The sequence below is a fragment of the Protomyctophum bolini genome (genome assembly GCF_963924005.1).
Source record: "Protomyctophum bolini genome assembly, chromosome: 4".
Taxonomy (NCBI): domain Eukaryota; kingdom Metazoa; phylum Chordata; class Actinopteri; order Myctophiformes; family Myctophidae; genus Protomyctophum; species Protomyctophum bolini.
Window position 1 is genome coordinate 43,683,043 of NC_137865.1, and position 70,708 is coordinate 43,753,750.

Below are 70,708 nucleotides of genomic sequence, written 5' to 3' on the forward strand. Positions count from 1 at the left end.
CGTGGCCGAGACAGACGTTTGGCCTTTCGACCTTCACCTTTTCTTTTCTCTCTTTTTTTTTTTTGCTCCGGGGCTTCCCGGGCCTGGTTGAGCCCGGTGGGATCTATGGGAGCCCAGAGCCGGCATGGACTCCACAGCCCAGGGGACGGAACCACAGACGACCCGACAAGGCAGGGACCGGGAACATCTGCCCCGCCGCTCCGCTCTCCCACATAACCGCCGGCCCGCTACAGCATCAGTAGCTGGCTGAGGACGACAGGTTGAAGTGGTGTGGAGGGGAGGGGAGGGGAAGGGGAGGGGGTACATGCCCTCGGACAGCCCCGGGAGATAGAGGGACTAGACGGAGGGAGGGAGAGAGAGAGGGAGGAGAGAAGTGGGGGCAGGCCGGTGGAATCTGAGGAGTGGAGGAGTATAGGGGGGGACGAGGAGGAGGAGGAGGAGGAGGAGGGCGGGTAAGTTGGTTCAGCCGCCGTCGCTGAATCTTGCAGACCGAGAGGGATCTCCTGAATTAAGCAAGCAAGCCGGGAATAAAGATGTAGTGTGAGAGGGGAGGGAGGGGGATGGCAGAACAAGGACGCCGCTGTGCTGTGGAGTGGACTGGAGTGGGTCGGACGCCAGGTTGACGGACGGACACACAGCTGGACGGAGAGGGACGGACGTACGGACGGACCCACCCACGGACCCACGGACGCAGATCTGGGGGACTCCTGAGGGGGAGACGGAGGGCTCCACAGGATCAGGATGGTAAGGAGACAGTGCTTCTTAAACAAAGGTGTGTGTGTGTGTGTGTGTGTGTGTGTGTGTGTGTGTGTGTGTGTGTGTGTGTGTGTGTGTGTGTGACTGTGTGTGTGTGTGTGTGTGTGTGTGACTGTGTGTGTGTGTGTGTGTGTGTGTGTGTGTGTCAGAGAGAGAGAGAGAGAGAAGATGGAAAGTTTTAAAAATCAATGACTGAAAAAGCAAGGCTAAGAAAAATTTGTAAATTGTGGGACAGAGAGCCAGTGTGCCCGTCGGTGTACATGTGGCAAATGTGAATAGGATGTGAGGTGGAATGATTCTCATTTTTGTCCCTGCCTGAACCTGTGTGTGTGTGTGAGTGAGAATTATTAATGACTTTAAAGCAGAGCGCTAAGGATGTCTGCAACAGCCTTTCTGTTTTACCTTATGATAGCTAAGATGAAAGCGTGGGATTTGGGTGTAAATGTAAACTATGTATTAGTAATGATTGAAAGGAAATAAAGGCATTCATTTGTGCATACAGTACACGTATATCTATGTCAGTGTATCCATTCTCGTCACTGTGTGTGTGTGTGTGTGTGTGTGTGTGTGTGTGTGTGTGTGTGTGTGTGTGTGTGTGTGTGTGTGTGTGTGTGTGTGTGTGTGTGTGTGTGTGTGTGTGTGTGTGTGTGTGCGTGTGTGCGCGCGAAATGCATGCTTGTGTGAGTGCATGGTTGCGCATGTGCATGCCTTCTGGCATATGCTCCACGTGGTCGCTTTTTTTCCCTCCTCAAGGCAGGCAGACACTGACCGTTAGCAGACAGACTGCGACACACACCTCCAAGTTCCTTTTGATGATGTCTTGAGGCTTCGGCCAAAGAAAACGTCAGCCTGTTTGACTTTCCACGGCATGTCCGCCATCGTCTCCAGGGCTGCATGCCTCTGGGCTGGGCTGGCCTAGTCTGGTGGCCTTTTGTACAGGGATTTATTGTGATCTGACAGACTGTGGAAGGCAGAGCGTCTTCATTCATATACCTTGATCTGATCAGGAGGCAGTGAGGCCTGGGTGTGAATACTGTAGATGGATTATATACTGTATATAATATTATTATATACACATGGCTTGGTTTGTTTTTATATGATTTATTAAATACTGCTGTTGTAACAGTATAGGCTGGTGCTCAGCAATGTCTGATTTCAGTCCCAGGAGCTGCTAAATGTTAACATTTTCTGCTAAATCAGAAAATGTGTAATATACAGTATATTTACTGTATATAATTTTCGTAAAGGATCCTTCCTTGCACCCCCTGTGCTGTCGCTCCCTCCACTTATACTGTAAGACGTGTTTAAATTAGAATTTTCCCAGCTGCATCACTTCCTACATAATGAGGTCTGCAATATTGTTGTAACATTCAGTATAATATCCATGAATTGAGGCAATAAGGGAGCCCTCTTGTGGCAAACTGTCGGATCTGTTTCACGCCACATCTCTTTATACTGACCTTATTTCAGTCAGACGTTGCTCCCTGTCATCATATACAAAAACAGTACAGTGTAGTACAAGACTTTCTGAGGATATTATCTTCGGAAATTAACATGAACCCGGACACAGCGTGATTTTGGTGTCCCAGCTGTTCAGTGCCATGGAGTCTGTGGAGCTTGAACAGTACTAACAAGAGCAGCTCGTTTTAAAGTGTCATTTTTTTAAACTGCTCTCTCTCTCTGTTAAACAGAGAGCAGTTCTGCTCCATTGACTTTGACTGAGAAAGCTGCCATCTCTGCAGCTCTCCTGGGCTTTGACTCTGAGTCATCTCATTGAACATGTCATGACTCACATTAGCGCAGCCGGAGAGAGGCTGTTGGGCGGTGAATGATTACTCGATGGTCGTGGTTTGGAGTTGAAGTGGAGGGCTATTAGCCTACTATGGTCATAAAGAACTCTTTTACCTGATGTTACCCCGATTCTCTTCACTTCACCAAATCAATCACTTGGTCTGCCATTTCTTGCATGTACTGTACACTTCTGCTCCTCGGTCTTTACCTCTGTGGTTTTCAACCTTTTTTTAATATCAAGGCCCATTATTTATTGGGCATTTGAGCCATGGACCACCATTTGGTGAGATTTAGCCTCTCAGACCCAAAACAAAAAAAATATTGTGTTATTGTTGTGTGAGATTTTGTGCAACTTCATACTGTATTGATGTGGTACCATAACAGGCAAACGTTGATCAACATAACTATGTTTTCTGCATTCTCTAATCTTTTGAATTAAGTAATGCAGTGGTTTAACAATAATCAATCTCTTAAGTTTGATTATTTGATTATCAAACTCTGTAAGGGTCCATTTGGTTTCATTTTCCCCATCTCCCCATCACTCCACTTCTCTTACTTATCATACACGTTGTCGTATACTCCCTCCCTCCCTTTTCAAACCTCTAATTAGTCTAATATGTCTCTACTCTACCTGTATTCCTCCTGCCCTCTCATTCTCCTTGGACCTTTCTCCCCTTTAACATCACTGTCTTCTCTTCGCATCTTCCCTTCCACCCCTTTCTTGCTTTCATCTGAATCGTCTCTCTCTCTAGTCTTTTCTCTCTCGCAGCTTCCACCGTCCCTCATCTGTCTCCCATCCCTCCCACCCAGTTCCCTCTCCCCTTTCTCCTGGCTGGCTGGCCTTGTCCCACGGCCAAGTTGTTCATTCAGCCTGCCGTACCGGACGGTGCAGCGACCCACCTCCCTGCAGCCTCACCTGAGCTCAGAGTCCTGCAGTCAGCTGATCTGGAGGATTTAAGCCACCCCACCTAGGGGACAGAACAGCTGATCTACAGCCCATATACGCCCATGGGAACTCCGTCCTTTTGGGATGCAATAATCTGTGTCCCTGAATGCTTCACCGTCCTGCACTGGAGCCCCGTGGTGGGAGAGTCTGCCTTTCCTCTCTGCTTGGATTATAAACTGAAATGTTTAACTGAAACATGGCTGGCTTGGGAGTGATTGGTCATGGTCTTGTCTTGCATGACGGCTGTTTGTGAAATGCTGACTTGGTTCTCCCGGACCGATATCCTAAACATCCTAAACATCAGGATAACGTGTGGATGGACTACACATGATGCCGACATTGTGGACTGATTGTGCGCCAGAAGTGTACCTCCCAGCCCTGGCAGAGTAGTTCTGGAGTAGTTCCAACGGATTGTGTGCCCCTGGTTTTGCCCTAGTGGGTCTGATCGAGGGTAGCTACTGGGACGTAAGTCGGGACTTGATCACTCCCGGCTGGGTCGCCTGAGTGAGGGGTATGATGTTGAGAGACCCGAAACCCCGTTGACCTCAGGATACTTCACTGAGGATACGTCCCAGGTGCATCCATGCGATGTTTTTTAGTTATTGAGCTGCCACACAGCACTACCAGATTATGGTATGTTGGTACTGGTAGTTTATTCTAATGCACAAGAGGAGATCTTGGTGATGCTATGCTGTATGTGTATATAGCCAACTATAAGTTCTGTTGATAACCACTTCGTGCTTCTGCCGAAACAAGATGTGACATTTAGACCATGTGTCTCACCACCAAAGTGACTTCAGACAGTTGACATTCTTCGACATTCTTGTGATAGCCAAGGTGATGACATAATTTTGAAGATGAAATGTGGTATTTCATTTTGTTTTCAAAGGGAAGCTTTGGCGGTGGCTTGCCAGAATATTCTGGCAACTGGCACTACATTTTATACTCTGTTTTTCTGTTTTCCAGTACAATTTCTATTTTTTATACAGTATAATATGCAGGCTGTAAAACACAGTGCATGACTTGGTTTAGCCATGCTTTGTGGCTAATTGCTGTAGTGCAGAGCGACAAAATGCCCACTCAGCAAGATATTGGCTATTGGCTTGTAAGGCCACCCACTCTTATTTCACTCTTACTCTTACCAATCAATAACTTTCATGAACATGAGAGAAGACTTTCCCTCAAGGGGAAGTCAATTCAAAATATTGAACTCTTTCTCAGGCCCCTTTTAACACCCGTTAACTTGACCAACAGCAAAGCCTAGTTTACACTTTGATGCTCAACCTAGCCTAGACGTACGGTAGCTAGCCTGGACGGACTAGAGTACGGAGTACCTTGTGGATAATTATTGCTGCCGTCTTTCTTCCCACATTCCCCCAAGCCATCCCCATAGCCCGTTGGCCCGCCAACAACCCCCGCTGGCTACTGTGACCCTCTAATCACACCACAGTGCACGCCGCTGTGTGCTCGTTATCTCCCAGGTGCCCCCGGGGTGTCCCGGCCACGCTCTCTGAACCTGCTGTTAGAACCCCCCCAACCCCCCAGATCACAGAGCAAGAACCCCCCCCCACACACACACACACACACACACACACACACACACCCACCCCACAGATCATAGAGCAGGCTGCTTGCCGCGCGGCCCTCGCCTCTACGGCCCTCAGAAGGGAAAGGGCGTTTATTCTGTTGTCGGTCACTAATTGAAATGATGCACATGCAGCATAATAATAATGTTCACGGTGGAATATGCAATGTGGTGGAATATAAATCTGGATTGATTTGCACGGTTCCGTTTATGCAGAACGTTTGATAGGAGCTTTGCTTGGCCTCTAAGCTTCGTTTTTTTTTATAGACTCCAAATGATCGTGTTGCTTGAATGGAAAAATACAATAACAAAATTGTAGAGATCACACTTTTTTCCAAGTCTACGATTGAGAAAAATTCCCCTTTTTCTGTCGACGCTTTCGAAATGCTAGACAATTACCCTGGGTCTCGTTTGTCTCTGAGACTGCATGCGTGGCTCCAGTAGCCTAGTGTGTGTGACACCGTGCCAAGATGTAAACCTGTACATCCATTCTATTCTATCTGTGCCAGAGACGAGAGTGCCATAGAGCCCAATGTTATGATGATATGAGCAGCAGCGCTGAATGAGGTCTGTCTCTCACGCTGGCGGGGAGGGCTAGGCGGGGGGGTGCACCGGCGGGTAATTTCATGAATGAAAGGACATGATTGTTCACCCCCTGCCCCCCATTCCTAACTGGTCTCAAGTGCTGGCCAAGCCAGGCCCGCCCTTTAATTAGAGCTATTAACCTGGAGCGAGCGAGAGAAGATGGGAGCGAGATGGAGATATAAGGCAGACGGGTGCGAGAATAAGGAGAGGGAATGGGTGAGGTCAGGACAGAGTAGTAACGATGAAAAGCTGCTGATGCCGGTTTTTTAGCCTGTAGTAGAAGGAAGTCCAATAGAATAGAAATAAATCTGGGTCAAATCGGAGCACCTGCCTACGTATATCCTATGGTGGTGAATTGTGTATTGGTTCCAATACAGTATTATTCTGCATAGTGCTCACGTCCACTTTTCTCGATGCAGCTTTCCGTCTGTCTACAACCAGGTACCATGATGTCACCCAACCAACCGTTTAATGGTTATGTTTTCACTCAGCCGAGTGCTTGTTCATGAATGGGTTTACAGAAAAGCCAGGAAATGACACTTTCCTTAAGAGAAAGCCCTCTATGGGCGGGCATTTGGGAAATTCCACAAGCTTCTGAGGTCATGCATGTGTTCTCACCTGCCATGTGTAGCCTGTTTGTGTTGGTGGCTCAAGAATGTCACTCATGTTATGATGTTAGTTGCTGTACAGAGTACTCACCTGCCCCAAGTACCAATTACAGGAGAGCTGTGTCGACCACTAGGGGTGTGTGTGTGTGTGTGTGTGTGTGTGTGTCCGTCACTGGTATTCAAATGCATTTTGTGCAAAACATCAACTGGTCACATTTATTGTGAATGTCTTCTCTCTCTTCAACACACACACTCTCTCTCTCTCTCTCTCTCTCTCTCTCATTATCATGCATTCTCTATACTTTCTACCATCTTATTTAACGTTTCATCTTCTCACATTCTGCACCCATCAACACCCCCCCCCCCCCCCCCCCAGATGCCCTCTCGCTGCAAGAATGCTCTGAACATCGTGATCACCACCACCTTCGCGGCGGTGGTTCTCTTTACCATCCTGCTGGCCTACGTGACAGGTGAATAGAACCGTGTCTTAGTTAGAGTGACAGGTGAATAGAATCATGTTCTCCTTACCATCCTGCTGGCCTACGTTACAGGTGAATAGAATCATGTCTTAGTTAGTGGTCCTCTTAGTTAGTGGTCCTCTTAGTTAGTGGTTCTCCTTACCATCCTGCTGGCCTACGTGACAGGTGAATAGAACCGTGTCTTAGTTAGAGTGACAGGTGAATAGAATCATGTTCTCCTTACCATCCTGCTGGCCTACGTTACAGGTGAATAGAATCATGTCTTAGTTAGTGGTCCTCTTAGTTAGTGGTCCTCTTAGTTAGTGGTTCTCCTTACCATCCTGCTGGCCTACGTGACAGGTGAATAGAACCGTGTCTTAGTTAGAGTGACAGGTGAATAGAATCATGTTCTCCTTACCATCCTGCTGGCCTACGTTACAGGTGAATAGAATCATGTCTTAGTTAGTGGTCCTCTTAGTTAGTGGTCCTCTTAGTTAGTGGTTCTCCTTACCATCCTGCTGGCCTACGTGACAGGTGAATAGAATCATGTCTTAGTTAGTGGTCCTCTTAGTTAGTGGTCCTCTTAGTTAGTGGTTCTCCTTACCATCCTGCTGGCCTACGTGACAGGTGAATAGAACCGTGTCTTAGTTAGAGTGACAGGTGAATAGAATCATGTTCTCCTTACCATCCTGCTGGCCTACGTTACAGGTGAATAGAATCATGTCTTAGTTAGTGGTCCTCTTAGTTAGTGGTCCTCTTAGTTAGTGGTTCTCCTTACCATCCTGCTGGCCTACGTGACAGGTGAATAGAACCGTGTCTTAGTTAGAGTGACAGGTGAATAGAACCTTTACCTCTTTACCATCCTGCTGGCCTACGTGACAGGTGAATAGAACCGTGTCTTAGTTAGAATAACATGTCATGCGTGCAGACAAACATGGTACTCAATTCAATTCAATCTCTGTTAGTGGACTTGGGTCCATAGAACAACATACATGTAAGGGCTCAAAATAAAAGCAACACGACACGACAGGCAGTAAAATCAATGTGATCCTGGACTCTACACACCCTCCGCCAACCTTGTCCCCATATATGGGGGGCATGGGGAGAGCAACCGACTTGAACTCATGCTTCCTTCATGCCTGAGTGTCCAAGTTGCTCCTTTACACCTGACAGGGGAGAGTTTCCCTGGTTGGACGTAGTGCGTGGAAGGAACACGTTATTCCAACCAGTTATTTTCCCCTCCATCAGGCGCCCCAACTGTGCCACCGTGCACTAGTTACTAGTTACGTTGTAGCTTATCATTATTATTACAAAACATACATTACCCACTTCAGCCCTTATATATTTCGTCCATTTGAAAATAGCAGATCTACAAGCTCATCGCATTTCAAGGATATTTGTATTTCTTTTTTTTTTACATTTGAAAACGTGTGAAATGTGTCATTCTGCATAATGAATACTTTTGACGTTTGGAAATTTAAGTACATTTTTATACCAATACTTTTTAGCTTTTACTCAAGTAAATGTTAAATTCCAGAATACTTTTACTAAAGTAAAACAGTAGTTTTTCCACCACTGCTCACTGCTGGCCGTCATGGTCATTGTTTCCTGCAGGCTACCAGTTCATCCACACGGAGCAGCACCACCTGTCCTTCGGCCTGTACGGAGCCTTCCTCTCCCTCCACCTCTTCCTCCAGAGCCTGTTTGCCTTCCTGGAGCACCGGCGCATGAGGAGCCCGTGCCGGCCGCAGCACCTGCGCCGCTCTGTGGCGCTCTGCATCGCCGCCTTCCAGGTACTGTATAGGTAACCTCGCCTCACCAGGCTTTCCACCATCTCCAAGGAAAGCCTGGTCTCCGTTTCAAAAGTCTGTATGATCCTGTCGGGAGCGGATGATATCGTTACGTCATGTTGTAGTATTGTTTTGTAGTCGACAGGCAGGAACAACAGGCGGCGGCAACTTCCTTTTCCCTCTCAATAAAAGCTCTCGTAGCCTGTAGCTTTTATTGAGAGAAATCGGTTTGAGGGAAAAGGAAGTTGCCGCCTGTTGTTCCTGCCTGTCGACTACAAAACAATACTACAACATGACGTAAAAACGATATCATCCGCTCCGGGTAGGATCATATACCCTAAATGAAATGGTGCCCAGGCTACTGTTGATTTCATCGACTGAGATGAAATGTGCAGATTCACATCCGGGCGCACCCGGGACCATAGTGTGAATCTGCCCTTAGTGTCCCATTGGCCGTAAAGGAAAATCATGAAAATCATTGATCAGCTCTGCAAGCTGATAAAAATGTGGACAATTTGCAGGGCTTAAGGGACGGACTAGTGGAGAAGAGATCCAGTAGAACTAAAATAGGCCTACATAGTCATTTTAGAAGGTTTGGTTACGCTCTGAAAATAGTAGATCTATTATTACTACTACTAAATCGGCTACTATCAGCATGCAAGTAAATGTAAAATCATCCATTACGACGCCATCGAGGCCCGCCAAAAGTTTTTGTTTGTCGACTCAATCAACTGTAGATTTAGTCGACTAGATCGTATAATAGATCGACTAAAACTAGACTAAAACTGTATTCAAAAGACTATGGACTAAGACTAAATCATACATTTTTCTGTCCAAATCATCCCTGCTTCCACAGGAGGACCCGGACTACCTGAGGAAGTGCTTGCGCAGCGTGCGGCGCATTTCCTTCCCTGGCCTGAAGGTGGTGCTGGTGGTGGACGGGAACCGGCCTGAGGACCGCTACATGATGGACATATTCCAGGAGGTGATGATGAGGCTGGTGTTGATGTCGTCGACTGAAACTAGGACGAATTTCGGCTATCATTTATTCACAGACGGAAACTATGTGAAAACTAAATAATATAAACTACGCTACGATGACTAGAACTGAGATTATGTTGACGATTTTGTCGACAAAACAAAAACTAGACAAAAATGTAATAGGGAGAGGGACTAGTGGAGAAGAGATCCAGCAGAACTAAAAAGACAAGTAATTGTATGCCTGGTTGCATGCTGAAAATAGCAGCTGCTATTTTCAACATGCAACCAAGTGCCAAAATATATATTAGCAGACTAAATCAACACCACATGTTGACTAAAACCTCATGACATTAGTCGACATTTGAGATGACTACAATGTGACTAGATGAAAATGTATAGGGTAAACTTGGTGGGCAGATAGTGTCTCCCCCCTAGATGAAAATGTATAGGGTAAATAAGGTGGGCATAATAAGCTTCTGCTTCAGCCCAAACCTTTTCAGTCAACTGTAACTTTGTAACCCTCTGTATGTTCAACTGCATTGTTTAAACATGACTGAGATAAATAAACTAACTACCGGTAAACTAACTAACTAACTAACTAACATATGCATAAAGTGAGTGGCAAATCATGTGTCAAAGTGAGTTTAACATTGTTTAATGCAATCAGACTTTTCTGTTTGAAAGTAGTTGTTTTTTTTGCCACTCAGTAGGCGTTCCCGCATAACTTCCGGGTATGATGATAATGTCACATGCTCTATTCAAAAGACTACGACTAAAACGAAATCTAAATTCTTGCTCTGTCCAAATGGCCGGCGTGCAGGTGATGGGCGGGGCGGAGCAGGCGGGCAGCGTGGTGTGGAAGGGGAACTTCCACAACGACGGCAGCGGCGGCGCCTGTCTCCTGGGAGGACGGGCCACGGTGCACATGGAGGAGGCGTCCCGCGTGGCCCGTCTGGTCAGGACGTGTCGCTACTCCTGCGTCATGCAGGAGTGGGGCGGCAAGAGGGAGGTGATGTACACCGCCTTCAAGGCCCTGGGAGACACCGTGGACTATATTCAGGTGAGAGCACACAGAATGACAACAATACAAAAGAAAACACAAAATATAAATTAAAATACTTCTAAGTAATCTAAGTAAGACATGAATGATTAGAGAAGAGAAGATATAATTTAACAAAACAAAAATGTATTAAATTAAATTAAGTGTTCTGCTCAATCAGAACACTTTAATTAAGTGTTCTGGTGTTCCAGTGACATCATTGTTAGGCAGATTATTTTTTAAACGATATTTTTTTACAAAAAGGTTTAGATTTGTATTACCGTGAGAACGATGGCTTCCATTTTCGCATTGCAACTTTTCTATTAGCTTGGATTCCCCATCGATGATGTCACTGGTGGACGGGTTTCTGAACTGCCCACAGCCCTCCTATGAGACACAGACTGAGTAGAAACAAATAGTGCCATTTTATCATGATTATTAGTGAGGACCTAGTATATGAAGACAGGTTGAAAAGTGGTGAAGTGGCCCTTTAAGTATGATAAAGCATGCCGCATCATCAACACCCATACCACCCTAGGTGGGGTTGGCAAAAGGGCATTTCTGTGTGGAGTTTGCATGTTCTCCCCATGTCCCCTACAATACAGTATTCATCTGGTCTCTATACTGCCTCCCCCTGCCCAGCCGGGGACGCCTGATGGAGGGGAAAGTAACTGGTTGGAAATAACATGTTCGTTCCACACACTACAACCTACTGTGGGAACTCCCCCCCCCCTGTCAGGTGATAAGAATCGGCCTGCTCACTCCTCATGCATTGAAGGAAGCATGAGCTCAGTTTGGGGCTCTCCCCAGGTTGGCAGAGGGAGAGTAGCGCCCAGGCTTAAAGCTTAGGCAATTGGCACCAGGTGAAAAAATTAGTTACGAAATTGTGGGATAACAATTTTTACAATTTTTCTCCGATAACACTATCATAAATTATTGTTTTATCCTCTGGGTAGCCTTAATTGCTCCTATAAAGGTTTTGGCACATGGCCAGATGGCCTGCATTTACTCGGCACTGCAATGCTGATTTTTTTTATCTTCACTACTCGTGTACTGATGACTCATAAACATATGCCCTGCGTAGGAAGCTAGTTTAGATGCATAAATTATGTTAAAATGTATTTGGACAAAGACAATTTCGGATCAACATTATTTTATATTCCATTCTGTAGCCCATTACCCACAGAATCCCTACTCTCAGGAGAAAATTTGTACGTTGGATAGCCTTAGCAGGTCACATACTGTACATTGGTCGGACGTACTAACAGTCCAACATGCAACAGTCCGACTTGCATAGCCAGTTAAGACTGTGTGGCCGGTTAAGACTCACCTGTGGCTCCCGACATGGGTGGCCAGTTAAGACACATGCATGGCCGGTTAAGACTCACCCGTGTGGCCGTGGCTCTATACATGCGTGGCCGGTTAAGACTCACCCGTGGGGCCGTGGCTCTATACATGCGTGGCCGGTTAAGACTCACCTGTGGCTCCCGACATGCGTGGCCGGTTAAGACAGTGTTGAATTCAGTGTTTAAATTCAGTTGTGCACTGTGTCCCTTTTTGCACACCTTGCTGGCATTTACTGTACTGGGAAATCACAGTGCACATCTCCATGGCAACCACATCACCTACTGTATAGTCCTATACCAACCCACTGGTGCATCCTCCTGTGTCCTTGGTGTGTGCAGGTCAAAGGTCACAAGAGTTGCTGACCCTGTGGTGTGTCATTTCAATAAACTATAACCAGCTGGGTGCAGCTGTCAACAGCCTCTCATTTATTTTCTGCACTTGAGTAATAACGTAACGAAAACACACTGAAACACCTGCAGCCTCATGCAGCCCCATGCAGGTCAGATGCATCCCCTCACTCACTGCGTGCCATGGTTCTCTTCCAGGTGTGTGACTCAGACACGGTTCTGGACCCAGCATGTACCATAGAGATGCTGAAGATCTTAGAGGAAGATACCATGGTTGGAGGGGTTGGTGGAGATGTTCAGGTACTGTGTTTATATCGCATTGATTGTGTATTTGTGTCACACTATACTGTATATGCCTTGTGCGCCTCATGATTATAGAGATGGCTAAAAATGATTATTTCTCTTCTCTTCTTCCTTCTGGTCTCTTCCATGTTGTTCTACTTCTTCTCCTCTCCTCTCCCCTCCTCCAGATCCTCAACAAGTACGACTCGTGGATCTCGTTCCTGAGCAGCGTTCGCTACTGGATGGCCTTCAACATCGAGCGGGCGTGTCAGTCGTACTTCGGCTGCGTCCAGTGCATCAGCGGCCCGCTGGGGATGTACCGCAACACCCTGCTGCAGCGCTTCCTGGAGCCGTGGTACCACCAGACCTTCCTGGGCTCCAAGTGCAGCTTCGGCGACGACCGCCACCTCACCAACCGCGTGCTGAGCTACGGCTTCAAGACCAAGTTCACGGCGCGCGCGCAGTGCCAGACAGAGACGCCCACGCGCTACCTGCGCTGGCTCAACCAGCAGACGCGCTGGAGCAAGTCGTACTTCCGCGAGTGGCTCTACAACGCTCTGTGGTTCCACAAGCACAGCCTCTGGATGACCTACGAGTCCGTGGTCACGGGCTTCTTCCCGTTCTTCCTGGTGGCCACCGTGATCCACCTGTTCTACCGCGGCCGGCTGTGGAACATCCTGCTGTTCCTGCTGACGGTGCAGCTGGTGGGCATGGTGAAGGCCACGTACGCCTGCTTCCTCCGCGGCAGCCTGGTGATGATCTTCATGTCGCTCTACTCCCTCCTCTACATGTCCAGCCTCCTGCCCGCCAAGATCTTCGCCCTGCTCACCATCAACAAGGCCGGCTGGGGCACGTCGGGCCGGAGGAAGATCGTGGTGAACTTCATCGGCGCCGTGCCCGTCACCGTGTGGGTGATCGTGCTGCTCGGGGGCGTGGCCTACACCATCTACTGCGAGACGCAGGAGCCCTTCAACGAGACGGAGAAGGCGCTGCTGATAGCGGGGACGATACTCTACGCTTGCTACTGGGTCATCCTGCTGGTGCTCTACCTGGCCATCGTAGCCAAGCGCTGCAACAAGAGAGAGGAGCAGTATCACCTTCCGTACGCAGAGGCGTAGGTAGCAGCAAGACGGTGTCATTCTAATAGGGGTTCTGCTGGCCCTGTGAACTGATAGCTACAGCCACTGGTCCCATTATCCAGCAACACTCCACATGCCTTTATCATGTCTTTATCAATGGTGCTAAAAGAAAAAAAGTACGGCTATCTGATCCTACAGTATATGAGAAGCAATATTTTGTCCGACTTAACTCTGAGACGATCGGAAGAAGTACATGGTCTCCTTTCTTACGTCACACGGGTGCTTCACAAGGGAAAAACCAAAGTGAACTGCGTCGGGCAACACAGTACTGGCCTGTTCGTGCACCTGTGCTACTGGAACTAGTACTCTCAGAAGGACAGTGCAGTACAGTATGGGTACAGGTTAGCTGTGCAAACTGTGACAAAATAGACTACAGCAGAGCAGTGTTGGTATTGGGCTTCTCGTAAAAATATAAAGCACACATCACACCAAAGTGAGCTAACGGACACGCCGGCCTCAATTGGACCTGCAGTAGTACTACAGTGTCTCCGTAGGTTACCTGTGCTGATACGAGTGCTTTACTGTCATTATTCCTCTCTGAATTACGAAGATAAGGAGATACAACTGGCTTGTGAGAGAGCGTACTATAACTGACAAACAACGTCACTAAATGGAATGGATCCAGCCTAAGGAAAGGGACTCTAGGGAAGTTTCCAATAAACCAGCTTTGAAAAGAATGTGAAACTGTTACGCCGTCAAACTTAGAGAGCAGTTGAATGTAAAAAGGCAGACTGACTTTGTCACGACGAGACTGCGATAGCTTGAACGGTTATGAGCCTAATATATACTGTACTGTGTCATGCGACCCTGTTAATAACTTATTTTTAACTTAGAAAACACGACGTGTATCATACAAAAATATCTTTTGAAAATCTGTCATTCTCAGCGAGCCACGGCGATAAATTATGCTCCAGGCTCCAGATGAGACTCGATCATGTTCCGAGACATTTACCCACGTATTTGTCATTGGCCACAAAATGGCACAATCACCTCCAACAGTTGTATTTTTGTAACGCAGTTATCATTTATCAATATAGACAATCTAACATTTCTACACACAACGGTATAACATACAGTTATATTTTTGGTGCTGGGACAACAAAAAAAAGAGGAACTAATGAGGTCACAGTCTCATTATCAATTCAACATACAGCACAGGAACCTGTCTGTGACAAATCACGCTTTGTATTTTTCTACAGGCACTTTTATATAGATTGTGAAGGTGCCAAATCATGTTTCTACAACGCCTGAAATGTCCATTGCTGGACACGGTTGTATAACTTAGGATATTTGTGTCCTTTTACATTGTTCATTCACTCCTTAATTTACACTGGTAAGACTGATGACCAAAGAGAAACCTTCTGAAGTGAGAGCGAGAACATTTTTTAGAAACCCTGCCTTTACATTTTCTAGTAATGTGGCCTCTTTCACAGCAATGGCTTTAGCAATGTATTGTAACTTTTTAATTAAAGTTTTGCATAATTTAAAAAACATATGTGATTCTATTCACATTTCAGCCGGCGGTTCCGGTCTTAAATGGCCTGTTGTACGGATGTGTAACACTTTTCCATTTGACTCCCATTTTGTTTTATCAAGCTTGAGCATATCGTAGTATAAGTGTCTACATTGAAACTTATTTTTGTCTGTGGATGTTTCCACCGTTGTGCTAGAATATATATGTAATACATTTTATTTCAAGCAGGGCCCTCTGAGTTGATACTTGAACATGCAAACAAAGACACAAAAGAGAAATGTTTGTTTACCGAGTTAGTTAGTTAGTCTTTCTGATAGTCGACCAAACAGTGGACGTTGTGTTACAAATGTGATGGAAGATTTCCATCTCTAGACACAGAGATGGGGCTTTTCATTATTCATTATGAATTCTTTCTTTTTTTTTGGGGACACAATTGTCCCATTCATACCAAATAGAGAACTATCCATTACCAAGTGACTTCCCTGTTTCTTCCCACACATGTCCTTTTCCCAAGTTAATAATAACTTGTTTATATTTGTAATTTATTCCGCCGTTCTTCATTGTGAAAGAAATACGTTTTCAAGAAACTGTTGGAGCAAGTGTGGAAAAAATGCCTGTGTCAAAAATCTACAATATACTGTAATAGACACGATGTCTTGTGCTGCAGATGTTGAGGCTGATGGAGGCGTCTGTTCTTCAATATCGGTCCTTTTCCCTGGTGTCAGTGAGTTCACCGGAGGTATATGATAATGTGTTGGCCTCTGGCAGCAACTGTTCTGCTTTGCAGCATTTGGTTTGGCAGTGAATCAGATTCTGCTACACGAGCAGCTAAAAAAAACTGCATCCTCAAACTTAACTAGCCACGGGCATTAAAGCCCCAACATGCTGTTTTCAAAGCATTAGGAAGAACCCAGGAGATTATACAGAAACACTGTAAACACAGTACCTGTCCTGTTCATTCCACACATTGAGACAACTGGACATTGTAGTCTCATTTGTGAACAACTGACTGTAGATCCTCGGACAACACTCAAACTGCCAATTTAACTCTTAAAACCGTCAGATATGCAGTCGGAGGCAACCCTACATAAAGGTTTATCCACTTTTCTAAGCTGACGTGAATCTTTATGAAACGGTACAATATATACATTTTGCTAAGAACATACACTTTGTAGTGCTGAAATGGAAAGCGTTTTTCTTTTCTATATTCGTGATTGCCTTATGCGGTGATCACTGACTGGATGTTAGTTATCCCAGTTTTTAATTTTGTAGGCTACAAACAACCGCAAATCTGGCCTTTGTAGATCTGCATAAGGGATTATTTTCCGCTCATTATCCCTGAATAAAGACCACATGATTTTTCTGTATCTTCCTTCAAACCAGCATGAAGTCATGTGAAGGAGAAAAATCACACCCGTGTGAACTGAGTGGTGCAACTCCCCTCTCCCCCTGCCTCTCTCTCTCCCTCTCTGTAATTAGCAGGCAACAGTGCAACACCATCTCTCTCTGTTTCTGGCACAACAGTGCCACTTTTGCCCCTACTGGTACTCATAGTCACATGGGTTAGGACGGACATTGCTGTTCCTTGGAGTGGTTGCACTCAAAAATACCGTACCCTTGAATTTTCCAAAAATGGTTTAAGGCATGAATTTAAAAGAAAAACTAAAAAACATGTTGACTGTGTGCTGGTACACATGTGTGAGGTGTTTGTGAATGTATATTGAGGAGGTAAACCTGAGCAGTGAGCACTGTGGAAAGGGAGATTTCACAGCAATTGAATGAATAACTCCCTTCAGTCAGCACAGTGCAGCAGTGGGGGTGGGGGTTTCTATGGTCATAATGGGTGCAGGGTTTAAAGAGGGGAAACACCCTTAATCAAACACTCGCATAACTACTGTAAATATACGCTGCAGAAAACGCTAAAGAATTCTCGAGAACTGAGCTAAACGTTAATATTTATAATCATACAGCTGCCTGTTCTAGTCTGGCCTTATCCAATTCCATTGTATGCTATGCTCGTGATGAAATGAATGTGTGCAAGCAATGCTTCTGTTAGCAAGCGTAATGTTCACTGGTATAAGTGAAGTGCAACATATCAATACTCAATAGAAAGAAGGGAGAACTATTTTCCTGACGCGCTCACAGTTCCAAGTGGAGTTTTCCCAAGCTGCTTGCTTGATTCCTATCCATGTCCATCTATTATAGCCATGTTAAAACGAGCACCTTATAACACCAAATCTGATGCGAGACTGCATGGGGCAGACCTGCATTTCACAGAGTATTTTCAGGGTCAGGGTCTGTGATTGCCTCTGACTTAAATGGAAATGCTCTCGCGATACCGGTTTGGATATTTAAGTTTTATTTAATTTCAGATATTGTTTGTCACAGAATTGTTGAGCCAAGCTTTGGTAGCTTACCTATGAGGTTTACATTTCAGAAATATTCTAAAAGTAATATATTTTGTGTACTGTAGATATGAAACATATTCTGGGGTTGGGGGTTACCTATAATTGTAGCACAAACTTGGAGGATCTGTACACAAATAATGGTAGTAGTTTAACGTTATATTATGCTCAGTGTTCATTACAAGAGTGTTTGGATGCCAATTCTCAAACCATTCTAGTTCAGTGGTTTTCAACCAGTGGTCTGGGGACCACCAGTGGTCCTTGAGGGGGTTCCAGGTGGTCCCCAGCTAAATGGAGTTGGTAACAAAATGGACCCTTATTAGATCTGTATCTCTTGAGGGGACAATTTGGTTTAATTTTATGCTCTCAAGAGTAAGAATATTGTTAAATACCTGCATTAGGCTACATAGTTTTCAAGAAGTCTACACAGCATGTAAAATAATTGTCATTCTGATCAGCATTTGCCTGTTATCTCTCCTATCGTTCCACATCAATACAGCATGGAATTGTGGGCAAAATCGTATCCGACAACAAAATATATTCGTAAGTTTTGGGCCTGCGAGGCTAAATCTGATCAATCAAATCTCATCTGTGGCTTAAATGCCCGAAAAAATAATGGGTCTTGATATGAAAAAGGTTGAAAACCACTGTTCTAGTTTAAACAGACGAGAGTATGTAAATACTTACATCTTAGAAAATGACTGTTCAAATGTCATGAGGTGCAGCTCTACAATATTCCCAAAATAGGTACATTCCTTTCACACAGCAGACTGCACAGATAAAACAAGCAACAGGATACGGCAAAACAAATTAATGTATCACATTAGAAAGAAATTAAAGAAATGTGGTTTTGTACCTAAAGCATCATTATTTTCAACATTTACAGTAATTGGAAGCCTGTATGTTGTTTTCTTTCTGAATAAAGACAATGTCCTTCTTATTCCTACTTTGTATTCAATTATCCTATATATGCAGAGCTCTGTTCCAAAAAGGGGATAGCCATGTTGAACAGTATTACTTTATAAATAATCTTAATACCTCTGCTGACAAATTAGCAATATTTTGGGCAGGGATGTAATTGTGCTTTGGGGACTATTAAATGGCTAAAATAGTAAATCTTAAGACACTATTAGTATGGGAACAGAGTAACCAGATTATTTTAGAGAGAGAACGCTTCATAATATCCATGCTCTTGATATCCTATCCCCTCCTCGGCATGTAGGAAGGTAATCTGCTGCCACCTAGTGACAATGTCCTGCACTCGCCACCATGGAATCTCCACATCACTGTGCATTTCCAGCTTGGACAGGGCAGCCCATTGCGTCACATACTGAAGATGCTATTTGTTGCAGCACACCACAACAAGATCAGACAGGGCTATGCCAGCAATACAAACCTTAATACCAACCTATCGACACTCTTAAATGCACACAGTCCGTTGAATTGTTTCTGCCTCCACACTGTGGCGCGCTACACCTTCTTGGGTACGTTAGTAATGATAGGTTTGGGTCGCGTCTTAAATATGAGCTTCCTCTTGACGAGGGCAGTGACGGAGTAAGAAGTGGAGGCAGAGTCTTGCTGCTGTTCCGTGGCCATGGGTTCGTTGTTGTCGTCATTGCTGCTCCGGGCGTTGTGCGTCGTCATGTGGCCGGGATGTTTACTGAGGACGGCGTAGGGTTTCTCCAGTTTCACTATCTTCCCGTACAGAATGTGATGCCCCACGATCAGTACTGGCACCCCCTAGTGGAGGGAGAAGAGCAGAGTGAAGAACATATTAGCATACACTGTCATGTAGCACTACTACGTCCAATTCATTTCAGTTATGTTTTCTGCTACTTTAAGAGAGGTTTAAAGGAGAAAGCCACACCAAAACACATGTACCCTGTCCTGAATCAGCCTATAATCCTGTCCCAACATACATGTTTTGTTGGCCTTGAATTGTTTCATAGATACCCCCTGTTCTCCATTTTCCTTACCCCTCCCAGTGTCTCCCACAGTAAAATGCAGCTAGAATTCTAATGTGGGTATTTTAGTAGTTCCAAACCTTTTTCCCCTACGATACGTCTATTAACACAATCAGCCCCGGGATTCCTTCAAAATAGGAGCTCTGGGGTGCCGGGAAAACATGGCCGCTTTTACTCTGAATAAGGAAGGCGGTGTGTTTATTACCTCCTTGGTATAGAGCATGTCTCCCATGACGTTTCTAGCTAGTCCAGAGTCCTCTCTGGCCACCACCTCTCCCTGGAGTTCCACCAGGAGCCACTCCGGCAGGCTCTTACCGTCCACACTCCCCCTAAAAGGAAGGAAGGACGGACATTCATTGATTGATGAATTTATTTACAGATTGGAGAATTACAGTACATTTCAGGCACAACTCAATACAAAACTGTTAACTGTGGACGACGCCATAAAGTCACCATCACACTTGTTTACAGTACAATAGGGCCCACCAAGTTCAATTCATCATAAATGATGACACAACACTCACTCACTCAGTCGTCATGGATTCAATGGGATCAACCTAGATCAGTGGTTTTCAACCTTTTTCATATCAAGGCCCATTATTTATTCAGCATTTAAGCCACAGACCACCGTTTGATGAGATCCAAAACTAAAGAATATTCTGTTGTCATTGGATAATATTCTGCCCACAATTCCAAGCTGTATTGATGTGGTACGATAGCAGAGATAACAGGCTGTATTGGTGTGGTACGATAGGAGAGATAACAGGCAAACGTTGATCAAAATGACAATTGTTTTACATGCTCTAATTGTGTAGACTTCTTGTAAATGAAGTAGCCTAATGCAGGTATTTAAAGGACCACTTCACCACTTTTCAATTTATCTTCATATAATTGGTCTCCCTCCTCACACATTTTCATGATAAAATACCACATTTTTTTCTACTCAGTCTGTGTCTCATAGGACAGCAGTGGCTGTGGGTTAAGCAGATTTTTTTAAACACGATTTAAAATAAATAAATAATTTTGATTTATTTAGAGCTTGGATGATGTCACTGGTGGATTTCTGAACTGCCCACAGCCCTCCCATGAGACAGAATGGTGGCATTTTATATTCATTTATATATGTATTATTATTATTATTGAGGACCAAATACCAATTATATGAAGGTATGTTGAAAAGTGGTGAAGTAGTCCTTTAACAATAATTTAACTCTTGAGAGTCCATTTGGTTTCATGTTATGCTCTCAAGAGTTAAAGATCTAATAAGGGTCCATTTTGTTACCACCTCTCTGTCATTTAGCTGGGGACCACCTGGGCATTTTATACTGAGTAGTAGCCTACCAAGTCCAACTATATTTAGATCAAGACTAAAAAGACATTATTTAATATAGAAGTGAACATGATTGCAAACTTTTTAGACTAGACATTAGACTAGACATATGATACTAGTAGATATTAGTAGATGATGTAATTCTGATGGTGAATTTGGGGGCTTTATACCAACTCCAGGATAAATGCCAATACAGGAGTCCTGCTGCAGGATGTGTCAAGTGATTTTTTAGAATACAGATGACAACAAAAGCGACATTTCTTGACACACTTAAGTTACTTACCGTATAACAATTTGAACCATAGTCCTCCTCCTGACATATGACGATGGAAGCGGAAACCCTTGAAGCTGGACTCGTTACTAACGTAGCCTACTGCTAACTAAAGTACAGTAGAAAAAAGCCAAACAGCAGCATTCATTCATGTATCAGACGTACCGTCCCTCTACTGTCTATGTGACACTTTCCCGCCAGCTAGGCGGAGTTTGTAAGTGGTTTGTAAGTGGTCACTCACGTTCGTGACGTATTTCCGAGTTTGTGCCGGGGGAGAGATTGATTCACGTCCGGTTCAAAGTGCTCCAACGTGGTGGTTGTTCTACTTGTTTTCAACGTGCAGTGGAAGTTTGCAACAAGTAAAAGACATTTCATATCGAAGGGGCTTCATTACGTGAGTATAGAATATATGCTTATGAAATAAACACCGCTAGTTATAGCCTCATATATGTAGTCGTGCTGTGCTGCTAAGTGTGCTTGGCTTTAAAGAGTAATTTGCTAGCGATAGCAGCAGCAGTAATGTAACCTGGACCACTGCTTAGTAACAGCAGGAACAAACCACATGTGATGTGAATACTTTATTAACAGTTTGTAGAAAAAAGCACAGGAAAGTCCACGTTCAGTACAAGGTCTGCTAGTGCTAAGAAGATTTATAACCCAAGAAAGCACTATGTAACCCCGAGTGTTGAAGTAAGGCTGCAATGGAATGCAAGTCCTACCCAGGAACTCGTGTGTGAGACCAAACTTCAGGAGAAAGTCTCGTATTTGGCCAGGCGAGAGTGCTTATGTCACTGTTTCTCAAACTCTTCTCTGACAGTATCCAAATGGATCCGGTTGGTTCATTTATATACTGTGAGTTACAGACTTGTATGGGCCATGAGTCTCAGGACCCCCCCTAGAAGGTAGCCCCCATAGAGTCCCTGGAATTGACTTTGAGAACCACAGGCTTATGTTATGGGCTTGAGGTTGTACTATTTCAACCAGTACCTGACATGACCAGGGTCTAAATCATAGGTCCAAATTGATCAATTGGAAGATTAGGGAGCCCACCCCTAACCACCATTAACTACAGATGTACAGATGGTACAAAAATAGTGCTATAATCATTGAAATAAGTTCCAGATTGCAGCTTACATTTAATTCTCAGTCAGTGGGTCCATTTAATTACCTCATTACATGTGTGTACACTCTCTGAGTTACACCAAGGATTTGACTGTACATTATACTTGTATACTTGTATATTTTTGAGTGGTACAACAATGTGTGTGGGTGGCTGGGTGGGTCTGAGCACGAAAACAGCATGGTTGTTTTTCACCATCTGTGCGCAACCTAACACACACACACACGAACATAACTGATGATTTTGGGTGTGACAGTAGAGGCCGGGTACAGTAGAGGGACCCCCACACGCTAACTCTGTCATTTCTCTACCGTTCCGGACGCGGGTTGGCACCCCCACACAGAGTTACACCATTCACTTCACACGGGTGTGATTTGTTTTCCAGATAGGTGACAAGGATGGGTGAATTCAAAGTGCACCGGGTGAGGTTCTTTGACTACATGCCCAGTGCCATCAGAGCCATGGCGTTCAACGCTCACACACACAGGCTGGCGCTGGCTCGGGCTGACGGCTCGGTGGAGATCTTCAACTTCAAAGACAGCTACTTTCAAGAGAAGGTGGGAGCGACCAGATTGAGAAAAACAACAAATAATTGCGATTACCTCTAATTATTCCGATTAGATGATGATGATGCAACAATTGTGACAACCCTACAAGTGTGTTTATTGTGGTTGTTGTGCTCTGTGTGGTTCAGGTGATCCCAGGGAGTGACGGCAGGACTGTTGAAGCTCTGTGCTACGTGGGAGAGCGTCTGTTCGGCGCCGGGCTGAACGGACAGATCACAGAGTACGACCTGGAGAACCTGAAGCCGAGGTACTCGCTGGAGGCTTACGGAGGACCCATCTGGACCATCAGCAGCAACGGCCAGGGGACACACTTGGCGGTAAGTCAGTCAGTCAGTCAGTCGTCACATGTACAGTCCACTGCACTCGTGACTCAACATAGACCATCATTTAACCACATTGTGTAATAATTGTAATGCTAATGTGCTGTGTACATCTTGAAGACTTCAGTATATGACATCATTGCCGTGATACTATAATGAATAAATATATATATTTTTAAATTGTTTTGTCAGATTGGATGTGAGGATGGGACGGTGAAGTTATATCAAATTACGGAAGATGGCGTTCAGTTTGAAAAAAACTTGGACAGACAGAAGAGTAAGTATATAAAAGTACATTCATAGCCAGGCATGGCGTTTGAGCAGTATTGTATTGTATGGTTTTACAGTCATTCATGTTGCATGCATGATGCTCGATATTATCAATATATGTGTACAACATGATCGTACACACACACATTAAATGAAAAGTAAAACGGAAATTGTTTCTAAAAGAGCACACGTTGCACTTGGTTCTGGCACAATATCTGAGCTGTGTTCTGTTGTGACTTTGTGAAATGTCTTTAATTGAATTAGTTCTGATGTTTTCCTACGTCATATCATCTTTAATCTTTTGATTGGTTTTGATTGATGTTGTCATATCATCTTTAATTGAGTTAGTTTTGATCGATGTTGTCCTATAGGTCGTATCATCTCTCTGTCTTGGCATCCTTCTGGAACACTGCTGGCTGCTGGCATGATGGACATGATCAGAGTCTTTGATGTTCAGTCAGGTGAGCCAACAACAAACGCACCGCAGTGGAATAGGATAAGGTCTTAGCAGGGCAGGGCACTACTTCCACTTTGGCACTTTCAGTAACCATTCTTTAATGTTGTCCTAGACCTAGATGGATCTTATAATTCTATCCGTCTTGGCTTCCTTCAAGTAATCAATGCCAATGCTTTGAAATACTATTGGTAATGGTAAATGGTGCATTTTATACATTCTCACACACACACACACACACACACACACACACACACACACACACACACACACACACACACACACACACACACACACACACACACACACACACACACACACACACATTCATACACTGATGGCGGAGGAAACCATGCAGGGAGGCACCAACCTGCACATCATTCAGGAGCCATTCTGCAGGTTTAGTGTCTTGCTCAAGGACACTTCGACAGAAACTCCGGGGTAGCCCAGGATCGAACTCCCAAGCACCAGGCCGCTCTATAGTCTATGCCTCCTGAGCCACTGCCGCCCAACCGATGGATTGCGAGGACGCGTACACACGTCCTAGCCCTTTTTATTGATATCAAACGGATTTTTTTCTTTTATTTTTGGGTTGGCCTATCCTTCTGCACCATACTCCTTGCTGTTCGAGCTGCCGTTCACTTCCCTAGCGCTCAGAAAGAAAGGCTAATCTAGGGAGCTCTCTGTGGTTTTGACCAGATGGCTATACTTCTGTCTTCATTTCACATTATGCCTCCCGGTTTTTATACTGAACGGAAAGGGGGGGGTGGGGGGCCGTTCAGAGTAAAAGCTGCCATTATCTGCCTGGCACCCCGAGCTCCCATTTTGAAAGAAATCCTGGCGCTGATTGTGTTAAATTGTGTTCTTCAGGCCACCCCACCCAGCGCCTCCTGGTGGACAGGAACGTGGGTTCATCCAGGAACGAGGAGGTGGTGGTCTGGAGCGTGGTCTTCCTGTCCGACCACACCATCGTCAGCGGAGACTCGGCAGGAAAGGTCCAGTTGTGGGACGGCCTCTCTGGAACGCTGGTCAAAACCCACCTGGTGACCAAGTGGGACGTCCTGGCTCTGGCTGTCTCACAGGTGAGCATGTGATGATGATACTTGTCCCATTGTCAGCCTTCTGATTGGTCCCTGGCTGACTAACCAGCAGGCTCTTTCTGCCCTGGCTCCGCCTTATGGAGCTCAAACAGTCTCTATATTTGTACAGAGACTATATATCTTGCTATCAGGAAGAAACCACCTAACTCCAAAATATGTATTTCAAGAAATGTAGAAAACCTTATATTTTGAAAACTAAGCAATACTGCCTCATCAAAGTTGGTGTTGTGACTTTGTCTATTACTTCCATGAGAGGAGGTGGAGCTAGCTGCTTTAGCAGACAGTTTGAGGGTCCAATGGATTTGAGAGGTTTTGTCCGAAGCGCTTTTTACTACTTTTCAGTGGTTCAATATTTTCGAAACAACACACAGACATAAAGGGTGTTCGATAGCACTGATTTATGAAAAATAATCAACAATGGAGTTAGCTGACGGCAATTGTAAATTGTGATATACAAATTAAAAAACAAAGCATTGTGAAAGGTGTTTAAATTCATTGGTTCTCTTCTGGGAGATTAAACATTTTAGCAGCTTGCATTGTAGTGACTTGATGCCCCCCAGTGGTAAACAGTTGGTGGTGAAGGTGATAACATTTTACCTGCACCATAATACTCCACTTTTTAGACTAGTATTTTCTACAAGCAAAAAATATTCTGAAACTTTAGGTAAAAGTAAGGCTTATTTTCCCCATTGAATTCCTTGTATGTGTAAACGTGCGACCAACAGGATGAGAGCAGTCTAATAGCCGGGACGTCAGAGGGCACTGTCGTCCAGTTCCAGTTCATCTCCTCCACCATAGACCAGCAGGACAACACATGGGTCAGAACCAGGACCTTCAAGAACCACACGCATGATGTCCGCGCCCTGGTTCACACCGAGACCGCAGTGGTCTCTGGAGGTCGGTGTCACACAATAATGACTTGCCTTTTGTATTTAGCACTAGCATGACTGAGAGGTCATTTTGACCGTTTCCTTTTAGATTTTGAAGTTGATTATCTTTGCCCATGAAGCTTACATGACCGTCATCATCCATCACCATTCTATCATCTCAGAATTTGTTTTACATCTGAAACATTTTCTAAATATGAATTTAAGCACATGCTACTTCTGTCCCTTTTTTTACTTCAGTCATGCTAGTGACGGTTCATGGGACGAATAATGTACCAGTCATTTAATTTCCCTTGGAATGGATGCCAGGATGAGATACTATTGTGTCATTTTGTCAAAAAGTATTTGAGTGTTCTTCACTTCTTTTCATTTAAATCACTTTATTATGAGGTTATTAATTTCTCCAATAAATTGTGGGTGACTGTCTGCACTCAGGGATGGACACTCAGCTGGTGGTGAGACCTCTGCTGGACAAAGTGGAGAAGAAGACCGCAGAAGCAGCACTGCACAAAATCCTTTTCCCCCATGTGAGTATTGACGTAGTTTAGGAGAAGTCAACATCTCCTTGTAAACTGAGATGATTCCATAACGACTTGACCCTTTCCTTAACAATCTTCCCCCTGTATAGAGGAGCATGGTGTCCTGTGGGAAGAAATCAGGAATACTTCTCTTCCAGTTTCCTGGCCACCTAGAGTTATGGAGAGTGGGAGAGAGTGATGGACATGGTGAGGAAAACCTTTGTTTATTCTCGAAAGAGCAATTGAGGTTCTCCCTCATTTTCAATGATGACGAGATTACATACAGTATATAAAACAATTTAGGACATGCAGGTATAAAACACAAATCAAATCTTCATGTAAGGCATAGAGACATTATACAGACAGTGAGACAAAACATAAGTTAAAAACAGTTACATATTGAGGTAGTGAGGTTCAAAAGCAGGTTATTAAATTGACCATGAGATATTGGGGTATTCATTTTCAATGTTTGCAAAGTGTAAATTGTAAAGTGTTCCATGTGGTCGGGGCATCGAAGCGAAAAGCTGACTTTCCCAGTTCAGATTGTACGGATGTTTAAGCCATTCACTTGAACGGGTCTGGCGAGTATTGATTTTCCATTTTAACAGCAACGTGATGTACGATGGTAGCTTTCCATCAATGGCTTTAAAGATGAACTGGTGCCAGTGCATGGTTCTCCTCTCAGAGAGGGAAGACCAAGCTACTTTATCGTAAAGGGTGCAATGGTGAATGCTGTGCACACGGATTCAGGTTCTCAGACACGCCACGATTTAAATCCCACAGAAGCCAGTGTGTCTTCTTCTATGGAAGCATGTTGCACAGCGGAAATAGCCGATCGAGATATGCTATTTTCGGTAAATGTTTTCAAAAGGTTAGAGCATTTAAAGTGGTCAAAACTAGCATTATGTTTAGAAGAAGCATGTTCCATAAAATCTTAATGGTCTTTTAATAATAGTAAAGGTTTATTAAGCCTCACTGTCTGTGATTTCCTTTCCTGTTTGGCTGTATGTAGAACAGCAGGAACAATATTGCAATACTAAAACAATCATGATGTTACATATTGTGTTAAAGGACCACTTCACCACTTTTCAATATTCATATAATAGGTCCTCACTAATAATCATGATAAAATCGCACGATTTTTTTCCTACTCAGTCTGTGTCTCATAGGAGGGCTGTGGGCAGTTTAGAAACCGTCTTCCAGTGACATTAGGCAGAGTTTTTTTTACAAAAATGTTTAGATTTTCATTATAGTGAGAACGGTGGCTTCCATTTTCGCATTGCAACTTTTCAGGACTAGAAAGCCTGCAGTTTCTATTAGCTTGTATTCCCCATCGATGATGTCACTGGAAGACGGTTTCTGAACTGCCCACAGTCCTATGAGACACAGAGTAGAAAAAACTTGCGCAATTATTTTTCATGATTATTAGTGAGGACCTAGTATATGAAGATAGGTTGAAAAGTGGTGAAGTGGTCCTTTAATTGAGGCCTCCCATCAAGCGTGGGAGGCTCCTATCACACCGTTTCATAAATTGCATAATAGAACGTGGCCATACGGACAATTTTCAGTGGTGAGATTTTATTTTGCTCTCTAATCCATGTGCATAGGCCATCATATCTCCAAAATATTCATCTGCATAAGTCCGTGGTCTGCATTTCTTCCTGTGAGCAACATTTTTGGCAGGTTTCTGACAGTATGCGGGACCCTTCTTTGTTTTTCAAAGATAACCTTTTAAAGTATGCTTTATTGCCTTACGCACCTGTCACTAGCCTTCTGAGGTTTGCATCAGCCTTTTGCTAATATATTCCTGTGAGCATTGGCATTTAAATATTGTGGTTCATGCGTTTCCAGGAAAGCCTGGAGACAGTCTACCCGTGAAGAGACAACCAGAGAAACTCATTCACCTGAAGAGAAAGGTCTGTACTCTGCTCACTTTAGAAAACCCCACGTAGTCTAACTAAAAAAACACACTTAAATTACTTTAGAAATGGCCAGAAGATTTCTCCAGATGTTTTTATAGTTCTTTACTCTTTCAGTTTCCGAATTTCTTGGGGTGTCTATTTGATATCTTAGTTTAATCTTCATATTTGAAACATTGAGAATATTGAAACCCACATTAAAAAAGCACACACTTGAATTACTTTAGAACTGGTCAGAAGATCATTTATCATTTTGTTTTTATCATTGTTTTCTTTTCTTTTTACTCTTTCCGTATTTTTTGGGGTGTCTATTGATACCTTAGTTTAATCTTCATATTTGAAACATTGCGAATACTGAAACTCATAATAATGTAATCATGTGACCCCTTAGGGAGATGACCATATCTGCTGCAGTTCTGTGTCTCCGTGTGGCACCTGGGTAGCGTACTCCACTGTGTCCAGTGTCCGTCTGTACAGAATACACTACGACAACAATAACATCAGCATCAGTAAGGTAAGGCTGGCTGCCAAACAATGAGCCGCATATCTATAAAGTGCTTGTCTACATTTGCCTTTGAAAATAGGGCTGTAGTAAAGTTGTGTTTTGATTTTTGGAATGTATTTGGTGCATTATGTATTCTCATTTAATTCCAACTATAAGGACTATTCTCCTCTCTCTCTCTGTTCCTGCCTCCAGGTGTCCAAGCTGCCTAAGGTCCTTGGCTCTGCCCAGCAGCTGTGCTTCTCCCCAGACTCCTCCAAACTCTTTGCGTCCTCCAGCCAGTCTTCGGTGGTCGTTGTGGCTCTCTGTGGCCAGTCGGAGTGCAAGTATGTGCACACCCTGAAGCCAAAGCAAGGTGAGACACTCACACATGCATAAGGCAATGTTGACTGACTTAACCCATTTTGACCTGAGATCAGATTGTAAAAATGTCTTCTACATCCTGACAGTTTTCTGAAAAAGCTATGTTTCTGTGTCAGTCGTTCTTCGATTAGCTAAAGCATATCATAATGCTAACACCAAAAGGGGTTCCCGTCCAAAATAGGTACTTGACTGTGTGCTTTAAGGCTGTCAACGAATATTCCCTATTTGAATATTACTTTTAATATCAAAAAATAAATGTCAGAAGAATAAAGGTTTGAATTAAAATAAAACATCTGCTGCGCGAGTTCTCGGGTTCTCGCGAGACTCCTGCTGAGATCACAGAGGCGTCTGTCTGAGAGGCTCTACTCATAATCTCATCATATCTTCAAGTTAGGCTAATATTGGAAAGTCATTTTTGGGCCAGTTCTGACAGCTCTAGTGTGGGTCTCCTTTTTGTCCCCAGGTTCAAAACAGGCAATTCACCTGATGTGTGCCAGTGAGGATGGAAAATGGCTAGCTACCGCTAATGCCGACTGCCACATCCATGTCTACAACCTACACACACAAAAGGTGAGTCAAGACTTTATCGTTTTTACGCTCTACCTGGGTTCATTTATACTGAATACAAGTGCATGAGTTCATGCCTTTTTATACAACAGTAGTGACCCTTCACATTTTTTGTGTGTGTGTGCAGCTTCATTGTAAAGTTCCAGCATACAGCTCCTGTCCCACTGCTATGGCTATCCACCCCACAGCAGGCAACCTGTTCATGGTGCACGCTGACCAACAGGTGAGTGCATTCAAAAATCTGCCACTTGACCAAGCTGTGAAATATGACAGGTTGAGAACGGACTGGATTTCAACTGTTTCAAACAGCCATTCCTATCCACTGAAACTAGTGCAATCAAAGTTAATGTTCATGATGTTTTTTATATTTATTAATTATACTATTGTTGACACCCGGACTTGAACCTGGGTCTCCCGCGTGATAAGCCAACATCTAAGCCAAAAAGATATCCCTGTGACTTTAGGCCATCAGGCTGAGGTTGTGAGCCACTCTGCGACGCTATATGTATTACAATTAATTTATAACGACTACAACAAAGTCTAATAAACAATATTAGTTAAGGAGATGGCACATTAAGTTGGATGTCCTTAAATAAATAAATAAGACTACAGCCGATTTCATTAATAAGGCAAAATGTACGATGTTCATGATGGACATGCATTCTTGCTGCACATTGGCACCGAACGGGGTAAGAGACATTTTGAGGCAGTGTGCAAATGCAAAGTTAATGGAAGGACGCAAATTAAAAGTGATTTCACTCCAGGCAACATGAAATGAAATGCGGCGGTAAAATGAACACAAGATGACAACAATTTCTCAACTCGACGGAAAATGTGCCCGCAGCGGTAAACAGAAAAGCCCATCAGATTTATGCTGACCTCTACATAACAGCTTCTGAGCTTTAGGTGCCTGTGGACACTCTGGCCAGGCCCACTGGTACATCTACATATTGTAATGGAAAACCGACAAGCCATGGCAAATGGAATCCATTTAACCCATTTAGACCTGACGTCGAAATTTAAAAAAATGTCTTTGTCAATTTTCTGAAATACCTCATGTTTCTATATCAGTGGTTATCAATATTTCATGTCAAGGACCCCAAAGAATTATATGTAATTTGCCGCCGACCCCCATCTGAAAATATGTTGTTCCAGGGACCCCCGCAGAAGCAAAGATTTGAGTTAAAAACGCTCTGAAAGAATATATATTCAAAGACTTGCACCACATTTTCTTGATTTTTCAAAAATAGCAGAGCTACAAGTTCGTATGAGCTTGTAGATCTGCTATTTTTCAATAGCTAAATTATAACATAATACAGTATGTAACCACCAAAAGGGGTTCCCACTCAATATGGGTTAAGTGTTTTACTGGTTAAAATCTAAATGCCACACTTGCTGCAGGGTGCAAAATGGTAAATGGTGCATTCGTAAAGCACCTTCACCCAAAGCGCGTCACGACGTGTCTTACATTCACCTGTCAGTGGCAACCATGCAAGGCTCATTGGGAGCAGTTGGGGTTCAGTGTCTTGTTCGAGGACACCTCGACAAAAACAAAGCTCCAGTAGCTCATTATGTCCATCACAAAATGGTCGTTTTCTCTTTTCTTTTGGTCGTCCAGGTGTTCGAGTACTCCCTAGGGAAGAAGGAGTACACCGAGTGGAGTAGAAAGCTCCAGAAACAAGGCCTCCATCCGCTGTGGTTCCAGCGGGACACGCCCATAACGGACGTCGCGTACAGTCCCACCAACCCCGACCACGTCATCCTGCATGACCTTTACATGTTCTGCCTCATTGACCAGAGTCTGGTATGTAGCTAGACCTAGTAGTTACTGACCCATGTAAAGGTTTACATGTTCTGCCTCATTGACCAGAGTCTGGTATGTAGCTAGACCTAGTAGTTACTGACCCATGTAAAGGTTTACATGTTCTGCCTCATTGACCAGAGTCTGGTATGTAGCTAGACCTAGTAGTTACTGACCCATGTAAAGATGTACATGTTCTGCCTCATTGACCAGAGTCTGGTATGTAGCTAGACCTAGTAGTTACTGACCCATGTAAAGGTTTACATGTTCTGCCTCATTGACCAGAGTCTGGTATGTAGCTAGACCTAGTAGTAACTGACCCATGTAAAGGTTTACATGTTCTGCCTCATTGACCAGAGTCTGGTATGTAGATAGACCTAGTAGTTACTGACCCATGTAAAGGTTTACATGTTCTGCCTCATTGACCAGAGTCTGGTATGTAGCTAGACCTAGTAGTTACTGACCCATGTAGAGATTTACTGTACATGTTCTGCCTCATTGACCAGAGTCTGGTATGTAGCTAGACCTAGTAGTTACTGACCCATGTAAAGGTTTACATGTTCTGCCTCATTGACCAGAGTCTGGTATGTAGCTAGACCTAGTAGTTACTGACCCATGTAAAGGTTTACATGTTCTGCCTCATTGACCAGTCTGGTATGTAGCTAGACCTAGTAGTTACTGACCCATGTAAAGGTTTACATGTTCTGCCTCATTGACCAGAGTCTGGTATGTAGCTAGACCTAGTAGTTACTGACCCATGTAAAGGTTTACATGTTCTGCCTCATTGACCAGAGTCTGGTATGTAGCTAGACCTAGTAGTAACTGACCCATGTAAAGGTTTACATGTTCTGCCTCATTGACCAGAGTCTGGTATGTAGATAGACCTAGTAGTTACTGACCCATGTAAAGGTTTACATGTTCTGCCTCATTGACCAGAGTCTGGTATGTAGCTAGACCTAGTAGTTACTGACCCATGTAGAGATTTACTGTACATGTTCTGCCTCATTGACCAGAGTCTGGTATGTAGCTAGACCTAGTAGTTACTGACCCATGTAGAGATTTACTGTACATGTTCTGCCTCATTGACCAGAGTCTGGTATGTAGCTAGACCTAGTAGTTACTGACCCATGTAAAGGTTTACATGTTCTGCCTCATTGACCAGAGTCTGGTATGTAGCTAGACCTAGTAGTTACTGACCCATGTAAAGATTTACATGTTCTGCCTCATTGACCAGAGTCTGGTATGTAGCTAGACCTAGTAGTTACTGACCCATGTAAAGGTTTACATGTTCTGCCTCATTGACCAGAGTCTGGTATGTAGCTAGACCTAGTAGTTACTGACCCATGTAAAGGTTTACATGTTCTGCCTCATTGACCAGTCTGGTATGTAGCTAGACCTAGTAGTTACTGACCCATGTAAAGGTTTACATGTTCTGCCTCATTGACCAGAGTCTGGTATGTAGCTAGACCTAGTAGTTACTGACCCATGTAAAGGTTTACATGTTCTGCCTCATTGACCAGAGTCTGGTATGTAGCTAGACCTAGTAGTTACTGACCCATGTAAAGGTTTACATGTTCTGCCTCATTGACCAGTCTGGTAAGTAGCTAGACGGATATATAGATAATTTATTGATCCCGAAGGAAATTTGTTTTGTCCAACAGCTCCAGTGATGAACATATACAAATACATTACATCATAGAAAGCAGTAAAAAAAAAAAGGCAATATCTATAAGTTCAAAAAGCCATGAGTTAAAAAGTACAACACCAAAAAAAAGCAAAGCAAATACGTCAACTGACCAACCCCCTCCCTCCTCGTTTCCCCCCCACGGCCCCCATTGATTCATTATATAGTCTAATGGCCCTTAATGGGATAAAGGAGTTCTTAAGTCTATCTGTGCTGCATGTCTGGGATAAAAAACCTGTTACTGAATTTGCTGTTCTGAGAATAAAGTATCTGTGTGCAGTGGGTGACTAACATCGTCCAGGATGGCTATAGTGTCTTGGCCAGAGTCCTCTCCTCTGCCATCACTGCCACAGAGTCAGGCTTGGTCCCGTCACCTTGCCTGCTCGCTCAATCAGTGTGTCTAGTCTGGCTGTGGGTTACTGACCCATGTAAAGATTTACATGTTCTGCCTCATTGACCAGAGTCTGTTATGTAGCTAGACTGAGTTACTGACCTATGTAGAGATTTACTGTGCTCAAGTTGTGTGAAAGTGGTATTTCACTTTAAAACACTTCTGGGGTTATTTGGATGTCTACTCTGGATTTCATTTTGTGTGTGCATCCCAGACCGTTTTTAAGTTGTTACCATTTTATCAGTAAAAGTATGTACAAGAGCTTGTTACAAAATAAAAACATTGGATCCATTGGAACATTTCCTGAAAAGTAATGGTTTCCACCCGACAGCCATGACTTAAAACGTTCCTTTTGTGTCTCCTCCTCTTCCCTTCAGCCGCTCCCTGATCAGACCACTATACTGTCCAATCAGATGACTCTAAAGGCTCTGCCCGAGCAGGAGAGGAGCAGACATAGCCACGCCTTCAAGATAACCAGGCTCTTCCAGGTAGGAATATTATCATCATTACGGTAAATGGACCAGGCTGGAACTCCACAAGTAATGGTGGGGCCAACACAGACAGTGGTGTAGGCCAGGCCAGTGGGTCGCAAACATAAGAGAAGATTTGTCAACATTCTTTGAAAATAGCAGATCTACAGTACCTAATTAGTAAATGCATCACCATTGAGGCGTGTTGAGAGGTTTTAATTGGTTTTCAAATGGTCTTGTTTTGCTGGGGACCAGGGGACCCCCTAGAACCCATTAGCCCCTAGTATTTTGTATGTCTCTGATTATTTAAAGAATCTAAATACAGGCCCAGGCGGTGGCGTAACCGTCTGGGCACCCGACTGGTAATCCAGTCGCAGTGTGCCGCGGGTTCGACTCCCGAGCCCCGACACGGCCTTTACTGCATGTCTTCCCCCATCTCTCTCCCGTTTCCTGTCAGCCTACTGTCTGTCCCTTCAAAAAACCAATAAAACTAATAAAAATATCTTAAAAAAAGAATCTACTGTAAATACATAGTAAAGAAAACATTTGACAACTTTTATTAATCTTTTCCCCCTGTAGCACATACTGTGTGTGAGCTTTCTGGAGGACGGGTCTCTGGTGGTGGTGGAGCGTCCTTTATTAGACATTTCTACTCAGTTGCCTGCACCGGTTCGACAGAAGAAGTTTGCCACCTAAAGGAAGAGAACGTCTCAGGATCTAGACTAGAGGTGGATCAGAAGACGTTGGAACTGGACAGAGAACTGGACAGAGAACAACTAAAGCCTTGGTGGCGGCGGTGGCTCAGGGGTAGAGTGGCTGGATGGTCACCGCAAGGTTGCCAGTTCGAACCCGGGCTCCCCCAGAGTTAGTGTTGAAGTGTCCTTGAGCAAGACACTGAACCCCTAATTGCTCCTGATGTGCTGGTTGGTGCCTTGCATGGTTTCCGCTGCCATCGGTGTATGAATGTGTGTGTGTGTGTGTGAATGGGTGAATGTAATGCACATTCTATGTAAAGCGCCTTGGATAAAGGCGCTATATAAATGCACCATTTAACATTTTGGTCACACTTGGTAGTGCATGATTGACACAACAAAAACGGCAGATCTGCAAGCTCACGACCCTTTACAGCACGGTGCGTTGTGAGCTTGTAATGTAGACATTTCAACAAGTATAATTTATAGTCCGAGGCGAAGAAACATCTGCGGATCACTGCCTAACACCGGGGCTCCACCGGGCGCGTCAGTGTCGCGTCTCCGTCAGGGGATGTTCCCGTTTTAATCAATGAAGGGTGGCTCCACTGCTCGCGTTGCGTGACGGTTCGTTTTTTGACGCACGCGATGGAGGCGCAACGCGCCCGGTGGAGCCCCGGCGTAATACTGTGTTTGTTTAGCTTTTGCTGCAGCAGTCGATTGCAGTGCTAATACTGTATACTTTTGAAAGTTAGTCTCAAAAAATGCCATTCCTGGACAGCCCCAAGAAACTGTTCTTTTGGCGGACCATTTTACCTGAAGAGCTTCACATCCCCGAGAGCACATCATCATCATCATGACATCTGAAGTACAGGTGGTGTAAAATACCCCAAACACTGGGCAGTGTCAGTGAAATGATCTAAATTATATAATATTATATATGAAAATGTATAATTCTGTTTCCAAATCAATAAGTTAACAGGGGAAGATAGTTTAGGCAACTCGTACTGAGCCATTGTCGGTTGGTGTCACACTGCTTCCGTGCTTGCACGGTTTGATAATGGGAATAAATGAATTTATTTACTGGCAATGTTTGTTTATTTTGGATTTTGTACAGATTTTACAAGATGACATTATCGAACCAACAAAAAGGTAGGAGCGCACACCAGTAGTGGGGAGGTGCTGACCGCAGGAGATAAAACTATGACTGAAAAAGGGAAGAGGCAGCACAGCAGCCTTCTTCAGTTGCCTTCTTCATTCCCTGAAGAAGGCAACTTGTTGCCGAAACGTTGGAAAAATACAAATGTGATGGCATCGTGACTACGAGCTGTGCTGCGTCTTCCCTTTTTCAGTCACAAGATGACATGAAATGGAAAAACCTAGAAGAAATCAAGGTTTTCTGCTTGTCGCATTAATGGATTAGGTGTAATGTAGTGTGTAGTCCCATGTTCTCCGTGGTGAAGGGCCACTGTGTTTGGGTGGAGGAGACGAACATGTACTAAAGAACAACACTGTCACTTCCTTGAATAATGAGTCTGATTCTTTGTGCGTCCGCTTGTAGGGATTCATTATGAGGAGAAATCAGCAAAGCAGCTTGGTAATCCTGAAGGCCTGTAAAAACAAAAACATTGTCCCAAAACATATTAGTTGGTAGTATGTATGTACTGTAGGTCATCAGAACAGGTGAGTACAGGACGGCTATTGAGTTATTACTGTGTAGACTACAAGGCTGCTTAACCACTTTAACACTGGCATCGCTATTTTGGGCATGTCATAAATCTTAGGAAATGTTAAAGAATTATCGAGCTAAATAGATCTACAAGCTCACAACTTATCACATCTTTACGAGTTGTTGGCTTGTAGATCGGCTATTTTTGGCATTTGTTGCATGACTAAGTTCATAGGGTCCAAAGTGGTTAATGACCAACTTCTTGGAAGTCAAGATTATTTCTTCCGATAGAGGGTATGCGCATGCTTAAAGTGAATGGCACATCGAGTGGCAAAGCAACATGCAAAGTGAGTTTAACATTGTCAAGGCCAGAAAGTAGTTTGTCGCCACTCAGTGGGCATTCCTGCATAACTTCCAGGTTTGATGATGTCACGTGCATACCCTCTATTCAGTATGTGTCTGTGACACTAACATCCAGACATTTTAGAATGGTTCATAAAGAGAGTAAATTAAAGCGAGCATGTTGTCTAGTAGGAGCCTAGCTCCAGCTGTTACAAACCTTCTGCGTGGAGCTCCAGCTCACAGAAAGCTGTGCCACGCCGCACGTGCGCTCTTGCTCTGGCAGCCATGTTGTCAGCAACCGGGGGAGTCAGTAGATCAAGTGCCTGATGAAAAGGATCGGTGGGTGTATCATGTATTTGTAATTTATTTTGCCAATTTAGGTCACTTAGACTAAGTGTTTTAAGAATGCAAGTTGTGTTCTGTGATAGGCAATAAAGGTTGACGGATCCATGGTATAGCTGCCATACAGACCTGGGAGGAATCCTCGATGGCTTTGTGAAGATTTCTTAGTTTCAGGTGACAGGCAGCCCTGTTTGAATACAAGGCTGGGATCTTTCGGTTCAGCTTGATCGCGAGGTTATAGGCATTTATTGCACCCAGATAGTTGCCGGTTGAAAAACATTTGCTGTAGGGACAAAAATGGAGTGAAATAACGGATGTATCCAAAAACTCTTGCATGTATTTAATGCTGGAAATTTTCCATCACATACTCTCCTTTCTCCTTCAACCAGTCTGGGTTCCTCTCGTCCTCGTTCAAGTCTTTCAGTTCTAGTGCAAGGTCTGCACTTACTGCACGTCTTGCTTCAGCTTGCTTTTTGAGCCACTGTTTGAACAAAAGATTGGTTCACATTTGGAATGATGATTTCATTCTGGACAAAGACATTGCCTTCCATCTCGTATAATGTAGCTATCAGTTCGGCTTTCATGGTCAATTATGTGCGTAGATGGGGAGTAATAGCAAATCATCTGTGCATCGACCTAACTCTGGGCAATAATGAGAACGACTACATCTGTGGCAGTATTCATTTAATCATTTCATCATATTCGGTTTTCTGCGTTTCACTGATTAGTGAGCACTGGGAAGATTCTTCCCCTTGACCCAACCACTAAAATAAGTAATGTTAAACTTCCTCACCACATCTAAGTCATGTAAAGATGTTTTATATTTTACTTACGGTATATAAAGCTTGTGAATAAGCTGTCTTCAAGTTTGAGACATCTTTATTGGCTACCATAATTCTGCTTTTTCATATAACCTTGCACAACGCCTTCCAACACCCATCTCTGCATAAAACCAGCCAGGACCTTATCACTTAATCCTCTTTTATAATCCATGCAAGGATCTGCTGACTGGCAATGAAGATAATAAAAATCCCTCACCTCTTCCTCTTCTGGCAGTCTGGATTCTCTGAGTGCTGTGGGGAAAACTCTTGGGGTAAATTTGAGTTGAATATTTCCAAAGGATCTCGGAGCAGGCAAATCCTTTTTTTTCTTCCTGCTTGCTTCATGGCCGCTTCTTTGATCTGCATGCAGAGATATAAATGAATACATTAGGGCAGAAATATATCGATATTTAGAACAAATTACGGAATATCGAGAAGTGAGTCCCCAGCCCAAAACGTTGAGAACCCCTGCTCTAGGCCATAGATTTGAAGTCTATAATCGTAATCACCCAGCCCTGGCTATGATGCTTGTATTGAAAGAAACCGTGCAGTGAAATGGACCATGCAGTGCAATTCTTACCACATTTGACTGCGAGTCCACATGACGCATTTGTTTTATCCAACTTGGTTCTTGGACATGGCATTTTGACTTGGGGTTCTTTGACTGCATCTTTTTTCTCCTTCCACGCCTCCAGTTCTGCTGTCGCTTTCTCACGCTCATCATTTTTCATTTTCTGGATCCTGTCTCTCTCTTCCTGGTCAAGCTGAACACAATGATAATTATGATGATGACAGTATTAAAAACAAACATTGTAAAATGATTGCTGACTGTGCAGAATTGCACAGAGAGAGAGGGGGAGAGAGAGAGAGAGAGCCCTGACTAGTCCGTGAGAAACATACCCTCATCATTGTTTCCAATGCATATTTCTTTTCGTCTTGCCTTTTTGCAGCCTTGGCTTTGGTCTCCATTGCCAGCTTCTCCTGGGCATTCAGGAGTGCCCTCTCTCTGATTTCTTTCATTTTATCTTTATTGTCTGGAACAGGTTACCATGTTAACATACAGTATCTTTCATTTTATCTTTATTGTCTGGAACAGTTACCATGTTAACATACAGTAGGCCATCTTTGTCCATTGGTCACAAGAACAATGCAGTAAAGTCAGTGGTGGAAAGAAGTACTGTACTTGGGTACAATTTCAAGGTATTTGAACTATACTTTTTTCCAATTTCCAATACTTTTACTTCTACTCCACTACATCTCAGGGGCATTTATTTTAAACTTTTTAATCCACTACATTTATTTGAAAACATTAGCAGTTTGTAGATTTGGGTTATTATTACAAAACATACATTACATTAACCACTTCAACCCTATATATATTTTGGCAATTTGAAAATAGCCGATCTACAAGCTCACAATGCGTCAAAATATTTTTATACATTTGAAAACTACTTGAATGAATACTTTTACTTTTGGTAAATGCTTTTATTTTGAATCAAGTTACTTGTAACAGTATTTATATATTGCAGTATTGATACTTTTACTTAAGTAATGTGGTAAAAGGGTGTGCTTTAATACAGTGGTTCCCAAAGTGGGGTCCGGGGACCCCCAGGGGTCGTTGAGGGAGTTCCAGGGGGTCCCCAGCTAAATGATAGTTTGGAACCAAATGGACCCTTATGGGTCTGGAACTATTTGGTTTCATTTGTACACTCTCAGAGTTAAATTAACATTTTACAATATACACTGGGGGTCCCAGAGATAGAAATGCCATTAAATGGAGGGCCATAAACTAAATCACTGCTCCACGGGGCTAATTAGTGTCAATTTGGGGGTCCTTGACATGAAAAGGTTTACGAACCACTGCTTTAATACTTACAGTTACATATCATCAGATGCTCCCACATTCTGGCGGTCCTCTTCTGCAGGATGATGATGGCAACGCCATTTCCGATCTTCGCAATGCTTTTATCATCAATGACCGGTTCAAACAGGAACGCTTCAAACAGGAAGGGTGGGAAATGGACCTGTGCAAAGAGGAAAGTTAACTTTTGACTCCACTACTTTATTTGATTTGATTTGATACAAAAACAATACAAAAGAAACACAAAATATAAAAAGTAAGTGCTAAAAGGAGGCAAGAAGCCCAAAGGGCTATAAGAGGCCTTGACCTATGTGTCATAACATAATAAAAACATACCGGTATTTGTATAATTTACAAATAACATGATTGCAGTATAATTTAAAAAAAAAAAGGATTACCTTTAACATGATTATTAATTGAAAATGGATTGCCAACATAGTTATAGGAAGGTAAAGTATATTGTTAATTAAAATATCTGATTTGAATGTTTATTATATGGATGTTCTGGAAAATCTTTTTCAGAATCTTTTTATGTCTAAATTTCAATACAGCATTGTATTTATTTAAAAACATGTAGGCTACATTTGAAATACCTATGTATGTTTTAAAAGCAATTTTTGACTGAGCAACTCTCACTTATAGGCAGGGTAGGCTAAAGGGATATTTAATTTATAGGCAGGGTAGGCTAAAGGGATATTTATTTTCTTAAAAGAAAATAAATGTGTTGGCTCTAGTCTATATCCTGATATTCATTGCTGCATGTTTGTCTCATAGCTCTTTAGTAAAACAGAAAATGCCTTTTCAGGTTTGGAACTTAGAATTTAGACACCCAGGACTTATTAGGACTCCCGATGGATGCAGTGGAATTAGGAGTCCTAATAGCGTGCGTAATAGTACACGGATGGCCCTGAGATTAATTTAAGTGAATTACCTTTAGATATTCGTCTGTAGAGATGACGTCCACTTTCGCAGCTTTCGTACCCTTTACAGGTACATTTATGTAAACAGTCGATTCGGTCTGTGTCCATGAGTAGTCTTTAATGATCAATGGCATTTCCAAATCCGCTCCAACAATGAGGCGCGTATAGGCAGCAACAGCCGCAAGTGAAGTGAGGAATGTTTCCAAATCTTTGTCGAAATTTTCTAAAGCTATGATGTATTTCAAGTCAAGAGGACTTTCTTTGACCTTTTGTCGAAGAATTGTAGCCTAGTAGTTCCAGGAAGCAAGCTCGGGAAGTAGGCAAGTCTAATTCTCGTGTTGCGTCTCGTTACCATAGCAACAACCAGTGAGCGTGCACCATAGAGGCGTGCACGCAGATGTTTTTACCTAGCTGCTCTTACAACCAATCCTCCATAAAAACCAGCAGAGGGCGCTGTTTCCTTTTCCATTTATTTTGGCAACGGTTATTGGGACCCCACTTCCCAGATTGTATCTGCATAAATAACTAAGTAAGGGCCTTTTTTAAATGATGATGTATGTGTGTTTAGATCATACTGTCAAGTGGCTAATTGAGAGTCAAAATCACAAGTGATCAACAAAATAATATTTATTAATTGAGCAATGAGCATGCTAGAATACTTACAATATCTAACAGCCTAACTGTTACTGTTTGGACATGATTGAGACATGTGTATAGAACAAATAATACATAGGCCTATAGACCGCAGAACAACAAGGAAACAAAATTAGTGACACTAAATAATCATACTGTTTAACAGAATCAGTAAAACTATAAAATACAATAGGTTCTTTCATGGCAAAAACGCAAGATAAGTTTAAAGGGATAGTTCATCCAAAAAAAGATTAGTTTTTCTATCGATTACTCCCCCCATGGAGACTTTCATTCATTGTGTTTGTTTTTTGTCGCATTCCTATATTATTATAGGCCTATATAATAATTGGATGACCAGCAGTGTTTCCTTATGGAGACACAAGTCTCCTTTGTAGTATGGGGTGAGTAGGCTCCTAATCGATAGAAGAAAAGTAATGTTTGGGGTGAACAACCTCTTTAAGCTGATCTTGTCAACCATCTACAGTCCATCCATCCAGAATGGATAGCCTTGTTTAAATGCTCTTTTTTTTCTTTCTTTTTTTTAGGTTTGTAGCTTTTCCAAGGTTTTGGTTTGACAGTCACGAGTAAAGATTATAATGAAAAGGAAGGAGTGATTGAGACCAAGATAGTATTGTATTTTAGAAAATGGCTCTAAAATATGTTTCATTGGCAAGTTCTGTATAGAAAATTAAATATGAACTCTGACGTGCTAAGCTACGCTGGCTATTCCCAATTTGTGTTTGGTTCAAGATACCAACAGCCACCAACAACAAATATGTATGACTCATAATAACATACAGTTACAGCTGTATTCTGTTACAGGCGGTCCTGATGATTGGCCCTTAACCCTGACAGTACTGGGCTGGATCCATGCTTTGTCCACTATGCACGGCAGGGGTAGAGTGGTTGGTAGAGCGTCCGGATGGGAACCGCAAGGTTCCCAGTTCCATCCTGGGCTCCTCCAATGTAAGTGTCGAAGTGTCCTTGAGTGTCAAAGTGTCCTTGAGCAAGACTCTGAACCCCTAATTGGCCTTGCATGGTTTCCTCCGCCAGTGTGTATGCATGCATGGGGGAATGTAATGCACAATCCATGTAAAGCGCTTAGGACAAAAGCGCTATATAAATGCATACATTTTAATTTCTAAATCAAAAGCTGATGCCACTTTGCTATTGGCTGGCGGATTGACTGCATCATCAGGCTCCAGTGCTGGTCCTCGGAACTCCTCCCTTTCCGTATGTTCAGTTGGCCAATCAGATGCTTGGGTGACTTCCTGCTAGCTGCCTGCGACTGATACACAGAGACCAAGATGTGGCATTCTTGAACAGGAAGCTCTGGCAGGGAGAACATGAGCACCTGGTTGAAGACGGTCACTTGTCCCCGGGGAACCGCAGAGGTTTTCTGGTGCCGTCGCTTGCACTGGTTGCACTGAAGGCTGATCCTGGCGTTCAGGGCTGTACAATGCATCAAGTACGGATAAGACAGATTAACCATTGGAGTTCTCGTGCCTTGCAGGGATTGTGATTGTGATGATGTGACAACTGACAACTCTGTCTGTATGACACACTAAGGCCTGACTCACACGTGCACAACAGATTGATGTATGCTTGTTGTATGAGACTTATTGACTGATGCAAGCTCACAATGCATTTCCAATGGGAGTCACATGGTTTGACACAACATTTGTGTTGTATGAGGGGGTGGGGGGCAGTCGGAAAACACAGCCGAAAGCCGTACAACACAAATGTTGTGTCAAACCATGTGACTTCCATTGGAAATGCATTGGGGCAAGATGTAAACAAACGCTTTCTTTACATCTAGCATGCATCAATGTTGTATGCTAGATGCGAAGGTGTGATATTTACCTGTATCTGTGTGTGTGTCGATGGGCGGAGTTCTGATCTTTAGAAATCCAACCTCCAGCCTCTGAGAAGTGGGAAGAAACTTAAGGGAGAGGAGAACATCCCCCACAGGATCCTAGTGGAGAGAGTAAGGAAAGGGTGGCGTCAGAGTATTACGTCTTAATATGCTGCTGCTAAAGATAACCTGTCCTTGTTTGTTATACGTCTGTGCAAACACAACTGCATGCATGTTTGCATATCTGTGTCTGGGTGTGTACAACATGTATGTACTGTATGTGCCATTATGTAATGTTAGTATGTCTCTGCGTCTTACTTTCTGAGGTCTCTGGAGGTCTTCTTGGAGCTCTACAGGATAGGAACTACGCTTGAACTCCCCCAGAGGAACCCTAACCTCTCCCAGGATGACATGTCGGGAGAACTTATCGAAGTCCCTCACCTGAAACCACACACGGATACAATCAACAAACACACAGGTGTGGTAGTACTGTAAATCACATGGGTGTATCAGCAGTGGTGGAAAGTAACTAAGTACATTTACTTTTAAGTACTATACTTAAGTACAATTTTAAGGTATTTGCACTTTACTTGAGTATTTCCAATTTCCAGTATGTTTACTTCTACTCCACCACATCTCAGATCTTTTATCGGTTAGTTTGGTTAACTGTCGCACCCTACACAAATGCACCGCTAGTTCATTACCATCAGTACGTGTCGTGATCAATATTTACTGTGTCGTTTGTATGTAAAGAAGCAGATATAGGCTGACTAATTTTCATTACTATTCTGAGGGAAACTTTGACAGAAAAAGACTTGCCCACCATATAAAAACTAGAAGTAAAACTCCTTAGAAAATAAGAAAATATTTTTTAAAGTGCTCTGTGCTCAAAGTGCAATTAAAAAGCAAACTGATGAAAAAGACTTTCATCAGTGCTAGGTCTTAGGACCGAAACGTTTGCTTTTTAATTGCACTTTGAGCACAGAGCACTTGAGCATGACAAAATAAAATAAAAAAATATTTTCTTAAGTCTCAGTCTAAGGGGTTTTACTTTTCTATTTTTTATACGGTGAGCGAGTCTTTTTCTGTCAAAGTTTCCCTTATGTTTTTGAGACCTCCGCTACCGTAGTGAAGTTTGAAAAAAAAAAGGACCAAGAAAGGCGCAACAGTTTTCTCAGTGCTTCATTACTATTCTGAGGAATGCTGTTGCTGTTGTTGGTTATAAATCTGAGTGTAGTAGGCCTATACCTCCATCCTGAGGGTGACCTGATGCAGCTCCTGCAGCTGCTGCAGGCTGCAGACGAACTGCTCTCCAAACAGAGGGTTGGAGCTGTTCTTCACGATGCGCGTCTGCCACTCCTGCACCACCGTCCACAAAGCGTCTCGGTTTATGCCCTCACCCTATAGGAAGATAACGATAACGAGTAAACAGACTTAATAATGCACGCCTTTAGCAGAGAGGCCTAAATGAGAAAACAATTTTAGGCAAACCAAGGAATAGGAATATTTTTTACAGAGTTAAAGCAATTGGAACACAAAATATTCCACCACAACTTAAAAACCAAGGCATTCTTTTAGGTGTGTCAGAGCAGGGTGAAGTCAGCTTTGCGTATACAGTATGTCATACATTAGACTGGGGAAGCATTCCTTTCCGGGTTTATGATCCGGTCGGATCTACAGTTCTATAGTCACGTTTTGTCAATACTTCCTATTGGTGCGCCTAAATCATACATACTCATTATTAATTGTACATAACTAGACATATCCTGTTAAAGGGACACTTCACCCTTTTTGCAAAAAAATATATGTTAATGACGTTTAGAAGCTTTAGATCACTTTTCTGGGGGTATTTATGTGTGTAATATGTGGTTTTAGATATTTTAGATTGTAGCAGTGAGCCTGTTGTCTCTGATGTCATGGACACTGGTCTCACTACCTTCCTGGACTACAATTCCCATAATTATTTGGTGCACTGCTCCTCCTTGTGGATAGGGGGAGAGCTGTCTTACTGAGACAACATGTAGTCCAGGAAGAAAGTGAGCCCAGTGTCCATGACATCAGAGACAACAGGCTCACTGCTACAATCTAAAATATCTAAAACCACATATTACACACATAAAGACCCCCAGGAGTGTGTTCTAAAGCTTCTAAACGTCATTAACATATATTTTTTTGCAAAAAGGGTGAAGTGTCCCTTTAACCTCATCATCCACATGATGCTCCACTTCCTCAGAGCCTCTCTGTATCAGTCGTAGCTTGACAAAGGGATGCAGACTCCGGGTCTGGTTCCTCCCATGCAGCCCCTCTGCCTGCAGCACGGTGACCACCAGACGAGACCCCGGCTGGTCATAGTAGAGGGAGAACCGCAGAGATCCATGGATCTCCTGCTGGAGGAGGTGAGAGAGCAGAGTGTCTTAGCTTTCAACCTTAGAAAAGGAGCAATGCTGAGGTGAAAATGGTTTGTAGTATGTGTTCTTGTAGTCTCCAGGGACCAAGGGAATGTTTCTGTGAGGAGCTCTTACAAACATTGATTGTGTGAAACCATGCACATTCAAAATATTATAACACTACGACGAGCAAAAAGTAGGAATGCTCCGTCATTTGTAAATTGTAAATTGTATAGCAATTTGTTACTTGGGGCAGAGCAGACAGAGCTGATATGGACTATACAGTATGTTTGCATTTTGTCGTGCAAGCTTTTCATTCCACACGGAACGGAGAGAGAGAGAGAGAGAATGTTGTGGTCTCTTTACCGTCTCTTGGTTGGCCTGCTCGTCCAGCGAGCCGTCTCCATCTGATAGGATGCTCTCTGAGGACCCCAGAGAGAGATAGCGACTCAGCCTGTGAGACTCTACACATACGTCCTCTACCTGGGGGAGGTCGGCACATTACACATAATACATCTACCTGGGGGAGGTCGGCACGCACGCACAAAGTACACATTACATGGGGGAGGTCAGCACGCACACACGGCTCACACACACACGGACCCTCCAGAGTGTAAGTGAGTAGACTACGTGAATGGAGAGTGTCCATTTGTACAATGTACAAGGTGTGTACACTCAGAGTACACACCTTGTAACCAAATGTAAGTTGTCATTTCAGACTCAAGCCGGCAAATTGATTGCGTGATTGTTGAGCCCATAAACCAGACCAATTGTGATTGGCTAGTTCTGGGCCATAGCCTTATGGGAACTCTTAATCCAGATAAATGACACGGCTGTCATTCACTGATTTGAAATATATTCCTTGTGGCCGAAATACACACACTGATCAGGGAGGTAGCGTGTGGTGTGAACAGATTACAGACACACACGGACAGATCGACAGATGGTCTACTCTAAAATCTAAAACTGCTAAGCAAAGCTTTAATTCTGGTCCTCTTGACAAAATGTGTGGCCATGACCATGTTCAAAAGAAATTCACTCCAACTGTGCTCCTAATAATCCTACATCACTAAATAGTCACCATGCAGCTCCATTCTTTATGTCAGGTCTTACCTTAGTATGTGGTATTCCTGGCCAACTTCCAGGTGTTGAGGACATGTCATCAGGGTACGGCAGGTTGCTAGCTGTTTAGAACACATTCATTAATTTATTTTATGAGCATATCCTCTACTGTCTACTGCACTGGTTTCCAAACATTGGGTTCTTCTTTCTTGTTTTCCTACATATTTAAAAATATTTCTTTTAATGTAAAACAAGTTTATACATTTTAAAACAAACACAAAAATCTAAGAAATTCCATGAATTAAAAAAAAAGAAAACTAGTGAAAATAGCTAATCTACAAGCTCACAACGTGGTGCGAAGCAACGTGTTGTGTGCTTGTAGATCTGCTATTTTCACTAGTTTGGGTCCCGGGCAAACGTCTAATCTCTCTTTTGGGTCTCAACCTGAACAATATGGGAACCACTGATTGATTGATTATGTTATTAACAGTTTGTAGAATGGGTACACCCCCCAAACCCACCTCACCCCTGCCCACTATGACAGGCTGGAATGGCTTAGGGTCGAAGACAGAGTACAGCATCTTGCAATGGGTCTGGTCCACAAGATTCAATACACCACCAAGATACCCATGTCCAAATGCTTCCTTAAGTCCACACCCACAACACCAGAGGGAGTGCAACAAACCATGTGCAACCCAGATTCGGCACAAACAAGGGACTAAATTCCCCCCCCACCCACCCACCCCTTTTCCCCTCACTGTTTCCTTTCCCTTTTTATCTCCTTTATGATGAATTCCTGTTCTGCTCCTTGGCTTTATAGAAGTGTATATTTGTACGTCTCTGTTTTGATGAATTGAACATGGTGGACCCTCTTGTAAACAAGTGTAATGCTTTATTGGGTCAGCCACTCACAGTTAACAGTCTTTGTATTGAGTTGTGCTTGAATTGTACTTTAATTCTGCAAACTGTTAATAAATATTTCAATCAATCAATACAGTTCAACGAAAGTGCATGGGCCAGACAAAATCTGCTAAGAGGATAAAACCAGAAAAAGCACTTAAGAGTTGTTTAGCCTACATAAGGGTACTCCATTTTCAATTCATCGGATAATCCGCTGTGTTATGTTATATTCTATTGATTCTCCAGAACTCACCAGTATCCTGCTTAGCGTGTGTCTGAGCGCTGCAGCACATGTTATTGATTCTCCAGAACTCACCAGTGTCCTGCTTAGCTTGTGTCTGAGCGCTGCAGCACATGTTATTGATTCTCCAGAACTCACCAGTGTCCTGCTTAGCGTGTGTCTGAGCGCTGCAGCACATGTTATTGATTCTCCAGAACTCACCAGTGTCCTGCTTAGCTTGTGTCTGAGCACAGCACATGTTATTGATTCTCCAGAACTCACCAGTGTCCTGCTTAGCTTGTGTCTGAGCGCTGCAGCACATGTTATTGATTCTCCAGAACTCACCAGTATCCTGCTTAGCGTGTGTCTGAGCACAGCACATGTTATTGATTCTCCAGAACTCACCAGTGTCCTGCTTAGCTTGTGTCTGAGTGCAGCACATGTTATTGATTCTCCAGAACTCACCAGTGTCCTGCTTAGCTTGTGTCTGAGTGCAGCACATGTTATTGATTCTCCAGAACTCACCAGTGTCCTGCTTAGCTTGTGTCTGAGTGCAGCACATGTTATTGATTCTCCAGAACTCACCAGTATCCTGCTTAGCTTGTGTCTGAGTGCAGCACATGTTATTGATTCTCCAGAACTCACCAGTGTCCTGCTTAGCTTGTGTCTGAGTGCAGCACATGTTATTGATTCTCCAGAACTCACCAGTGTCCTGCTTAGCTTGTGTCTGAGTGCAGCACATGTTATCGATTCTCCAGAACTCACCAGTATCCTGCTTAGCGTGTGTCTGAGTGCAGCACATGTTATTGATTCTCCAGAACTCACCAGTATCCTGCTTAGCTTGTGTCTGAGTGCAGCACATGTTATTGATTCTCCAGAACTCACCAGTATCCTGCTTAGCGTGTGTCTGAGTGCAGCACATGTTATTGATTCTCCAGAACTCACCAGTATCCTGCTTAGCTTGTGTCTGAGTGCAGCACATGTTATTGATTCTCCAGAACTCACCAGTATCCTGCTTAGCTTGTGTCTGAGTGCAGCACATGTTATTGATTCTCCAGAACTCACCAGTATCCTGCTTAGCTTGTGTCTGAGTGCAGCACATGTTATTGATTCTCCAGAACTCACCAGTATCCTGCTTAGCTTGTGTCTGAGTGCAGCACATGTTATTGATTCCCCAGAACTCACCAGTATCCTGCTTAGCTTGTGTCTGAGTGCAGCACATGTTATTGATTCCCCAGAACTCACCAGGATCCTGCTTAGCGTGTGTCTGAGCACAGCACATGTTATTGATTCTCCAGAACTCACCAGTGTCCTGCTTAGCTTGTGTCTGAGTGCAGCACATGTTATTGATTCTCCAGAACTCACCAGTGTCCTGCTTAGCTTGTGTCTGAGTGCAGCACATGTTATTGATTCTCCAGAACTCACCAGTGTCCTGCTTAGCTTGTGTCTGAGTGCAGCACATGTTATTGATTCTCCAGAACTCACCAGTATCCTGCTTAGCTTGTGTCTGAGTGCAGCACATGTTATTGATTCTCCAGAACTCACCAGTGTCCTGCTTAGCTTGTGTCTGAGTGCAGCACATGTTATTGATTCTCCAGAACTCACCAGTGTCCTGCTTAGCTTGTGTCTGAGTGCAGCACATGTTATCGATTCTCCAGAACTCACCAGTATCCTGCTTAGCGTGTGTCTGAGTGCAGCACATGTTATTGATTCTCCAGAACTCACCAGTATCCTGCTTAGCTTGTGTCTGAGTGCAGCACATGTTATTGATTCTCCAGAACTCACCAGTATCCTGCTTAGCGTGTGTCTGAGTGCAGCACATGTTATTGATTCTCCAGAACTCACCAGTATCCTGCTTAGCTTGTGTCTGAGTGCAGCACATGTTATTGATTCTCCAGAACTCACCAGTATCCTGCTTAGCTTGTGTCTGAGTGCAGCACATGTTATTGATTCTCCAGAACTCACCAGTATCCTGCTTAGCTTGTGTCTGAGTGCAGCACATGTTATTGATTCTCCAGAACTCACCAGTATCCTGCTTAGCTTGTGTCTGAGTGCAGCACATGTTATTGATTCCCCAGAACTCACCAGGATCCTGCTTAGCGTGTGTCTGAGCGCTGCAGCACATGGAGACCTGCCACAGCAGGATCCCCACCGCCACCAGAAGCAGGAGCACAGAGATGCCCAGGAGGAGGTACTTGACCGGGTCTGAGAAGGGCATCTTCAGCTCTCCAGAAGTCAGCAGAACCACAGGGAAGTCCATCAATATGGCCATGACTATCTTCTACCTCCATGAGTTGTTCTACCTCTTCAACACGGGTAGGCCTACATAATCAAAATCACAGGGAAGTCCATCAATATGGCCATGACTATCTACCTCCATGAGTTGTTCTACCTCTTCAACACAGAATCAGAATCAGCGTTATTGTCACATCAGGTTTACAAGTAAAAAAGTGGGTGAAATTAGTTTTTGTGCATAGTTCCCATCATGTTATTTTTCCAAGAAAACAAAGGCATATTATATAGTGATGTGACTCATCCATTTGGTGGAAGGTTCTACAGTAAGTGCATTTACTCAAGTACAGTACTTCAGTAAGGTTTTGAAGTACTTTTATTTTACTGGAGTATTTCCAATTTCCAACACTTTTACTTCAACTACACTACATCTCTGATCTAACTATTGTACTTATACTCCACTACATCTATTTCAAAACTTTACTATTCACTTTTTTTTTTTTTTTTTTTTACACACAGCACATTTTGAATTCCGGACTTTTTAAACCAAATGTGGATTGGTGTGCATCTCTGAACAATTACATGTAGTAGTAGACTGTAGCTCAACAGTAACCGGTGGAGAATGAGATTACTATGATACTGCCACGAGGACATTATAACATACTCATGGTCCATTGGGAACTGTCTAGTCAAATAGAAATGATGCCGTTATGTTATGCAAAGTTAACTGTACGGAGAAACTTCACACGGGCTACAACTATGTCTCTGTTTTGATCTCATTTAGTGGGGCAAAGTATTTCAGGTATTCATTTGGCGTGGGTTTAATTAATTCATTGTAGTTATAAGTTAAGCGCTGTTTAATAGTAATGGTTACGTTAAGGCGCATGGGTTTGGTGTGGTTAAGCTTAGGGGATCTGGGAGGTGTGTTCACACCTGGCAGTACTGGGTACCTGAATCCTGATGGCTTACATCCGACATCATAGAATCCACTGCCTACTAGTAATGCTTATATGCAGCTTCATAAAATAACATGGGCACATGATACATAACAGTGTTCAATGCTTTGGATCTATAATATTATTTGAATGTGATACTACTTTATATGTAAATATAGCATAGTATCACACAGTCACTTTCTGGACACACAATATATATTGGCTAAGTATCAACTTATATGTACAGTCCAACACTTGCACATGTTTGGATATGTACTAGCCTATGATCATGCCAATATATTTATTATGTCGGTTCAGATCGTGTATATTGTGTACTTTGCCCTGCTACTAAAAAGTAGGACTTTGGTGACTTGTTGTATTTATTCATAGGTACTTTGAGGTGTATTATGGATGTATTTGCTGGTGCAAAATGTAACATTGACGATGTGGTATTGAAGTAATTTTATTTCTGCCTCTTGGCCAGTTCCCACTTGTAAAAGAGACACAGTCTCAATGTGTTTTTACTGGTTAAATAAAGGTTAAATAAATACACATATACAGTATATATATATATATATATATAAAAAAATAAAGGAACAGTTTACCTCCAATAAGTGAAGAAAATTCCACTCTTCTGTTTGAATACAGATACTGTACATACTGTACAGTGCTATAAATCCATGCTGCTCAGCTGGTAAAATTCCAAAATGAGACATTTACTGCCAGATGTTCAGAACTTGTCTCCCATTCCTCTCATCAGTGTTATATCCTGTTGTACACCCATTCACTCTCTATATCAGTCTGTCTCTTCAAGGCACTCTGTGAGTCTTTGTACTGTATATACATTCATATCTGCACACACACACACGTGTGTGCGTGCACATACAGCACCTGCGTGCGTGCGTGCGTGTGTGTGTGTGTGTGTGTGTGTGTGTGTGTGTGTGTGTGTGTGTGCGTGCACGCCTTTCTGGGCAAACTGGTCTGATTAGATTGAAGTAATACTTCAGGATGCCTTACTACCCACTTCCTTACTTACTCATACTTTGTCTTATGAATCATAGCTTAGAATAGCCTCATGAACATTGCAATGTGGTTCTCCGTCAGCCAGTTAACATTTGCAAGGACTGTTCCAGGTGTGGGCCGTGTTAACTTATCACTGAACAGTACCCAAATCAGCTGCATGTAGTATACCCAAATCAGCTGCTTGCGTGCTGGCGATAAGACCTGTTGGACACTTACATGAAATTGGGATAGCATATAATAATGAATTGCATTTTTATAGCGCTTTTCCATGTGCTCAAAGCGCTTTACAATGGTTCATTCATTCATACATTGGGAGGTGAAGCGGCGAACAGTCGACGCCAGCGTCCTCACTTCCCACATTCACACACCAATGGTTGAAAGCTCACACCGACCAACCCATTGGAGGCAATGTAGGGTTCAGTGTCTTGCCCAAGGACACTTCGACATGTGGACAGGAGGAGCCGGGATTCGAACCGCCGACCCTGCTCTACCTCCTGAACCACAGCCTCCATAATCGAAATATTGTATAACAAACCAAACGTACATTATTCAAAGAATGAGGAAGGAAAAGTAAAACCTTTAGACCTAAGCTTCCTGGTTCTTTGTCTCAAAGTTACATAAAGCTCTGCCTCAACACAAGTGTACACCATGCACGCACGTCGCATGCATGCTTGCACTCGCACTTTGTCTCTGTCAAACGGAGACAATACACACATGCACCTACACACGCACAGGCGCATGCACACGCTAACCAAATGTAACTCTGAGAGTGTAACACATGTAACCAAATGGACCCTTACAGGTCCAACACTGGTTATCGAAGCGTACACACACACACACACACACACACACACACACGCGCACATGTAACCAAATGGATCCTTGCAGATTCAACACTGTTTTTTGTTAATCATCTAATGAAATGTCGGAGTTCGACAAGAGAAAGTTTAAAAAATCAAAGCAAATACCGGTAATTCAAAAATGTTATTTTTGTGCTTTTGTGTTTCTCTTCTTTATATTACTTTACTGTTGAAATGTAAAATTTACATTTCAACGAAAGGACCTGTAAATGACAACACAAAAACTAAGGCACTGGTGTCGTACTTCTGGTTTACTGGAACGGGGTTCAACTCCCTGCAGTGCCCTGCTCAAAGTGTTGTATTTACCGGAAAAATTGAATGTTGCGGAGGATGAGAAACATTAGCAAATTGCGGAGTGTTGCGGAAAATTTGCTGAGTGTTTTTTCCGCAATTTCCATTTCCGCAATTTCCATTTCATCAATTTCCGCATTTCCGCAATTTCCGCAATTTCCATTTCCGCAATTTCCATTTCCGCAATTCCACCCATCGTTTTTGTCAAATTGCGGAAATTGCGGAAATTGCGGAAATGGTAATTGCGGAAATTGCGGAAATGGAAATTGCGGAAATTGCAGATTTTTTTTTCATAGCTATAGTATGCCGTACGATATGGGCTATAGCCCACGGTCCAAAATGATGAGAAACGAGGCTAACTTTTTTTTTCAAAATTTCAAAAAACATGGGCTATAACCCATCGTTTTTTTTATTTTTTTCAAATCCTCAAAAATGATGAAAAACGGCGTGCCATAGTATGCCGTACGATATGGGCTAAAAGAAATACACATATACGTTCATTTCAATACCTTTTAATCATGTTTCAAGTTAGCAGTAGAAATAAATAATACTCTGGCAATGATATCAGTGAAAGACAAAACGTATTCTAAATTCATAGCAGCAACATTTAGAGTAATACAGTATACTGTGAACACAACAGTATAGGATTATTTTGACATCCATACCAAGTGAATATTGTAATTGAAGGTCTGAGTTTGTCACAGTAATAATTGCAGACGGTTTTAATTAGAACTGGATCAAACAGCAGATGAGTTGGTTGGGGGAAGGCCCTGTGCTATTGATTTAATTCGTCTTCTTTCTTTGTTCCTGACATCTTTCAAAGGTCAAGGTCCGGTTTAGACCTTTGCAAAGCATCTCTCAGAGTGCATTTCTAGGTATTGTAAATCAATGGTGTGAGGAAAGTTGTGCTGAGATACATTTCTGTCAGCATGTCCTTTCTTTCCAGAATGCATGTTAGTGTGCTAGAGTCAGCTAGACCCTCTATTTAAAATGTAACACATCATACTCTAAGCCTATAATACATTCATGTTTTCATAGAAGTTGACTGTAACAGAAGCAGAAATACTGGTAATATAATTTTGTGGTGCCGATACACTCCGTCCTCATCTCCAACCTGACCAGGGTCACCAAGGCAACGGTTCTCCTGTGTAGTGCAGAAATGACCCGTGGTCTTTTTCAGTCAGATCACCAATCACAGACAAGATAGAGTCCACACTCTCCTCAGGACTCAGAGGAGCCTGGAAACGGCAAAACCAGGAATAAAAACCCTATTTACACACATGCATGCATTTAAATATTCTAATCTTAGAACTACATTGGGTCATTTATGTTTGCATGAAGCATAATTTGGCCAAACGTGACTGGTGACAGCTTAGAGTCCATTTGATTCCATGTGTACACTCTCAGAGTTAAGGGGATCCTTGCAAATAAAACCTTTGAGAACCACTAGTACTGTACTAGTGGACTAGTGGACTCTGAAGAAAACCTAGAGACTTGATGTTCAGTAAATTCAAAATAAGAAGATCATAATGATGTGTAAAACAGAAAAGGCTAGAATTTGCTACAGACACATTTGTCCGTGTACGGACATATTGATGACCTCTGGTTCAGACATATCTGGACGGGCCACAAATCAGATTTGGGTCTGAACAGCCTGGAACGGGATCCATTTGCTACAGTGTTCATTTTGTTGACTAAGACTAAGACTAAAAGACTAAATCAACTAAATCTAAATCTTACCTCTGGCCCACCCATGTCGGTGCGGACCCAGAGTGTAGCGGTCTCTTACCTCTGGCCCACCCATGTCGGTGCGGTCCCAGAGTGTAGCGGTCTCTTACCTCTGGCCCACCCATCTCCGTACGGACCCAGAGTGTAGCGGTCTCTTACCTCTGGCCCACCCATCTCCGTGCGGACCCAGCCTGGGTGCAACGCCATGCAGAGAATCCTGTCTGGCTCCAGGTCCACCGCCATGCAGCGACTCACCATGTTCAGGGCACTCTGTACGTGGCGACATCCAGAACAAATGACAAAATGCAGGGTCAGGCTGTAACAACTAACAACCGAACCCACATTCTTATGCAGATTTTTAAGGAACATTGCACTACATTGTGCTAGCAAGGACCATAATCTTCAACACAATCAAATAACAAAGGCAAAACATTGTAACAATACCGTATATAAGGAAACTACTCTTCATCCAACACAGCATCCAGTCTGGGCACTCTTTTGTGTGTTTGTGTGTGTGTGTGTGTGTGTGTGTGTGTGTGTGTGTGTGTGTGTGTGTGTGTGTGCTGACTGTCTGCAGCCAGCGGGGGAGGCAGAGGTGTGCTCTGCCAACTCACAGCCACACCTGCAGCTCATCAGGTAATTGTGTCACACAGGCCCGCTGTTGCAGTGAGACAGGTTTGTTTGTCTACTGTTGTGTACTCTAGTCTGTGTGTGTTGAGAGACTGTGTTATTGTCACACTGTGACCAATTCATAATTGTATTATTTGCTAGTAGTCCGCCAGCCGACAGGCGTCTTTTGTTTAAAGTGGGAAATTTGGTATAAAGTATTTTTTTATTGACCTAAAATATTGTCTATACTGGTACATACATTCATGAATCCACTTGCTGACCGGCTGTTGGCATTGAGCAATTTCTTTAATAGGGGTTTATATGTGACCATACATTAACATCCTATATAAGGCAATGTAGCATGTGACATGTCAAACTAGGGGGTTTTCATGATTCTGAATCCATTTCAAGCATTATTTTTGCACAAAAAACATGGGCTAAAAACGGCCTTGGGCTAAAAACGGCCATAGCCACTTGTCCAAATGTGCCCAAATTCCCCAAAATGTGCTGACCTCATGACATTTGTAATGATTGCAATGGCTGTTTTTAGCTCAAGGAGTGTTGCAAAACTAATGCTTGGAATAGATTCAGAATAGTGAAAACCTGCTAGTTTACCATGTAAAAAGAAATTTACATTTTTGCCGTATGTGTCAATGGTTGGTATGGTCACATATAAACCCCTATAAAAAAAATCTCACTAGCGACAGCCGGTCAGCAAGTGGATTCATAAATGTATGTATATAGACAATATTTTAGGCCAATAAAAAAAATGATATACCAAATTTCCCACCCCACAACCCCGGCTGCCAGACTATAGTATACATGTGTGTGCGGCTGGCTGTGGGCCAAGAGAGGCTCTGTTCATCCACTTGTTCACTCGTTTCACCCCGATTGACAAGTTGGTCACAGTGTAGCCCCTCTCGGAACCCCCTGGGTCAGCCCAATCCGAACCGAACCGGGCTGACCCGTAGGGTCCCTGGTCATGCTAAGATTTTCCAATGCGATTGTTGGAACGCGGATATAAAAAACTCAACCTTTCTTCGATCTGCTCGCTATTACCGCGCTTTGTATTGTGTTTGATTACGGATGTGCGAACTATAAGTACCTTACATACCTCTGATAAAATCTCCTGTGTCGCGGAAGCCGTTAAGTATTTTTAATCCATGTTTGATTAAAAATGTCGCTTTGATTTCTTCTTGTTTATTTACCGTTTATTGTACCGCCTCCCGATGTGCGGTTGGCTTTGCGGCTATGTCCCTGCCTTTGATCTGCTCCGTCATAGCTATAGCACCACTAGCTAGCCAGATAGGCGGTACAATGAGGTGTCAATAAACAAGGTAGGAAGAAGCGACATTTTTAATCAATCATGGATTAAAAATACTTAACGGCTTCCGCGACACAGGAGATGTGTCGGTATGGTATGTAAGGTACTTATAGTTCGCACATTCGTAAGTCAATACATGAATAACCATGGTAAAAGCGCGCAGAAGTCCGTCTCATGCCGTGTTTACATTGTATTTGTTTGTGCGTAACTGGCGACAGCCCCACGTGAAGCAGGACCCAATGCAGTAAAGTAAACAAAATATCAGAAACTTTACTACATTCGGGTTCTGCTTGCGGGGCTAGTCACAGTGATGATGTTAGAATAATACCTTGGATGTCCGGTAAGGGTACCATTTGAAGCTGTTGGCCCTTTCCCCCCAGTATAGCTCCACAGAGCCCAGCAGAGAGGTCATGTTGATGATGGCTGCCCTGTGGATGCCCATGGTGCTACAGCCTGTTCCTGACCTGGAGGCCGCTCGCTTCAGCAACGGCAGGAAAGCCTGGCAGGGACACACAAAGACTTTTGGATTAAGACTGGAACCTACTATAGGGTTGGGACCCTACTGGAAACACACTGCAGGATGTTCACAACAGTCAAGGTCAGTGTCAATCAAGGTCAGTGTTGTACAGTGTTTTAAGTAAATAAAAACATTGTCATATTATGTGAGCATACAGTCATTTTATAAATTGTGTTATATTAGAGCTGCTATGTCAAGCACTTTTAATGCTTGTAACAAATTCATGCACACACAGGCCTATTATCAACCAATAATTTATTGATTGTATTACCTTTCTCGAAATGTATACTCTGTCTGTCTGCACCAATAGAGGGTGCTGCAGCTTCCGAGTTGTTTGAGTTTCATCATGACAATGAATTATAGTATCATAGAATAGCATGTTATCACCAATAGAGGTTTATGCACATGCATAAAGTGAGTGGCAAAGTGAGTTTAACGTGGATTAATGTTGTTTAATGCAATCAGATAGGACTTTTTTGTTTGGATGTATGGGCTGTCGAAAAAGTCAGGTTTTTTTTTGCTCAGTAGGGAATACCAGACGAGTCGCCCCTTTACCAACTCGCCCCGGGCGTACAGCCGGCGGAACTGCGCGGCCTGATATTCCTAAAGTAATCTAACCTACTTTAACCTGCTTAAACGGTTAAACCTAATATAACCTTATTCCTAACCTTAACCTCAGTAAAACTATGCCTAAACCCATATCTAAACTTAACCCCAATAAAACTATGCCTAACCCTAAACTATTTCTAACCTTATTCTCAGTAAAACAAAATAAAGAATCAAGGTGATACCTCAGTAAGCGTTCCCGCATAACTTCCGGGTATGATGTCACACGCATACCCCCTAAAGTCTACAACTTTATTGTGGCAAGAAATAATAATATTACATTTTTAAACTATCCTCCCCAACACTGCTCAAGGTCAGGTTCTGCATTTTTATTCCAGTCAGTGCAGTCTGCTTTTCACATTGCATCAGGCATCACTGTACAGAGGAAATACCTTGACATTTGCTCAGGTAACTTGCTCTGGTTTTACTTGATTTTCAAGGTTTTGTAGTTGAATTATAGGACTTTAAGGTAGTGTCTAGACATGAATCCAACACCAACTAACACTGGAATTTCACAAACGTAACAGCTTGTCAAGTTTCTAAAACAACGGCTAGTACCTTATAGTTATCATGAGAGGAGCCACAGTTCTAAAACAACGGCTAGTACCTTAGTTATCATGAGAGGAGCCACAGAGTTGGCTAGTACCTTAGTTATCATAAGAGGAGCCACAGAGTTGGCTAGTACCTTAATTATCATAAGAGGAGCCACAGAGTTGGCTAGTACCTTAGTTATCATAAGAGGAGCCACAGAGTTGGCTAGTACCTTAGTTATCATGAGAGGAGCCACAGAGTTGGCTAGTACCTTAGTTATCATGAGAGGAGCCACAGAGTTGGCTATAGTACCTTAGTTATCATGAGAGGAGCCACAGAGTTGGCTAGTACCTTAGTTATCATGAGAGGAGACATAGAGTTGGCTAGTACCTTAGTTATCATGAGAGGAGCCACAGAGTTGGCTAGTACCTTAGTTATCATGAAAGGGGCCACAGAGTTGGTTAGTACCTTAGTTATCATGAGAGGAGCCACAGAGTTGGCTATAGTACCTTAGTTATCATGAGAGGAGCCACAGAGTTGGCTAGTACCTTAGTTATCATGAAAGGGGCCACAGAGTTGGTTAGTACCTTAGTTATCATGAGAGGAGCCACAGAGTTGGCTATAGTACCTTAGTTATCATGAAAGGGGCCACAGAGTTGGCTATAGTACCTTAGTTATCATGAGAGGAGCCACAGAGTTGGCTATAGTACCTTAGTTATCATGAGAGGAGCCACAGAGTTGGTTAGTACCTTAGTTATCATAAGAGGAGCCACAGAGTTGGCTAGTACCTTAGTTATCATGAAAGGGGCCACAGAGTTGGTTAGTACCTTAGTTATCATGAGAGGAGCCACAGAGTTGGCTATAGTACCTTAGTTATCATGAGAGGAGCCACAGAGTTGGCTAGTACCTTAGTTATCATAAGAGGAGCCACAGAGTTGGCTAGTACCTTAGTTATCATGAAAGGGGCCACAGAGTTGGTTAGTACCTTAGTTATCATGAGAGGAGCCACAGAGTTGGCTATAGTACCTTAGTTATCATGAGAGGAGCCACAGAGTTGGCTAGTACCTTAGTTATCATAAGAGGAGCCACAGAGTTGGCTAGTACCTTAGTTATCATGAGAGGAGCCACAGAGTTGGTTAGTACCTTAGTTATCATGAGAGGAGACACAGAGTTGGCTAGTACCTTAGTTATCATGAGAGGAGCCACAGAGTTGGCTAGTACCTTAGTTATCATGAGAGGAGCCACAGAGTTGGCTAGTACCTTAGTTATCATGAGAGGAGCCACAGAGTTGGCTAGTACCTTAGTTATCATGAGAGGAGCCACAGAGTTGGTGTGGAAGTTCTCGATCATCATCTCTGCTGTGACGGTCTGGAAGTCAGCCACCACGTTGATGCCTGCGTTGTTGATCAAGCAGTTCAATCCCTCTTCCTGTACGAGATGTGCCACCTCCTCCGCTGCCTTCTCTATGCTCTCTTGGCTCACCACATCTGATGGAGAGAGACAGACAGAAGAAGCACGTTGAACACCTTCTCTTGGCTCACATCTGATGGAGAGAGACAGACAGAAGAAGCATGTTGAGCACCTTCTCTTGGCTCACGTCTGATGGAGAGACAGAAGCACATTGAACATCAGGGCCATGTGCTGAGACAGGAGGGCAGGTGTTCAACTAGGGGTGGCCGATATCGTGATAAATATCATCAAGACTATACAATGTCTTCATCATGATTTTCACCTTTTCAGAGATATCGTATACAAGTATATCGTGATGCAGTGAATGCACATTCTATGATTTGACTTAGTACTTAGTACTTAGTCACTCTAAATGGTCTGTTACTCCTTTTTCTTTTAGTTTTTGTTACCTTGTAGGTGGTTGTACTTTTATGTAACTTGATTGTATTGTGATATTCTATTTTTCCATATTGCCCTGCCCAATGCCCACCCCTATATGTTCAACTCTCTGAGTCACAAATGGATAAATTAACACTCTTCAGACTAATTTGGATATGTCCGCCACGGCCCACAGGCTATTATTTGCACTTTGTTCAGCCTAATTTGAGTCTGCCCGGACAATTATTTGCACTTTCTTCAGGCTATAATTGGAAGTGATAACCAAATAATGGCCTGGTGCTGCAGGCCAGTGCAAAATTAAATAAAAGCCTGCAGCCGCCTGCTTCCCTTTAAACGCCTGGGGTCCAATTTCCAAAACGATTTTCTGTTAGTGTACCCAGATTTCCCCCGTGCCCTGTTTGTGCCCACTGCTGCCCACCCATGTAGTATTCTCCAGTTCCCTTGCACACTGTTTTGGTTCCCACTCTTCATGATGTAGTAGCTCATTCAAACAGCACAACTCACACATTGAACATTGAACACCCATAATCATTCAGTCTTCTTACCCAGGGGGACTATATGGATGTTGGGATGGTTCTGTGCCAGTTTCTGGAGTTCCTGTGTACAGCACACGCAACAGCACATGAATTAATATTGCACCATCAATACCCCCTGTCTCTTTAATTTGCTTCTATTCACAGCCACCCATGGTTCATAGTTCACATGTGAACTATGAACCATGGGAACCATGTCTTCTCCTTCACGAGCGTCATGGATGCACCTTTGCTACCTATACGTTAATGTGCACATTCACATTTCAAATAGAAGGTGCTCATCCCCAGGCCACAGATGTTACAATATTGCACGGGTCGGTATTTGCACGCGTGCCTTCCGTATTCTTCAATAAAACGAATTGTAATCCGATCGGTGGCGATCTGCACGCGTGCCAATACCCGCCTGAGCAAAGTTGTAACATTCGTGCGGCCGTGCCCTCGGGGCCCGGGGTGAGCGGGGTGAGCAGACTGAGCACTTTATATTTGAAATCTGAAAGTTTATGTAGTAGTTAAGTAGTAGACAACTGTAAATGGAGAAAGTGCGTAAAACAGGTTGAAGTTGCGCCATGACTGTCATGATTCAGTGCAGAGTCTGCAGACACTACATCGCCAGTATCATTCAGTGACAGTAATAATGTCTTGCACATAATTGACTGTATTGACAGAGTCACAGTCTGTATACAGGCTACAACACTGACTAAACAGCGACAATATTATTATTACTATGTCAATACGTTTGATTGAACTACCTGAGCACCACTCGGGTTCCGCGCCGTGGCAATGATCTTGCCCGGTGAAAAGTCTCCCGTCGCAAGGCTGTGTACTATCTGTAGACCGAGGCCCCGAGTGGCTCCGGTTACCATGACAGAACGGCAGTTTTTGAAATTCGCTGCGCCACTCATTGTCAGTGTGTGCAGTGCACTGTATCTGTAGTAGTAGGTGATTTGATTATAATCTTTATTTGTTTTAGAGCTTGGCTAGTAAGGAGCTTTCTACACTGAATGATCACGTGACGACGGTGTCCGTCTACACTACTACAGAAAAGGTTTATGCATAATCCTCCTGAAATGTACAATAATTGCCAGTAGGTGGCAGGATTTCAACACTTCTGTAGCCACAGTGGTTCCCAAACGGTTTCATATCAAGGACCCTAGACACAGTATACTAATTAGCCCGCGGACCCCCCCCCCCCATTTGAAGAGATATGCCAGGGACCCCCATAAGAGAAGATTTGTTCAGGGCTCTAGCAGTAATTTTCAACCCGTCTACGGACCCCCATTTAATGGCATTTAATTTCTATCTCTGGGACCCCCAAAGTATAGGCTATTGTAAAATCAATGTTAATTTATCTACTATTGTACAAATGGAACCAAATGCCGTTAGTTTAGGGTCCATTTGGTTCCATTTGTACATGCTCCGAGTTATACAGACCCATAAGGGTCCATTTGGTTCCTAACTATCATTTAGCATGCAGGAACCCCCTTGAACTCCCTCAAGGACCCCACTTTGGGAACCACTGCTCTATCACACACACACACACACACACACACACACACACACACACACACACACACACACACACACACACACACACACACACACACACACACACACATGAAATGGGCTAGAGCGGCAAGTGTTTCATCTACAGTAGTGTACATTAAATTGATATTTGGTAGTAGTGTTATACATTAAATTGACAAGTGGATGTCTGCTACTGTAGATAAGACACCTTATCTGGATGTGTGCCTTTCAGTATTAAAATATGAGCCCTTTATAAGCGACGAGTGTTGTGGAAGGCAAGTTGGAAAGTTTATAGACTTGTGTAATTTCAAAGTGAACAGTCAGCCTCTGTGGGTATAGTATCTTTCAAACGAAACAAGATAGAGTCCAAAGCCTTTCCAGGAGTTTTGACTATCGATCACCTTGTGGTTATTTCTTCCTCTCCCTGAATCCCTCAAGGATCCTCTTTCATATGATCTTCCTGAACCAATTTCAGGCTGGCTTTCAGAGAGGCTAGAACACGAGGCCATTAAAACGGTCACCAGAGCCCTATATGCAGGACTGAGACGAGAAATGACAGAAATCACTCTGACAGCAGGCTTTTTAAGGGACCAAGAACGTCTTTTTTCTTCTCCTTCTTCTTCTTCCGCCAAAAATAGCAGTTCTGGCTGAACCGTGCAGTCGGTTTTCGCAAAATTCGGAAATATGATAGAGAGCCATGCCAAACGGTGAGGATGCAAAGCCCATGACCTTTGGCCAAAGGGTGGCGCTATAGCACTCAATTGAAAATGCTAACTTTGAACGTGGATAGCTCATGGACCGTTTTTCCGTCAGCAATGAAACTTCGATACACATATGCGTCTCCTCATGCCGAACAACTTTCGTGCTTCTTACTTTTGACCTCTGACCTTTAGATCACCCACCATTTTGAATTATTTGAACAGTTAAAATCTATCTCCTCCCAGGATCTTTGATCAGAATGCACAAAAAATTCTAATCTACACGTGAACTTTGGACCTATACGGATTTTTTTTTAAGTGAAAACATGAAGGTTTTATGCCAATTGCCTGAGCTTCAATCCTGGGGGCTACTCTCCCTCTGCCTACCTGGGGAGAGCCCCGAACTGAGCTCATGCTTCCTTCAATGCATGAAGAGTGAGCAGGCCGTTTCTTATCACCTGACAGGGTGGAGTTCCCCCGGTAGGACACAGCGTGTGGAAGGAACACGTTATTACAACCAGTTCCAATTCCCCTCCATCAGCTGCCCCGGGTGACCATGGGGAGGCAGCTGTATAGAGACCAGGATTACTGCATGTTTTCTGTGAGGGTACCCCTACCCTAGGGGACACATCAGAGAGAACATGCAAACTCCACACAGAAAGGCCCTTCTAGCTGTGAGGCGACAACGCTACCAACTGCGCCTCCGTGCCCCTACGCACAGCAGGCTTTAAGAAGGGAAAATACTGTTCCAGTGTTTTGGATTTCCACTTAGCTGAATAGAGTCCGGTGCATGAGCCACAACCTTACTCAATCTAACTTTTAAAATGTCCACTTTTGGCCTCCGAGAGTTCAAGAGTTCATACTTAGTTATTTGATCAATGAACTGGAATTATTCTGCTAATATTTAGCTTCAGTTGGTCTTCATGCAGTATGACTGAATTATGTCTCAGGTAGGCCTATAGGAGTTAGCTGTGCTGTTTGCATCTGTGCACTGACTGCATTCGTGTAAATGGTAAATTTAATTGTGCATTTATATAGCGCCTTTATCCAAGGCGCTTTATATAGATTGTGCATTACATTCACCCATTCACACACACATTCATACACAGATGGAGGCGGAATCCATGCAACGAAGCAACCTGTTCATTTGGAGCAATATGCTTAGGGGTTCAGAGTCTTGCTCAAGGACACTTCGACACTAACTCTCTGGGGGAGCCCGGGTTCGAATTAGGATCCTCTTGGATCTCATCCGGCCACTCTCTACCCCTGACTCACCGCCGTGTTCGATATTGTGTGAGGTATATCAGAATTTAGTTTGGAGAATCCATTTTCAATCATTTAATTGGTATGTGCTAAAATTAGAGAGGACATAAATAAAATACCAGGTTTCCCTTCATCAATGAATAAATCATGGTTGTTACCTTTTTATACTGCCTGTAGTCGTCAGCTTTTACAGATGTAGCTTACTCTGTGAGTGAATGTTAACATACACACGCCATCATTCACTATACTCAAGCAAGCGTGCTGCTGTCTTTCAGTTGGCTGCAAGTGGTTTTCACAATTATGTGAATGCTGAATAAAATAGAAGATACCAATGCATTGCCTCATGGGAAATTTGGTTTGCTGAACACCAGTACAGAACATGGTATGACCTACATTTTGTTGCAGCGTCGTGGACTGCATAGGCCTAAAGTACATCCACTATTTAACTAACAACACATTTAGGCATTTTGTTAAACAGTCGATCAATCTAATTATATCACCATGCGTGGAATATAAATTCACCACCAACACATGTATAATAGAACATCTGATGTGTTCTGCAACATCCCCATTAATTTATACGATCCCGTTGCACAACGATGTCACTGAAAATAAACTGTTTAACTAGCTTATAGTCTGTTCTTGTTGATTACAGAGTATAAATGAGGCTAACCTTTTTACGAGTGGAGAGAATAATGACAGTGGCAGCATAGTAAACAATGCTCACACAGAGCAGGGTTTATGTAAATAAATAAATGGAAACGAGTTACGTGGACTGCACATCTTCTTCTCCCAGTGCGCCCAACATGCGCTGCCAGACGGGTGGCAGTGATAGCAGAGTATTTGGAGGCCATTCAATCTCTGTACACCCAGGGCTGTGCATTGTCACCTATATCCTGTTTGTGATTTACGTGCATGGACAGGATCTCGAGGCGAAGTCGTGGAGGAAAGGGTATACGGCTCGGTGAGCTAAGGGTTGCTTCACTGCTTTTTGCAGAAGATGTGCTCCTGATGGCACCATCGGTCCAAGACCTTCAGCCCTCATACTGGCACGGTTCGCAGTCGAGGGTACGGCGGTTGGGATGAGGATCAGCATCTCCAAATCTGAGGCCATGGTTCTCAGCAGGAAACTGATGGATTGTGCAGTCCAAGTAGGGAATGAGACATTACCCCAGATGAAGTGTGGGGTCATGACTGAAAGAATAAGGTTGCAAATGAGTTTTCTTCGACGGGTGGCTGGTACCTCCATAGGGTGAGAACTTCAGTCACGCGCGAGAGACTCGGAGTAGAGTCGCTGCTTCTTGGCTTGGAAAGGAGCCATCTTAGGTCGTTCGGGCATCTGGTTAGGATGCCTCTCGGGCGTCTACCTAGGGAGGAGACCATGGCGCAGATGGAGGAAACGCATCGACTCACTGGCCTTTGAACGCCTCGAGTACCCACCCAGGAGGAAGTTACTAATGATGATATAGTGTAATATACATCTAGAATTGGGATTTGCTTAAGTTAAAAGACATTCATATATTAATAACTAGAATTTCGCCCGGCTTCGCCGGGCTCATCCCAGTGTCGTTGCAGCGCAATATGGGAAGAAGGAATTGTCAGGAGTTGACAGAGTCCACTTCATGTTTCAGCTGTGTTTTTAAACTCAGTAGTGTGCCCTGCACCCAGCGCACACTCGCAATTGCAGCTGGAGGGCGACGCGACACACACACACACACACACACACACACACACACACACACACACACACACACAGAGAGCGATGTGTGGATAAATCAGAGATTTGGGAAATGTGTTCTAAGCATGTGAGCCGGGACTGTGTGTGTGTGTGTGTGTGTATATACATTCCGTCTGTAATTCCCTGTAGGCTTCACGTGAATAATGTTGTGTGCGCGCGTGCGGAGAAATAGTTATTTAATGAATCGCATGTTGGTGTGTGTGTGTGTGTGTGGGGGGGGGGCCTTACAGGCGTGCATGTGCGTGTGTGTGCGTGCAGGCGTATGTATACATTAGGGCTGTCACGATTCGCCTAGTCCACGATTCAATTCAATTTTGGATTTGCAGCTCACGATTCGATTCGATGTTCGATTCGCTATCACGATTCGCCTAGTCCACGATTCAATTCAATGTTCGATTTGAAGCTCACGATTTGCTTCGATGTTTGATTAAATTTTTTCAATCTATTTGTTTAAAACCTTCTTTTTCAGCATTGAGGGCTATATTCATTATAATTTAGGCCAATATCTTGGTTTGTAAAGAAAAACACTTGTTTCCCAATAAGTCACATTTATTTTCTATAAATAACAAATCAGAATGAGAATAAGAAAAGGTTTAACAACTTTGGGTTTTATGCCCTAACATTTTTTAAATGTTTCTTTAAGATGAGATGACTTGTAACATTCTTGTTAAGCTCTAAGTAAGTAAATGAAAGAAAAAAGAAGAAAAGACAAATAGTATATAGACCCATCTGTTGTTAGTTCAAGTATTAAATACTAATTTAAGTGTGTAATTTCACTTATACACTACCTGGTTATAAATAGCTGCAGTAGGCTACACCATTTTATGCAGTATTTTATACTATTTCTATTTAGTGTACATTTAGTGGATGTGGCTTACATCCGGTCTAAAGCCCACCCACTGTATGCGCTGATTTCCATACACAATCCGTATCCTCCCCTCACCGGATGTTGAATTAACAGTACTAACGGCCATATATTTGACGATCTTTTACACCAAACGATTTTAACGGGCAACGTTTCACATGTATTATTAGTTGTATACATTTTAGGAGTGAAAACATGTGTGACCTGCATGGCATTTTGTAACGTGGTTCTGCTGTTCTGCAACTCTCATTAAATATTGAAAGCCAGCGTTTGCCACCACTGATAGTGGTCGCATGTCTGCAGCTATGCAGACCGCAACTCCGTGCGTTAATTGTTTTGCACGGGGCGAATTAGCTGAGAGCTTTTCTCTATAAGAATATAGTTGGCTGTGTTGTTGTCTTTGTACCATCGTCGTTGGACAGATCGATTTCTTTGTGATGTCTGCTAAGATGCTGGCCCATATTTGACGTGTTGCCTTTGGGATACACACTTATTTCCGTGTATCATCGTCGTCGCTGTGTACAACAGCACTGGCCATGGTGAAACGCAACAGCCGTCTCGTTCTCTCACTTGTCAACTCCTCTCTGTGTGTGTGTGTGTGTGTGTGTGTGTGTGTGACTGAGTGTGTGTGTGTGTGGCACTGCTCCGATACAGTTGGATTTTCGTCTTTTTTTTTTCTCCATGCATTCGCATGGGCGGAATGGCCCGGCCGCTCGCGGAAGTAAATTGGCTGTGTGGCGAAAATAGGCAAAGTGATCGGTGTAAGGGTGATATTTTGGCCCAATCCGATTATTGACAAAGAACAATGTTGATGTAACTAAGGGAATCGTCGAGTCATTTTTTTTGTAAATAAAGAGATTTAGATGGAATAAGCGAAATAGCGATCGTATAATCTCTCCTGTTCCTTCTGTCTCTCATCAATGTCCTGCGCGAGATCAGATTCTGTGCTGCGCGAGATGACATTGTCAAGCTAGTGTGGGGGCGGGGCTGGTAAGAGAGTTGCCAGGTTTGCGAATTGTAAGCGAGTTGCAGTGTATGCAAGTAGCGTGGTTAAATTCCTTGTGTTGTGGCAACAGCGTAGGGCGCAGCAAATACGACATTGAGGGGTAGAAACCATCCCGGGCGCGTGGTTCATGTAACATGTATGTCACTGTGAAAGACTGGCCCCATTAAGTGAACGTAGTTGGCGTAGTAGACGCCAACATGACGATTTTGGTAGACGCCAACATGACGATTGTGACGTAGGCTGTTGACGTTGAGCAATAACAGCGTGTTTCATAAAAGTAATATTTGCAGAGTAAATGAGACACTTGAACGGCTAAAAAATAGGCTATGTCAGTGCGGGGAGTGTGCCGAATTTATTTTGCATATAGAGATGTGTGGTGAAAGTGTGGTTCGGTCGGAGATAGAGCATGAAGAATGAGTATGGGTACAACTTCTCACTTGTATATATAGATAATGAATACTATATAGCTTATGAATACTAAATGGTAAATGGTGCATATAAATGCACCATTTACAATTTAAATTATATATTTTTTTAGTTATTTTCAGAATCTTAATGTAAGTGTATCATTTACTCAAACTCCTTGAGGTATTTTAGACCAGTGGTTTTTCCAAACTAGACGTTTACTCAAACTAGTGAAAATAGCAGATCTACAAGCACACAGCGGACAGTGCTTCGCTTCGCGCTGCGTTGCGAACTTGTATCGGCTATTTTCACCACTTATTTTGATTTATTTACGGAATTTCTTAGATTTGTTTACCGGTATTTTTAAATGTATTTTATTTATTTCGTATAAAAATAATAAAATAAATTAAATAGGCAAAGAAAATGGCATTTTTTTAATTGAGTCGTAACCCATAAAAATTGGTCCGTGACCCACAAATGGGTCTCGAACTCAGGAGGATTTATTATTGCCCTATTTGTGAATAAAATCCCCTGTATCCCCTGCAGGGGTCCCTGTTCAGAGCTGTAGCTCATGATTTAAAGATTTAAACGCTTCTGATTAATTGATGCAGATTTGTGCCTTTGCGCTGCAGTGAGCTGGGAGTTGGTGGTGCACTCGCTGTATTATTCAGGTGGCTTTAAAAGCATGTCAGATCAATTGAAGGGATTTCCAGAAATATCATGTCCTGCCTCGCTTACTCACAAGTAACAATCCCAGTCAGAGAAACCTAGCACCAGAGAAACCAAAACAAGACCAGCTGAAAAGCTAGTATAGTACATGGCTAGACCACAATGGAAATTGTATTTTTCTTTTCTTTTTTCTTTATTGTGTTGTACCCCATTCTCAAACAATCAGACCCATCTGTCTGTGTCCCTTTTCTGCCCATATATGGAGTGCTGTGTCAGGCATGCCCAAATATGGAGTGTTGTGATGTCAGAACAGGCCAGCTCCATATATGGACCCTGGACACTGGGCAGTGGCCTGTCCAGAGCCCGGGCAGAGGCCTTTTGTGCTGGTTCTGGACAAATGTGGGTCCGACCGATTCGACACCATGGCATTGCGCTCCATGTGTGGGTGTGGAACGCGTGTGTCGAATTTGAAGTCGGTGGGGGTAACGGTTCTCGAGTTACATGAATTACACACGTACAGACGTATAGAGACATTTATAGATAAATTGATTTCTTACTGACTTAAAACAAATAAAAGTTAACTTTGTTTGACATTTTTAGGGCCTCTGCATAATAGTAATTACTCTGTCTGTCCATCTGTTCACGTCGCTCTTCATTTTATTATTATTATTATTACCCTGCCCGCAGCAATGTGTGGCAGGGTTTTTTATCACAGTAACAGCAGTCTGTCTGTGAACAAAATAACTGGAACAGATGCGTGGATCTTCATTAAACTTGCCGGGAACGACCACAAAGTTAGAGATGATTAACTTTTAGGTCTCAAAGGTCAAGGTCACGATCAAAGTCAACTTAACTTTTTTTCAATTTCCAACACTTTTACTTGTACTCCACTACATCTCAAATATTGTACTTTTACTCCACTACAGTTAATGGAAATCTTTAGTTACTAGTTGTGAGATGCACAGTCCTAAGATCTTCTCATTAATATACAATTCCTTGTGATAATATTTACTTTGGTACTATCTTGTAGGCAGGGTACAACAATATTGTCCTCTGTGGCTAAATATGCATTCTGTTAATAAAACAATCACACCCGTGTGAACAACCTAAAGACATAGGAGTACATACACTGTACCACAACTTCCTGAAACCAGGTTTGCAGGGCAGCTGTCGTTTTTGTTTTCATTTTCGGACGTCCTCATTTGTAAGGGAAAACACTCGTTTACATGTAGGCCGTGTGACCCTCGGTTTTGCCTGTCGTTTCTGTCCCTTTGTTTCAGAACAGAAGAGTACTTTGTAAATCTACAGTATTTGTTGAGACAAGCATATGGGAGCGGGATGAATGGATTAAAAGTTGCAAAAGTTTCACTCAGAAAAATTGTATATAAATGCAAATTGGACAGTGTGCAGCAGGGGCAATTGTTTAACATGGGGCGGGAGAAAGCACAATCTCTGCCACATGATGTACTGTAGGGCTGAGAAATATCAACCCACTTGGATGTTGAATTGCGTTCAACTGCTCCACTCTGGATATGGAGATTTTGACAGCACATTTTAATTTTAGTTTTAGTCATAGTCTCTTGAATAGTCAATGGCTATTTTCAGCATGCAACCAAATGTAAAATGACTTCTACTGGATACAGTATCTTGTCCACTAGTCCCCTTATATAATTTGTATTTGTTGACGAAATTGTCAATATATTTAGTCATCATAGCTTCGTTTTCATTTAGTTTACATTTAGTTTTTCATCGACGAACATTTTTTGTCATGG

The 70,708-nt window shown here is 43.1% G+C and overlaps 6 protein-coding genes across 6 annotated transcripts; 2 read left to right on the forward strand and 4 right to left on the reverse strand.

The window, feature by feature from the left end:
- Positions 1 to 527: 527 nt before the first annotated feature.
- On the forward strand, positions 528 to 13,648 carry has3 (hyaluronan synthase 3). The gene is made up of 7 exons (XM_080761084.1): positions 528 to 744; positions 6,648 to 6,741; positions 8,344 to 8,522; positions 9,376 to 9,504; positions 10,321 to 10,560; positions 12,432 to 12,533; positions 12,704 to 13,648. The coding sequence occupies exons 1-7, from the start codon at positions 742 to 744 to the stop codon at positions 13,631 to 13,633; spliced, it is 1,677 nt and encodes a 558-aa protein (XP_080617210.1). The 5' UTR covers positions 528 to 741; the 3' UTR covers positions 13,634 to 13,648.
- Positions 13,649 to 18,982: 5,334 nt separating this feature from the next.
- chtf8 (CTF8, chromosome transmission fidelity factor 8 homolog) lies at positions 18,983 to 21,253 on the reverse strand. Its single transcript, XM_080761085.1, has 3 exons — positions 21,111 to 21,253; positions 19,703 to 19,826; positions 18,983 to 19,273 (listed from the first exon to the last, which is right to left on the reverse strand). Exons 1-3 carry the CDS (start codon positions 21,128 to 21,130, stop codon positions 19,004 to 19,006), a joined length of 414 nt encoding a protein of 137 aa, XP_080617211.1. The 5' UTR covers positions 21,131 to 21,253; the 3' UTR covers positions 18,983 to 19,003.
- Positions 21,254 to 21,394: 141 nt separating this feature from the next.
- Positions 21,395 to 35,216, forward strand: utp4 (UTP4 small subunit processome component). The gene is made up of 17 exons (XM_080761794.1): positions 21,395 to 21,492; positions 22,604 to 22,775; positions 22,913 to 23,101; positions 23,297 to 23,381; positions 23,746 to 23,835; positions 24,699 to 24,910; positions 25,654 to 25,825; positions 26,251 to 26,342; positions 26,444 to 26,540; positions 28,185 to 28,249; positions 28,644 to 28,766; positions 28,950 to 29,109; positions 29,581 to 29,687; positions 29,812 to 29,907; positions 31,303 to 31,488; positions 33,938 to 34,048; positions 34,610 to 35,216. The coding sequence occupies exons 2-17, from the start codon at positions 22,617 to 22,619 to the stop codon at positions 34,724 to 34,726; spliced, it is 2,061 nt and encodes a 686-aa protein (XP_080617920.1). The 5' UTR covers positions 21,395 to 21,492; positions 22,604 to 22,616; the 3' UTR covers positions 34,727 to 35,216.
- Positions 35,217 to 36,217: 1,001 nt separating this feature from the next.
- dnaaf4 (dynein axonemal assembly factor 4) lies at positions 36,218 to 40,808 on the reverse strand (the record flags this gene model as incomplete). The annotated part of the gene is made up of 9 exons (XM_080762249.1): positions 36,218 to 36,330; positions 36,948 to 37,053; positions 37,202 to 37,355; positions 37,441 to 37,553; positions 38,111 to 38,253; positions 38,474 to 38,657; positions 38,794 to 38,927; positions 39,770 to 39,917; positions 40,686 to 40,808. 9 exons carry the CDS (start codon positions 40,806 to 40,808, stop codon positions 36,218 to 36,220), a joined length of 1,218 nt encoding a protein of 405 aa, XP_080618375.1.
- Positions 40,809 to 41,993: 1,185 nt separating this feature from the next.
- syt19 (synaptotagmin XIX) lies at positions 41,994 to 51,680 on the reverse strand. Its single transcript, XM_080762250.1, has 9 exons — positions 51,504 to 51,680; positions 49,817 to 50,053; positions 46,663 to 46,733; positions 45,916 to 46,032; positions 45,364 to 45,546; positions 44,411 to 44,563; positions 43,481 to 43,603; positions 43,171 to 43,282; positions 41,994 to 42,759 (listed from the first exon to the last, which is right to left on the reverse strand). Exons 2-9 carry the CDS (start codon positions 50,001 to 50,003, stop codon positions 42,449 to 42,451), a joined length of 1,257 nt encoding a protein of 418 aa, XP_080618376.1. The 5' UTR covers positions 50,004 to 50,053; positions 51,504 to 51,680; the 3' UTR covers positions 41,994 to 42,448.
- Positions 51,681 to 53,777: 2,097 nt separating this feature from the next.
- LOC308313754 (C-signal) lies at positions 53,778 to 61,701 on the reverse strand. The gene is made up of 6 exons (XM_080761051.1): positions 61,518 to 61,701; positions 60,781 to 60,832; positions 59,687 to 59,874; positions 57,062 to 57,232; positions 54,960 to 55,070; positions 53,778 to 54,310 (listed from the first exon to the last, which is right to left on the reverse strand). Exons 1-6 carry the CDS (start codon positions 61,668 to 61,670, stop codon positions 54,197 to 54,199), a joined length of 789 nt encoding a protein of 262 aa, XP_080617177.1. The 5' UTR covers positions 61,671 to 61,701; the 3' UTR covers positions 53,778 to 54,196.
- Between the last annotated feature and the right edge of the window lie 9,007 nt (positions 61,702 to 70,708).

Coding starts and splice junctions, on each gene's coding strand:
- has3 (XM_080761084.1), top strand. Junction 9,505..10,320: donor TGATGGACATATTCCAGGAG/GTGATGATGAGG, acceptor GCCGGCGTGCAG/GTGATGGGCGGGGCGGAGCA. Junction 10,561..12,431: donor ACACCGTGGACTATATTCAG/GTGAGAGCACAC, acceptor GTTCTCTTCCAG/GTGTGTGACTCAGACACGGT.
- chtf8 (XM_080761085.1), bottom strand. CDS start 21,130: ATGGTTCAAATTGTTATACG. Junction 19,827..21,110: donor ATGGTTCAAATTGTTATACG/GTAAGTAACTTA, acceptor CCTTCCTTTTAG/GGGGAGTGTGGACGGTAAGA. Junction 19,274..19,702: donor ACATGCTCTATACCAAGGAG/GTAATAAACACA, acceptor TCCCTCCACTAG/GGGGTGCCAGTACTGATCGT.
- utp4 (XM_080761794.1), top strand. CDS start 22,617: ATGGGTGAATTCAAAGTGCACCGGGTGAGGTTCTTTGACTACATGCCC. Junction 26,343..26,443: donor ACAAAATCCTTTTCCCCCAT/GTGAGTATTGAC, acceptor CCCCCTGTATAG/AGGAGCATGGTGTCCTGTGG. Junction 31,489..33,937: donor GCCTCATTGACCAGAGTCTG/GTATGTAGCTAG, acceptor TCTTCCCTTCAG/CCGCTCCCTGATCAGACCAC.
- syt19 (XM_080762250.1), bottom strand. CDS start 50,003: ATGGCCATATTGATGGACTTCCCTGTGGTTCTGCTGACTTCTGGAGAG. Junction 46,734..49,816: donor ACACGCTAAGCAGGATCCTG/GTGAGTTCTGGG, acceptor TGTTCTAAACAG/CTAGCAACCTGCCGTACCCT. Junction 46,033..46,662: donor CAGGAATACCACATACTAAG/GTAAGACCTGAC, acceptor GACCTCCCCCAG/GTAGAGGACGTATGTGTAGA.
- LOC308313754 (XM_080761051.1), bottom strand. CDS start 61,670: ATGAGTGGCGCAGCGAATTTCAAAAACTGCCGTTCTGTCATGGTAACC. Junction 60,833..61,517: donor GGAACCCGAGTGGTGCTCAG/GTAGTTCAATCA, acceptor TGCTGTACACAG/GAACTCCAGAAACTGGCACA. Junction 55,071..57,061: donor ACCCTTACCGGACATCCAAG/GTATTATTCTAA, acceptor CGCCACGTACAG/AGTGCCCTGAACATGGTGAG.